At 40.9% G+C, this 72,089-nt stretch overlaps 1 long non-coding RNA gene and 1 pseudogene across 1 annotated transcript; both read left to right on the forward strand.

Moving 5' to 3' along the window:
• Positions 1–26,547: 26,547 nt before the first annotated feature.
• Gm14661 lies at positions 26,548–35,435 on the forward strand. The gene is made up of 4 exons (XR_878120.2): positions 26,548–26,642; positions 30,749–30,851; positions 33,595–33,680; positions 34,234–35,435. It is a non-coding gene; the product is annotated as a predicted gene 14661 (long non-coding RNA).
• Gm14660 (predicted gene 14660) lies at positions 45,396–46,323 on the forward strand (annotated as a pseudogene).

The raw sequence follows: 72,089 nt of genomic DNA on the forward strand, positions 1-72,089 counted from the left end.
GGAGAAAGAAGTGTCTTCAATTTAGCAGCAGGGGCATAATGCTGCTTAAAGTTTGTATGCCAATTTGGTTGGTTCTAGGCTTGAAAGAATTAGAGCAGCGTCTACATCCTGATGGGAAAAACAGAACGGTTCATTCTGGCGTCTGTTGAGCCCCAAGCAGTTTGTTTCTGAGGAAGACTTCAAATAAAGACAATAACTTGAACGTGGAATTTGAGTTTCCAAGATAACCCAGTAGCCCTACCTAGGTAGAGCCAGGATAGCATAAGTCTTTCTGTTACAAGTTGTTCTAATGAAAATATGTCATATATATTCCTACTCCTGCCGGTAAAGCCCTCCCACTGTTCTCATTTGTAATCAGTTTCCTCCTCTCCATACTCCCAGAGCTGTTCGCTTGACTTCTCTTCTAGTGTTTCCTAGTGTCGCCCTTATTAATTGTATTTATGTGCATGTCTCTCTTCGTCCAGGTTGTGATCTCCTGGAGGTCTGAAACTATGGTTTATTCATCCCTATCCCCCATGGACCATGCACACCGGTCCCCACACACCATAAGCACTCACTAACTGCTTGCTGAATTGAATTATTGCTCCACATCACTGTTATGATTGACATTCGTTCATTTAGTCCACTTGCCTCTAAGTAAGCTCCTGCCAGCGCTCAAAAGTAAAGATGTATGAATTTAAAGAGATAGAATTTTAATGATTGATGGTTGGGTTTTTTTTTTTTTAATTGAAAATAGGCCAATGGACAGAGAGGTTTTCTTACGTCTTGCCAGCTGGCCAGAAAAGGTTATCAGCAGATTAAGAGGACTGTTCTCAAGCATCATCAAGTGTTGTTCAATGTGGCCAATGGGTGGAGAGCTTGTGTAGCCATAAAAGCTTGCTCAAAGGCTACTTGGGTTCCTTCTGACATATGTCATATTTTCAAGAGAGGTGGTGAAAGCAGAGTCAAACAAACAGCCAGTCAAAGTGCCGCTCAGCACGCTGGACTTGGCATTGCATGAAAGCATTAATGAGCAGCTCAGTGAACAAGGTTGCCCCCGGGTCTTCCCCAGGAGCTACTTGAAAAGCTGAGAAGTGCACTGATGTTCTCATCACAGAGTCACATTCCCTCCATTCCACGCCTTCACCTCAGAAGAGGTAGCTGGCCTCACAGACACTTTGTAATGTCTACCTTCTAACTGTCAGGTTGCATGGATCGTCAACAACTTAATGCTGATAGTTGAAAACAATACATCTTCATGGGCAGGCATGGTTAGGAAATGCCATGGCATATAAAGTATAAGGTATTGTTCCTCTGCACCCACCCCTGACATACACATAAACATACTGCTAAGATAATTGAGCATGCATGGAGAAGCCTAGGTACCTGCAGTGCCAAAAGCAGGGGGTCAGGCAGATGGGCAGCATGCCAGTTATAAGTGTGTGCCTCCTGGGTCTGGGCTGGGCTAGTGGTAACCAAAATAGGCACATTGTGTCACTTAGAAGTCTAAGGTTTAATTGTGGAACATGGGACTCTGAGGGGATGAGGTAGATGTGGAAGAGGACAGGACAGACTGGCAGTGAAAACGAGTGAATAAATGATGTACTCCATCCAGATGCAATAAGATCTCTGATGCTGCTGCTAAGAGAAAAGTCAGATGCACCCTTAAGGGTCCAGGACACTTTTCTGGAGGAATACATTCTGTTTGTTTTTTTGGTGCTGAGAACCAATATCAGTGCCTTGTGTATGAAAATCAAGCACTCTGTCACAATACTGCCCGCCGACTGGGGAAGTGCCTTTTAAAGGTACCCAAAGGGTGATTAGGAACTGCCCAGCAGGCGCATGAACCTGAGAATAGCTATGAACGCGGTCCAACACAAAATCATAAACTTAAAATTTAAGGGTTTTGTTTGTTTTTGTTGGTGGGAGCAGTATATGTGTGTGTGTGTGTGTGTGTGTGTGTGTGTGTGTGTGTGTGTATGTAACACAGTAGCACAGTTCTTATGCATGAACTTTGTGAGTCACAATGTTAGCTGTCATGTCAAATGGTTGGACACTCCTGGTGGAGAAATCCATTTGTACCTACTGCAAGGATGAATATTTCAAGGAAAAAAAACAGCATTGTCAACAGCAATACAGAAGATCTGAAAGAAGATTTTAAAAAATGAGGGGTATGATAAGGTTGTGTGAGGCAAATCTGGCTAAGTGAACAGTAGCCAGGGCATGCTTCAATAAGTATGTTTCTACCTTGAAGCATGGAGGAAGGAGAAACTAAGGAATTACTCACAAGTGCTACTGTGCAAGAATAGAAAGGGGAAAGGAATGGAGTACTGATAGATGCTTCAGTGTATAGCAACATCTAAAATACTGTTCTAGGTCTAGGGGTACAGTTCAGCGAACTAGCGCTTGCCTAGCATGTATGAGGCCCTGGGTTTAATCACTAATACTGTAAAATTTGTGATATATAATATATATGTATGCATTACATATATATTATATACCACATATATAAAATATTACACTTTTATTATATACTATTATATAATATATTATATAGGTATATCATATAAATATATGCTACAGATGTGTAATATGAGTATATTATATAATATATATATATATATAATTTTATAGAAATGTATGTTTCAGTCATAGAAATATATTCTCATTATATACCAAAAATAAAACCCCCAAATGGCAAAGCACATTAGTGGCTGCTTGGTAGTATGAATGGAGAATGTCAGGAAATAGGCACAAAAATGTTTCAGACTAGATCAATTAAATTCAAAAGTCAAATTGTAGCAATGATCATAAAATTCTGCTGTAGTACTCCCTTGTCTCCTTGATATGACAAAATACTTGATAAAAACAACTCCAGGGAGGAAGGGTTCATTTTCTTATTCCTAATATGAGGGTACAGCTGCCTGTCATGGTGGGGAAGTTAACAGTGCTCAGAGCCTTAGCTGCTCACATTGCAGTCCCAGGCCAGAAGCAGAAATGGATGAACACCAGTGCTCAGCTTGCCTCTTTCTCATATACTCCAGGATGCTAGCCCACAGAATGGTACTGCTCACAGTTAAAGTGGGTTTACCTGCCTCAATGAACCTAACCCAGGTGATTGTTGATAGGCGTGCCCAGAGGCTAGTCTCCTAGATCCTATTATGCCAACTACCAATGACAACCAGCATATGTCCACATTTACGCAAAACCATTAAAATATATTTTAGATCAATTAACACTTAAGAAATCTAGGGGGAAATGGGATTTTTGCTCTTCCACAGAAGACATGAAACATGGAAAAACTGAAGATTATACAGCCCAAACTACTTAAAGATCTGTATATATCTCATACCCATGCATCATTTCTGTGAGTGAAGGAGGATGGGGGATGTCTTAGTTAGGATGTCATTGTTGTGAAGGAACACCATGTCCAAGGCAACTCTTATAAGGGACAACATTTAACTGGGGCTGGCTTACAGTTTCCGAGGTTCACTCCATTATCATCATGGTGAGAAGCATGGCAGCATCCAGGCAGAAATGGTGCTGGAGAAGGAGCTCCTTTGAGTTCTACATCTTGATCTGCAGGCAGCAAAAGTGGGCTGTTCCACACTGAATGAAACTTGAGCACTGGGAGACCTCAAAGCCCTCCTCTACAATGACTTAGTCCCTTCAGTAAGGCCACACTTACTCCAACAAGGCCACACCTCCTAATAGCACCACTCCCCATGGGCTAAGCAGTCAAACAAATGAGTTGGTGGGGGCCAAACCTATTCAAATCACTACAGGGAGAATCTGTTGATTCCTGTGGTATTTTTAATTTTATGCAGAAAGCGAGCACAAACAGGACAGACCTGTAGAATTGTGAACTGGGCATTGTGTTACTCAACATAGAGTTGTCACCTTTGTAGATGGTCCAACAAGTGTCCATGGCCAGACATTGGAACAGAACTATTAGAGCCTGATAAATGCTGGTATCCAGAAGACACACTTTCACATTGGTCTCTGACCAGAGAACTAAAGGAAACCAGGACTATGATAAGAATTAGGAGATAAGTGCCCATCCAGATGTTAGGAGAGCGGTGCCATCATTTATCAGCCTCTGTGGTCCCTTGGCCTCTTCTGAAAGCAGCTTCCATCTGTTATGTCTCAACAGTTTGCACAGTAATAGTCATCTAATTAGGGAATTAAGAATGAAATCAGGGGGAAATCTGCGGCTTATTCACAGAAACAGTGATTTTCCTGTACCTTGGATGAGAGACAAAAGATCATGACTGGTTTCCTGCTCATCTCAAGGGAACAGTTTATAATCCTCTAAAGCAATCAAGCAAAAAAAAAAAAAAATGAATGGGCTTTCTCACCCAACAGTCCCTGGGGGTAATACCATGAAAGGCCAGCAAATTATTATATTTGTATAATTAAATCTAATATTTCCATCAATTTGATAAGGATAATGTTCTCCCCTGCCTCTAAGATCCTTAAGAAAGTCCCACTTCTCTGGCCGGGCTAATCCCAGGCAATAGCCTCAAGTACAATTGGAGACTTGCCTAAAGCTTGCTTTCATACTTACTTGATTGTCCACAGAAATCAGAAACAACAAAATAGAATTGCCTATTAAAACAATAGGACCACAGAGGGAAGGCCTGCCAATGAGCGAATTTCTGAATTGGCAGCATCCTTGGGTCATTTGATGTAATCCATATTGACTGGAAGAATTTCAGTCTCTGATCCTTGAGTTTTCTTTTCAGTTAACAGTGAAGAAACAGGAATCTGTTGAACATACCCACTATCTGTCGCAGGGGGAGGATTCCACAGCCCTGATCTATCTCTAGGGTGCTTTCTGTCGACCATGGGTTGACTGACATACCAGCTAGGTGAAGCATTTTCTGTACCTATATTTTCTGAACTCCCTTCAATTAAGAGCAGAACAGAAACAGTTTTTTTTTAAAGTGGCCTTTCTTTCTTGACTTCCTTTTGACTAGTAGAAGGATGACAAACAAAAAGAGTTTTCATTTCTACTTATGAAAAATAGAAAAGTTAAGATTCTGAACATGGTAGGATAAACTTGGGCAAGTTCTACCTCTGTATATATACCCTTATTTATAAAATTTAGGTAATTGAACTAATCTGATTAAGGTTCTTAGGGACTAAAAAGGGCTTTTTTTTATACATTCTTTGTATAGCCACTAGATTGAATACCTAACATGTATTGATAGTACTATGTAGGCATATATAATGTAATATGGTGTTTATTACTATATTATGCATGCAGAAAGGGAGCGTGGTATGTTGGAAAAAAATCTACATTCAAATCACTACGTTGCATCTTGTTTACTGTGTGACCTCAGGTAGGTTTCCTGAACATCCTGATGCTATTTCATTATTTGCAGCATGGGAATGAAGGCTATTTACATGGCTCTGCTGGTGATTATAAGAGCTAATGCCCAGGAGAATTCTATGATCTATTTTGAACACACATCTAGCTTACTATGTAAGTCACTCATCTTCTTTCAATATGTGAACCTCAGCTCAACTTCAATCTAATATGCAGAACATCCTTGATTCTTGGAATATTAATCTATATTCTAAGTTAAAATCATTTTTAAGCTATTAAACTGGAGAGGTAGCTCAGTGGGTAAAAGTGCTTGCCACCAAGTCTGATGATCTGACTTTGATCACCAGGCCCTATATGGTGGAAGGAAAGAACCAATTTCACAAAGTTGTTCTCTGACTGCCATATGCGCACTGTGATGGATGCACATACAAAGTAAAAACATAATAATACAAATCCCATTTTGAATTCCAAAATAGGAAATTTGAAGATGTTCCACTCTAGAATCTTCTGACCTTGTATATGACATGTCATCTTTCCTCCCCTCTCTTCCCTTTCTAATTTTGTGTGTGTGTGTGTCACTTGTATGCTAGTGCTTAAGGAGGCCAGAAATGGGTTTCGGATCCTCTGCTGTTTGTGAGACATCCAACAAGTTTGCTGGGAATCAAACTCTGGTCCTCTGCAAGAGCAGAAAATATTCTTATACTCTGAGCCATATTTTTAGCCAAAAGATTACTTACTTATTATTTTTTTATTAATTTATATTTTATTTATTATCTATTATACAGGTTCCATGTATCCCAGATTGGCCTTGAATTCGCTATGCATCTGAGGAAGGCCTTGAACTCCTGATCCTCCTGCCTCCACATTCCAAGTATGTGTGCCACCAAACCTAGCCTAAGATGGAAATAATTCTTAAGCACACTCTGCTTACCTGGGAGAAGTGGTTTAAAGGAGAAGAGATTTATTTGGGCTCCCAGTTTCTTAGGTTTCAGTCCATGGTTAGCTGCATTGTTTCTTAGCTGGTGGTGAGGCCAAACAAACTCGGAGGAGGATGTGGTGGGGCACTGCTGCTTATTTCATAGCAGCTAGGAAGCTGAACTGTGTGTGTGTGTATGGAAGGGTCCAAACCTGAGATAGTGCCTGTCCTACTTCCTCTGGCCAAACCCATTTCACAGCTCTGAATACTCGGTGGATCAAACTTCTCAATACTTCAGAGCCTAATTATAACATCCAGCAATTCCTGGAAACAGCCTTAGAAGCACACACTCAGGTGTGATTATATTACTCTTTTAGGCACTTCACAAACCAGTCAATTTGACAGGCAAAATTAACCACCCCAGGTTGGTTGTGGGTATTCTATGGAATTAACTAGAGAATATGCTTCATCCAGTATTTCCCACTTGGTATGGGTCCAGTAAATAACAGCCAGCATTTCTAGAAGGAAATCAGACTAAAATCACATCATTCCTAGTATTATCTAATACTAGATCCCTTTTATGTTAGGTAGAAATGCTAGGCTGTTTTAAGACATAATCTTTAGGACGAAATCTAGAAGAACAGCCAAGTCTGCCCACCAAATCCACTGCATATCCCGGGAAAAGATAGACTCCAGGATGCAAGGAAGACATCCTCAGTCTGATTTTAAAAGCCTCCTGCTTTCCAGTTTACAAACGGAGGACTGAGACAGAGGATGCTGCTGAAAGTAGTGATAGGCAAAGATTTGAAACTATCAATTTCTGTCCCCTATAATTCTTTTCCTTTCCAAACGAATTCTGTGACAAATATTTTTTTCTGCACCTGCAGCAGTAGATTTTTATCTCATTGTCTTTCATTTTTATGTGTATCGTCTCTCTCCTCACAGTCTGTTGGAAGCTTTGACGGGGAACCCCAGTTTTCCCTGTTTGATGAGAGGTTTCAATAATGAGACTCTAGCTTGATGGTGCATGCCAGCTCTGACATGATACATTTAAAAGGATGTCTCAGGAATTTTCAGGATTTTGAAAAGGAAAGGTCCTTATAAGAGAGAGTAATGTCCACCTTGACTTGTATAATTGCAGCATATACTTTGGGAAATCACTAGGAATAATTAACCCATTCTTGATAGCACGTGCTTAGCTAATTGGGCTGAAACCCAGGGCTGGTTAGCAACTTGGCCGAGTGCCAGGTAGCAGGTGTCTGTATAGAGTCAGCCCTGATTCTTTTTTCAAAAGGAGGAAGGTCTATGCATGTTTTGTTTTTGAGAAAGTTTGCTTAGATTTTACCCCTCTCCCACCCTCATTTGAAAATGAGGAGAAAAAAAGTTTATTAGTACTAAATAAAGATTATCTCTCTTTTATGTAGTTTGATTTTCCTCCAACCAACTTCAGTCTAGATTTCTACATGTACTTCTTTGCCTTCATAGCTTTTATTTATTTATTTTATCATAGGCACACAAACAAGATTATTTTATGGCACTTTACTACAAGGCCCACGGACTAACATTTCAAAATATAGCCCTCATAATTTACACATCTGAATTACAATATCGTTTTTAACTCGTGAGCTAACTTGCAGTATAGCTGTGCAAGCAGCAAATTTACATTCCATTCACTTTCCTTCATCCAACTATAAAATTTCCACTTATCAGAAGCCCTACAACAGGAGTTAGAGGTCAGTGATGGGTCCAAGGATATTCGGCAGGATTGCTGGGGCTCTGTAAGTGAGGAACAACATTCCCAACATACCACTGATAAACAGGCATCTCTGAATACGCATCTGAATCCCTGCCCCCCGGGGAGCATTTGAGTGGAAGAAGGGAGGCTTTCCCTGCACCCCAGCAAAAGGGAGCTTGAGAAAGTTTCCCATGAGTTTCCGGAATGTTGCTGCAAAGAATAGAATCCCACTTGAACTGGCAGTATAAAGATTGGGGGAGCCCCACTAAACTCAAGGGCAGGAAGTGAGAAGCCGCTGCAAAGGAAGGCACCATTCTCTGTCTTTTTCTCTTTGCATTCTTACCTTTGCTTCCTCAGCAACCCTCTGCTTGGTCTATTGAAAATGTTGCTCGGTATGTGGAAAAGAAATGTCATTTTATAAAAGCTACTAGTGGCGTACACTGTCTTCTGGTAAGAAAGCAAAGAGAGAGGTCAGCTGTCCGTTCCTTATTCCTCTAGCTCTGACTTCTTAGCAAAACTTTAAAATTTCAAATTACTCTTAGAAGACACCCTAGTAATTAGGTGCTAGTTGTCCTCAAGTGAATAATTTTGTCAACATGTCTGATATGTGGAGTATTACTACTCAGTATTTCTGAATGATCCTTCCATGAGCAAGTTTGAAAATGTGTGACCCATAGGAAGAACTGGATATTGAGTCTTTCCTGAGCACCCTGACAGACATCCATGGCCATAACTCTTCCTTACTGCACTCAGGTTGGCCTCAGAAGTCTTCTTTAACACTCCAAGCAGTGGGGGTTATGGATCCTGAAGTGGCCACCTCATGTAGCAAGTCAGGACTCCCAGTGGAAGGATAAGGACAGCAATCTATCCACAAAACCTTCAACCCAAAATGTGCCCTACCTCTAAGAAATGAAGGGAAAAAGAGCAGAGACTCAGGGAATGGCCAACCAATGACTGCCCAACTTGAGACCCATCCCAAGGTAAGAACCAATCCCTTGACATTATTACTGATACTCTGTTATGCTTGCAGACAGGAGCCTACCATGGCTGTCCTCTGTGAGCCCAGCAGACCATGGAAAGGGATGCAGAAACACCCACACAAAGTAAGTTTTTAGTGAAGAGTAGCCATAGAAAGGAAGAGAAGAAAGCCCCTACTGGAGGGTACTAGAGATCTACATCTCTGGGAAGATCCAACACACAGGTCTCCATCTACTGCATAGTTTCACTGGAAAACTCAGCAAGTGTTGTGTGTGGTGAGTTCATAAGTGATTGTTTGTTTGTTTAGTTTTATTTTTTGGCATTTTGGTTTATTTGCTTGCTTGGTTTTGTTGTGTTTTTCCAGACAGGGTTTCTCTGTGTAACCCAGGCTGTACTGGAACTCACTCTGTAGACCAGGCTACCCTTGAATTCATAGATATCTGCCTGTTTCTGCTTCTTGAGTGCTAGGATTATAAATGGTGCCACCACCCCTGGCCCAAAAAGTAATCTTAGAAGAATGGTATAATCCATGGTTTGGTTGATTGGTTTGGTTTGTGTATTAATAATGTCCTGGTAACTATAAAAGAGAAAAAGAGAAACTCTGGTGGAGGGTTAATCCATGAACCAAACCCAGTAAGCTTATTTCTATTGCATAAATAAATGTTAACAAAATCAAATATACCCTTAAGAATCTTAAGTAATTTGGTTTTTGTTCGTTTGACTGAAGCCACAACCAGAGTGAAATGGATGGGGGGCTTGCTTGAGGGAGTATTGGGAGGAAAGGAAGGGTTGATATGAGGATTGCAAAGTGAATAAATAAATTTAATTTATAATGGTCTCATCATCCAGAGACCTGCCTACTGTGCAGTCCATCCCATCTGCAAACATCAAACCTTGACACTTTTGCTGATGCCAAGAAGTGCTTGCTCACTGGAGCCTGGTATGGCTGTCCTCTGAGAGACTCTGCCAGTACCTGACTAAGACAGATGCAGATACTCACAGCCAACCATTGGACTGAGCCTGGGGACCCCAAGGGAAGAGTTAGGGGAAAGACCAAAGGAGCTGAAGGGTATTGCAACCCCATAGGAAGAATGATAGTATCAACCAGAGCCCCCAGAGCTCCCAGGGACTAAGACACCCACCAAAGAGCATACATGGGTGGGACCATGGCCCCAGCTACATAAGTAGCAGGGGACTGCCTTATCTGGCCTCAGTGGGAGGGGATGTGCTTGGTCCTGTGGAGGCTTGATGCCTCAGAGAAGAGGGATGCTAGAGGGGTGAGGTGGGAGTGGTTGGGTGGGTGTGGGAGCACCCTCTTAGAGCCAAAGAGGAGGAGGTGGGAGGTTCATGGAGGGAAAACTGGGAAGGGGGATAACATGTAAAATGTAAACAAATAAAATGATTAAGTTTTTAAATATTTTTATTAGGTATTTTCCTCATTTACATTTCCAATGCTATCCCCAAAGTCCCCCATACCCTCCCCCCCCCCACTCCCTTACCCACCCACTCCCACTTTTTGGCCATGGCATTCCCTTGTACTGGAGCATATAAAGTTTGTGTGTCCAATGGGCCTCTCTTTCCAGTGATGGCCGACTAGGCCATCTTTTGATACATATGCAGCTAGAGTCAAGAGCTCCGGGGTACTGGTTAGTTCATAATGTTGTTCCACCTATAGGGTTGCAGATCCCTTTAGCTCCTTGGGTACATTCTCTAGCTCCTCCATTGGGGGCCCTGTGATCCATCCAATAGCTGACTGTGAGCATCCACTTCTGTGTTTGCTAGGCCCTGGCATAGTCTTGTGAGAAAATGATTAATTTTTAAAAAGTCTTCTCTATGATTGGATAAACAAATCTTGCCTACCCACACAGTAGAAGACTATTCAGAACTAAAAAGTACGAGGTCCAGAGATATATTTTAATGTGAATGAACTCTGAAAACATGAATGAAAGAAGATAGTTACGTCAAAGTGAGAAAGTGTATTCTTTTCATCTATGTAAAATGGCCAGAATAGATGAAAACATTTTTATTCTTTTTATGCTAGGGATAGAAACCAGGGTTTGAGCTTGCCAGGCAAGCTCTCTACAGCTAGGTTATTTTCCTAGTCCCCAAATCAATTAATCTATAAAGACAGAAAGGTGATGAATCAAAGGCTAAGAAAGAGATTTGGTGGGAAGGAACCTTGATAGATTACTGGTTTATTTGGAGGATGATAAGATGTCATGGAATTAAATTGTGGTGATACATACATTTTTCTAGGAGTATAATAAAGCCATTAAGTTGTATACTTTTTTTTTTTTTTTTGGTTTTTTGAGACAGGGTTTCTCTGTGTAGCCCTGGCTGTCCTGGAACTCACTTTGTAGATCAGGCTGGCCTCGAACTCAGAAATCCGCCTGCCTCTGCCTCCTGCGTGCTGGGATTAAAGGTGTGCGCCACCATGCCCAGCTCAAGTTGTCTACTTTTTAAAGGGCTGAATTGTATGGTATGTGTATTCTATCTCAATTTTATTTTTTAAGATTGTAATTTTAGTTATTTTTTAAATTTTAAACAATTTTTAAATTTAAATAAATTCTCATATTCTCCTATCCCCCCAAGTCCTTCCAGATTCTCTCTGCTTCCGTACCCATTCAACTTTAAGTTCTTTCTCAAAAAACAAACAGAAGCCCAATATGTCACATCACCCCAAATCAAGAAAACAAAATAAATCCATACCCCTCTAAAAACAGACAAAACCAAAACAAAGCCAATACAAAACAAAAACCAGAAAAACAAAAACCAAGACAAAACAAACAAAAAAACAGAAAACCAAAGCACCAAACTATAAGCAGATGGCTTGCTACTCTGAGATTTTGTGTTGGCTGTGTGTTGCTCATCTCTCCACATACAGAATAACCTTCCCAAGAAAATATGGTCCCAGCTCTCAGGACTACTACAGATTATTAGGGAGAAAAAGATACCTAATTTACTATAAACCCATGTCTCAAATTAGATACTTAGGATAGGGTGGCTTAGAGAAGAAAATGACAAAAGATGTATCACAGAAAAGGTAACATTTGGGAATAGCCAGAATATTTGAATAAGATTTCTTGAGATAACATGGGAGTTATGGGCCTCTATGACCACAGCGTGTTGGATGTGGAGGCAGGAGAATCAGGAGTTCAAGGTCTCCTTCATAGCCAGTTCAAGACCAGCCCGAGCCACCAGATACTTTGTCTCAAAAAACAGAAACAAAACAAAACAAAAAACCTAACACACTCTGCACAAAACATGAGAAAATGTTTAGATCTTTTTCTGTGGGCAGTGAAGGTCATCAGACAAATATTTGTCTTAAAGAAGTGATGTAAACAAGACTGGGGGTATAGTTCAAATTGTTAGAGTGCTAGTTTAGGATATATGAAGATCTGGGTTCAATCCCTAGCACTGTGTGAACACTGGGTGTGGTATACACCTTAGAACCTCACCACTTAAAAGGTGGCAGCAGGAAGATCAGAAGGAAGTTGCATCCTTGGCTATGTAGTGGCTATGTAGTGGCTTTGTAGTGAAGTTGAATCCAGCCTAGTCTATGTGAGGCCCTGCCAAGAGAGAGAGAGAGAGAGAGAGAGAGAGAGAGAGAGAGAGAGAGAGAGAGAGAAGAAAGAAAGAGAGAGAGAAGAAAGAAAGAGAGAGAGAGAAAGAAAGAGAGAAAGAGAGAAAGAGAGAAAGAAAGAAAGAAAGAAAGAGAAAGAAAGAAAGAAAGAAAGAAAGAAAGAAAGAAAGAAAAGAAAGGAAGGGAGGAAGGAAGGAAGGAAGGAAGGAAGGAAGGAAGGAAGGTAAGTAGCACAATCAATGGCTTTTTTTTCTTTTTTTTTTTAGTTTGTTAGTTTTTTGAGGCAGGGTTTCTCTATCCCTGGCTGTCCTGGAATATCCCTGTGCTGTGTAAACCAGGCAGGTCTCAGAGATCAGCCTGCCTTTGCCTGCAAGTGCTGGGATTAAAGGCTTCAGAAGCAAATTTTAACTAGAGTAAAGTGCAAGAGGTCAGATCAAGAAGATGACTCAGTGGGTAAAAGTACCCAAACTCAGACTGACTATCTACATTTGATCAAAAGGCCAGATGTAAGAGTGTGCATCTGTAACCCGCCACCCCCCCACCCCACCCCCCCAGTACTCCTATTGTGAGGTGAGAGACAGAGACAAGATAATAAGTGGCTTTGGCAGAATCAACAAGATAGACTGCTTTAACAAGGTTTCTCTTACACACACACACTCATACAAACAGACACAAATATTCACTGTAATTTTTTCTGCACTATGAACTTTTCAATCACATTCAGAAAGCCTCCTTCTGTTTCTTATTTGTTGAGTACTCCAAGGGAAAGATGTTCAAACCGAGAAAGTATGTGTTAGTATGATGTGAATTGCCTAATGTGGCAAGTTCCCAAGTTCCTAAAGAGCTAAGTTCCGCCACTGTCCCCAAAGTATTGATAAGGACCCTGGATTTCAGGTGATAATGCAATTGGCAATGTTCTGTTCTTATGAAACCTCAACCCAGCTATTATATGCTAAGCTTCAAAGCCACAGTACTGTGAGCTGATGAATGTGTGATATTTTAAGCCACTAAGTCATAATTCATTATCCAGTAACAGACAACTAATAATATAGGCTCAGTCACCCTTCATGATTGCATACATTTCCCATGTATGATAAAATACTCATTGAATGAGAAAAAGAAGAAAGCTTCCTGAATTGGAATAAAAATTCACAGTGCACATACAAATTGAGAGTGAATATTTGTGTGTGTGCATGTATGCATGCATATGTGGTATACAAATGTGTGAGAATGTGTTTATGAAGGTGCCCTGGACCATGCATATGTATGTATGTGTAGGTCAATTTATTTTCCAGCTTAGGCTTTGAGGCAGGGTCTCTCACTAAACCTGTAGCTTGGCATTTTACTACACAAGCTAGCCAGAAAGCTTCCTCCTTCCCTACACCAACTGTCTTGTTTCTACACCCCAAAGCTGGGATTTCAGGTGTGCAATACTACACCAAGTTTTTCCTCTGGATAAAACAGATTTGAACTCAGCTCCTCAGATTTGCACAAGAAGCATTTTTCTCCCTGATCCAGCTCTGTGAAAATGCCTAAGTTTAGAGATGCCATTGCTTTCTGCCTCAGTGGAAACTGGTGTACTGCCTAGGACCAGAGTTGCTACTTCACCACATTTGACACCTGTCCTTCCTCCCTCTCTCTCTCTCTCTCTCTCTCTCTCTCTCTCTCTCTCTCTCTCTCTCTCTCTCTCTGTGTGTGTGTGTGTGTGTGTGTGTGTGTCTGTATGTCTGTGTGTCTGTGTGTTGGTGATGGTCAGAGGACAACTAGTGAAATTTAGTTATCTACTTTCACTATATTGGTTTCAGAGACAGACCTCAGGTCACTAGACGTGGCAACAAGTGCCTTTACATATTGAGCCAAGTTGTTGGCCCAGGTACTATTTTCTAGCATAAATGGATTAATTGCATATTTTAATTACAATTTACATGGAAGTGACTGCCACCAATGTGATAATATTGTTGTTGCAATGCATTCATGAACATAGTGGTGACTGCCTATACACCCCAAGTCTTGAGGTTCAGATTAGAATAGATCAGATATTAAGCAGAACAATATGATATGAATACATCATTGCTGAAAATTGAAATCCTGGGAAATTGGGTTGGAGTGGTGGCTTTTAGAGGTACAGCTTGGGAACAGCTAATTCAACCAAACTGTAGTCTGAAGCTCAGGGGAGAGGTCCAGGTGTGAGATGCAAAGGTAGGAGCCATCTGCTTAGATGTAGTATATGCAGTCATGGATCTGAGTTAGCTCCCCTGAGGAGGAAGTGGAGATAAAGAAAGGAAGTGCGAGGCTTGCCAGATTAGTGGAAGAATGTACTCCCATGGGTTTTGTGACCTTCATTTACTGTAACAGAAGCAAGAAACAACTGTTATGGTCTAAGTGTGAGTGTCTCAAAATTGTGCACTGTTTTATAAAAGATACAGCAGTTGGAAGTGATTAGGTGATAGGGATGGAGCCTTTGTAAAAGATTAGTACTGCTAGAAAAGACCCAAGGGAGCTTGTTTGTCACTTCAGCCATGTGAGCACACAGGGAAAGCTGTCTTTTATGATGTAGAAACCAGCCCTTAGCAGATATTGAATATACAGGTGGCCTTGATCTTAGTCTTTCCTGACTCCAGAACTGTTAGGGGTAAATTTTTGTTGCTGAAATTACAGTCAAGTAGTTTATGTTTTTGTTTTAAATATTACCCTAACCAAATTAAGACAAAATATACTAAAATAACAATTAAAAATAATTTTGGTAGGTTACAAAAAAAAAGAAAGAAAAAAGAAAAGAAAAGAAAAGAAAAGAAAAAAGGAAAGAGAGAGAGAGAGAGAGAAAGAAAGAAAGAAAGAAAGAAAGAAAGAAAGAAAGAAAGAAAGAAAGAAAGGAAAGAAGGGAGGAAGGAAGGAAGGAAGGAAGGAAGGAAGAAAGAAAGAAAGAAAGAAAGAAAGAAAGAAAGAAAGAAAGAAAGAAAGAGAGAGAGAAAAGAAAAGAAAATTAGCTAAGTGTGGTGGCTTACACCTGGAATCAGTCTGGGCAATATTGTGAGACTTGTCTCAATCATACAAACATACAACAATAAATGAAACAAGTAAAGTTTGTGGTTAAATATTTTTCTTTTCCTTTTTGCCCCTTTAGAGAATGCATGAGTTATTTTTTGAGTTAGTATACTGTTGTCCCTTCTGTTTAGTCCCAGACCACCCGTTGGCATCCATTTCCCTTGCAAATGCCTCTGAAGCTGGTGTGGTAGAGGAGCCTGCTGCTATTTAGTCCAGGATGAGTTTTTTAAAGGCTCTGTTCATCCGAAGACACCCAGACTAGATTTTAGGATTCTCTTCTCAACCTGCTTTTTGTATCTTTGTTCTGAGAGGGCCTCCAAGACCCTGGGGAAAAAACCCATTTCATATTTCCTACAGTAATAGCACAATCTATGAATACAATCCCTGTCAACAGACATACAAGCATGTATACACATAAACACACACATATACACATGCAGCCTCTTTTTCCATCATATTAGGGAGAAGTCTAATTACTAACATTTTACTAAATATTTGTATGACAAGCAGATCATGTTGGATTTGCTATTGAGCAGACTAGCCAGTTTGAAACAGTGTCTAGGACCCTAATTTCCTCCCTGTGTCCCTTGAGAGCACTCATACTTGATATAAAAAACAATGTCAAAGTAGTTGTCATCTGAGATGTAAACTTTTCCTTTAGTTTTAAGGGCACAGTCAAAGATTCTTGTGCTCTAAATCCTCTTGAAACAAAAAGAAATCAAATCAAATTATGGTAGACTTTCAACAGCCAAACCTTATAGTTATGCCATTTGGTTATGAGTCTATGTTCACCTGTAGGATGTCTTCAGGATTTGGAGATACAAGTTGAGTTTCTTGGGATTAGGAGATAGTGCTGCAGTGGTGCAGTAGAAGAGTCCTTACCTGGTATGTGTAAGGTCCTCAGCAGCAGTTCCATATGTGTGTGCCATATGTGTGTGTGTGTGAGAGAGAGAGAGACAGAGACAGAGACAGAGACAGAGAGACAGAGAGAGAAGCAAAATAAATAAAAACAGGTTGGGTTGCTTCATTTTCTTTAGAGCCCCATACCTTTCAAATCTTTCTCTTGAGAGTTCACTGAAAATTCAAGGAAAAGGCACATCAGGCTCTGAAAGGCAATATGCCCTACTCTCTGGGAGAAAAGTGCAGCAGAACAAAGGAGAGGCAACATGTGGACCTGAGAGAGAAGCAAAGCACAATCTAGGCAGAGACCCAAAGTGATTCCTGAGTACTTAGGGAAACAGAAACATGAATGGCTTCTAAGAGAATCCATGACTCCAGAGAACCTGGAAGCACATTAGTATTGAAATGTGAAGGATGGCTGCAGAAAAGCAGTGGAAACAAGATAACTCAGCCAGGAAAGACAGCCACTGAAAACCTAATGGCAAAATGTGAAAAATAAGAGAGGCGGGGAGGGAGAGAGAGGTGGGAAGGGAGGGAGGGAGCAAATCAGAAGAGTTTTACATTCAACCAAGCAATCAAATTTACAAAATATTATCGTGATTTACAGCATTTCTAAAAGTATGACACCAAAATAGCTGGATCTGCTCACACTCATATACTATTGTTATCCTTATTGTTTTTGTTATTGTTAAGGCAGGACCTTATGCAGCCCAAGCTGCCCCCACCTCCCGAGTGCTGGGTATTACCGATGCATGCCACCATACCCAGTTACCTCTTTAGCTCTAGATTAAAAAATTATGTCAGTTGTTTACTGTGTTTTGAAGCTTTTTGGACTTATACAGAACTATTTACCAAGGTATACTGTGATAGTCTAAAATGAAAACGTTTTTACCGTTTACTAAGTTTTCAGGCCTTTGTTTTATTTGGTTTGCTTTTGTAGACTGGGTCTCATATAGGTCAGCTTGACCTGAAAGTTCAGACCTTCCTGCTTTCCCCTCTACGGTGCTGGGATTACATGTGTGCACTACAATGCCTGGCCCCACTGAACTATTTTTTTCCTTCCAAACCTGACATATTTCTTTAAATCTACAGATAATATACTTTCCCTAAGTTTGTTTTACAGTTGTATCCCCAAATCAGGCACGGTGGTTATCACCTTTAATCCTGACACTTGGGAAGCAGAGACAGGCAGATCTTTGTGAGTTTGAAGCCAGCCTGGTCTACATAGTGAGTTCCCAGACAACCAGAGCTACATCATGAGACTGTGTCTTAAAAAACAAAAAACAAAAAACAAAAACCCTAAACCAAACAGACTATTGTAAGCCCAGAGAAGAGAAGGAAGTGGCCAAAGCTATAATGAAAACTTTTCCTGCTCCCTGACTGACACTTTTGATGTCCACTGTGAGGATATCTTCTTAGCTCAGTTCATTCCCAAGGAATTGGAATTCAATCCACCCAAACAGGGAAAAGTCTTGATTGGACACTAGGAAAAATGTGACAGGAAACTTTTCTTGATGTCCTCTTTCATAAGCAAGGCTGTGGTCACTGGTTCATTATTGAAGCTCCATGGTGATCATCAGCCATGAGCATAACGCCTATCAATCAGTACAGCCAAGCCAAATCACTTTAGGGTAAAGTGCTCCACACCGTAATTTAAAATGAGCCAGGATCTCTTTGGCTGACCCTCCTTTTTCTTCTTTCCCACCTTTGTACCCTTTCATCCCCATGTCATGTCTTCTGTTACGCTTTTCTCCCTCTTCAGACCCTCTTTCTTCCTATCTTGTAGTTTTCTCTTATGATCTGGTTTTATAACCTGGACCTAGATATTCATACCCAGAGATGTATGGCCATGTTTATAAGTTTTTAAAACAGGGTCTTACTATGGAGTTCTGGCTAACCTGGAATTCACCATGTGTACCAGGCTTGTCTGGAATTCACAAAGAGCCACCTACCTCTGCCTCCTGAGTACTGGGAGTAAAAAGGCATGCATCACCATATGTGGACAAATATATATAAAGTTAAATGGGTGGGTGTGCACATGAGAAAGAACACAAAGTGTTTGTCTTTCTGAGTCTGAATTCCCTCTAGCATTTTCCTGGCTATAGCAAATATGGCAGCAATAGACATGGTCGTACAAGTATCTCTGTCTTTTGGGTATATGCCCAGGAGTAACATAGCTGGGTCATATGGTAATTTTTTTCATAATTTTTGTTGGTTATTTTATTTATTTACATTTCAAATGTTATCCCTCTTCCCAGTTTCCCCTCCACAAACCTCCCATCACCTCTCCCCATCCCCTGCCTCTATGAGGGTGCTCCCCCACCTGCCCACCCACTCCTGCCTCCCCGCCCTGGCATTCCCCTACACTGGGGCATCAAGCCTTCACAGGACCAAGGGCCTCTCCTCCCATTGATGCGAGATAAGGTCATCCTCTGCTACATATGCAGCTGGAGCCATGAGTCTCTCCATGTGTTTTCTTTGGTTGGTCATTTAGTCCCTGGGAGCTCTGGGGTGGGGGGGGGGGAGTTGGGAATCTGATTGGTTGATATTGTCGTTTCTCCTATGGGGTTGCAAACCCTATCAGCTCCTTCAATCTTTGCCCTAACTCCTCCATTGGGGACCCCGTGCTCAGTCCAATGTTTGTGGGGACACCGTGCTCAGTCCAATGTTTGGCCGAGAGCATCTGCACCTGTATCAGTCAGGCTCTGGCAGAGCCTCTCAGAGGGCAACTATACCAGGACGTACATGTGTGTTTTGTTTTAGAAACCTCCACAGCAATGTCCATAGTAGTGGTTTCAGCAGTTTATATTCCTACCAGCAGCAAATAAGGGTTTTTTTTCCACATCCTTACCAGTATGTGTTATATAGTGGTTTTAGTTTGTGTTGTCTTGTTTGCCAAGCCTTTGGGATTCTGAGTGCATACTTGAATTTTAAAAATATATTAGAGAATGTGGCTCTCTGACAAGTGACAAAGACTTGATGTGGCTGGTCTAAAACCAAGAGAGAGAAAGATGCACCTCATAACAGCATAGAGCTGTTATTTACTTCACATTGTAGCCTTAGGAAAAGAAGAAAAGGAAAATATTAGGTAATAGGCAAGAAAAATACATACACAATTAAAAAATAAAATCCTTTTAACAAAGAAAGCAAAGCAAAAATCAGAACATACACCTTTGTAAGTATTAAAACATCTTCTTTTTTAAAAAATATTTATTTATTTATTTATTTATTTATTTATTTATTTATTATATCTAAGTACACTGTAGCTGTCTTCACACACCCCAGAATAGAGCATCAGATCTCATTACGGATGGGTGTGAGCCACCATGTGGTTGCTGGGATTTGAACTCAGGACCTTCAGAAGAGCAGGCAGTGCTCTTAACCACTGAGCCATCTCTCCAACCCCTAAAACATCTTCTAAATAGCCCATATTTTAAAAACTGTGTATGCATGTCTATGTGGTGGGGTGGATATTTGCATGTTTTAGTGCATGTGCCAGCTGAGTCCACAAGAAGGTATCAGATCTATTGGAGCTGGAGTTAGAGCTGTTTGTGAGCTGTGGATTCTGGAACCCAAACTTGGATCTTCAACAAGAGCAGTATGCACTCATAAGTACTGAGCCACACCTCAAGCCTCCACTTGGCTTTCAATTTTAATGACCCGCTGATACATGTGGTTCCTAGAACTTCTAAGGCACTGAGCATCTCAGGTGAACACACAAATTTCTGGTGGGAATATAGGAATTCCAGAGGCCAGTCAGAGTGCAGCTTGGCATTTGAATGAGCTTCGGAACCTCCATCTTTCTGGACCTGATTTCTGGTCTTAAAACATACATATGATTTTTTGAACTATCATCTTTGAAAGCTAATTCCAGAATTGAAAAGATTTGAAACATTGACCAAGGATGGAATCTGAGGCTAGAGAAGTGGCTTCTTTTGGATTTTCTCTAAGTTCGAGCAGTCAGTTAAGAACTTTGCTAGCATCAAAGCCAGAATGTCCAGCTCCAGGCCACAATTTTCCTTCTGTATCAGCATCCTCTTTGCTGTATGGAGACGGTGAGGGTATGAGATGACTCTGCAAAGTGTGTCTATGGGTGGCACAAGGTGAAGGAAATTAATATGCCCAAGCACTGTAGTAGTCAGCTTTCCTTTGCTGTGACAAAATATTTGAGACAGATAGCTTAAAAGAAGAAGTATTTATTTTGGCTCATCGATTCAGATTTTAGTTTGAGATAGCCTGACTCCATCACCTTTGGTTTTAAGTAGACCATTATGTAGATGGGAGCACATGGGTAAAGGAGACTGTTCACTCTGTATAGGTCAGCATACAGAGGGAGATGGAGACAGAACGAGAGAGAAAAAAGAACAGAGGGAGAAATAAAGGTTGAAAGGAAAGGAGGGAAGAATAGAGAGACAGGTAGAAGAAGAAAGGAGAGAGAAAAGTATCCAACCAGCCCCCAACTTATTTATCCTATTCCATGAGGGGTGCCTATTGCTTAGCTCTGTTTTCTTTGTGTGTCTGCATTTGCTCATATGTGCGATTCATGTAGACTTGTTGTCCTGTATGTGCACAAGTTGTCAGTACATGTGCATGTGGGTACGAGAGTCAACCATTTTCCACCTCAGTTTTTGAGAGAATCTGTCTGAACTTACTGGCTGACATACATGCCTGGAGTGCACCAGTGCATCCTGCTTTTTTCTGGGGTACTTGGAATCTCAACTTAGATCCTTCCTCATGCTTGTGCAGAAAGCACTAGGCAGACTGAGCCATCCCCCTGCAGTCTGCTTTTCTTTAGTTTCTTTAGTTTCCCTCCACTCTGCCATGCCTATTACATTCTACATGGCAGACTCTTATTTTTTTTCAGACATCACTTTGAGGGAGCAAAATTATTATCTTTCTTGTTTTCAGATGAGGAAATAGAGGCTCAGATAAGATTGAATGTCTTGCCAAAGATCACACAATGAATATGAAGCAGAGATATAATTGCAGCCTCACTGACTGGCTTCTAAATACCGTGCCTATGGATGCTTTGATAATAGTATTAGCTAGAATTTTAGCAGCATTGACTATGGGGCAGTTGTTAGCATTCCTTCTAGGCTCCGCCCCACAGTTACCTGGCAACAGCCTGACTCACTATAAAAGGGGCTGTTTGCCCTCCCCTCACTCTCTTACTCTCTTAACCTCTTACTCTCTTACTCCTTTTTTTCTCCCTCTCTCCCCCTCCCCCTCTCTCTGCGAGTTCTTGGCCTTCTCTCTCTCTCTCTCTCTCTCTCTCTCTCTCTCTCTCTCTCTGTGTGTGTGTGTGTGTGTGTGTGTGTGTGTGTGTCTGTGTCTGTGTCTGTGTCTGTGTCTGTGTCTGTGTCTGTGTGTCTCCTCCCTCCTCAACTCCCCTTCCGAAGCCCTAAATAAACTCTATATAGCTGGTACCTCAGAGGGAAGGTATGCCTCAGCATGTGCCCACAGAGGCACCCCCTTCCACCTCTCCATACCGCTCCTCTACCAAAATATATCCTGGCTCTTTCTTTCTTTTTAAAAAATACAACAGCTGTGGCATGTTGAATGTTGAACATGCATTAACCCACTCTAACAGCACTGGGATATATGTTACTATTATCCCATTGAATATGAAATTATTGACACTATAGAGCTTACTTAAGTAAGCACCCTGAGGATACCTAACTTGACTCATAGTAGAATCAAGTCATAGTTGGAACTCAGTTCTGCTTGACTTCATGGCTCATGCTTACAAACACAAGATATTGCTATCTAAATTCTCCATACAGACACTTTTATGGCTCGTGGCCACCACTGTCTTTTGTAGACTGATCAAATGGTACTTTAGGTCTCCTAACTGACTCAGGCAATAAGAATGGCACATAGGCAGCTAGCAAGTGCCACAAGAAAAGCAAAACAGGATTTAATATATATTTAATAAAATATACTTTTATTTAATAATAAATATTATTAATTAAATAACCCATATATATTATATCATATATTTAATATATATTAATATACTATTTGTGATATTATGTAATTATGCATTTCTAGAATATATAAATGTATATATTTTGATATTTTATTATTATTATTATAAAACAGGCTTAGGTTGAGTTATTAGGTTATTAGGTTATTTGCCTGGCATGCACTACCTTTGGGTTTCAATCCTCAGTACCAAATCAGCTAGCTGTAATTGTGCACACCTCCACTTCTACACTTGAGGAGGCAAGAGATCAGAGTTCCAGGAAAGCCTATGTTACATGAGTACTTGTCTCAAAACAACTTTGAAAGAAAAAACAATAAAATAAAAACAAAAGTTACAGTAGTAGTTCCCACATTAAGGCCATCTTGAACCAGGAATGTCTTTGAGGTTAAAAACTAATAGGAGACCTTTGAGGAATTAAATGAATCCATAAGAGAAAACAATTTCCTAGCACCAGAACTCCCATGGATTCCATTCAGAGTCCCAGTCTCTGATTCCCAGAGTTCTCTAGTCATATTTGACAAATGGTTGTTCATCCAAGCGAAGTGACCTGCTATTCAGTAAGCCATATCTTGGCCCATGGAGAAGGCAGCTCATTTTTTCTCCTTGGAGATCTATTCTCCCTGTGTCCATATAGTATCACAAGTAGGGTTTATATGGGCCTTTCACCCTAGCAGAGGAAGGACTAGCTCTTCCAACCTGCCTAAAGGATCTTTCTTCCTCGTAGAAAGATCTTAGAAGGGCTCCAAAAAGGTTTATTGCTCTGAGTTACGCTTGCTTAAACGACTCTGAAGTGCTGCTTCCTCTTAGGGATGTCAGCCAGAGAGCAGGAGACCCATTTACATCCAGAACTGCATTGAAGCTGCAACAAAGACCAATTAGTCTTGATTATGCTGGCTGCACTGGGAGGATGACCGTACTCAGACCACCAACTACTGCCACCAAAGTGCTTATCCCGCCCAGGAGTCAACTCCTGTCCCTGTTCCTGATCCAGCTTCACATGACCTCTGGGGTCAGCGCTCTCTCTCTCTCTCTCTCTCTCTCTCTCTCTCTCTCCCTCTTCTCTCCCTCTTCTCTCTCTCCTTTTCCCCTCCCCGAGTCTCCCCCTCCTCCTTCCTCTCCTGCTTACTTTCAGTCCTGCCAGATTATGAAGTACACAGCTTTAGCCCCATTGTATCCTTTCCCTACCCTGACCAAAAGCTGTTCTTGTTATGAAATGAGACCATGTGTAGCCCAGCCTGGAAGATTATACGTCTAAAAACAAGCCCTGAGCAGGCAGAGGCAGGAAGACTGCGATGAGTTGCAGGCCAGCCTGGACTGTATACAGAGACCTTATCTCAAAAGGCCAAAAAGAAAAGAAACCATTCAACTTTTGCTGTAGAAAATCTACATGATGTCATTGTAATGTGTTTTGCCTCTTGGTGACTCATTTAGAGAATTCGAGTCTAATCTTCAGATTACAGTTCTGTGACGAGAAATGGATTTAAGTTGTGTAGTAATGTCTTTCACTTCAAAACATTTTTTGAGTACTTACAAAATAGAGTGAAACTTGAGGGTCTGGTTGTTTAAGATGTAACATCTTCCTTTCTCAGAGCTCAATGCCCAAAGCTAACAATATAAAAGCTCATGATAACTGCTTACTTTCATTCAACATTTATTATGTGCCAACTAAGTGTTTGATCTGCTTTTGTTTTTTTTTTCTTTTCATTTCCAATATGCATTTCTTTTATTCAAAGATACAATGTTGATCTGTGGGGAATGAGCCTGTTTGTCTCCATCTGTCTCCCTATTTAAACCTAAAAATAATGCAGGTGAGGCACAAGAAGTGCCTGGTGAGAGACAGTCACTCTTACCCTTTAATGTAAGCTGTGGCTTCTCAAAGGCGCTGTTTCCCAGCATGCTTTCTTACAATCCATCAATACTCTTAGGTGGACAAAAACCAAGACATCACCATGAGTTCATTGCCTAGATAAAATATGATACTTCTATCTGCTTCTTAACCCATATGGACTCACAGCCCTTTATGAACCATTGTGAAATTAGAAACTTTAAAAAGCCAATATCATTTTTCCAAAATTACTTTGGCAATGGATAGAAATTGCCATGAGACTATGAGCCATTTTTCCACATTTTATAGTTATGTATTTGTCTCACTGTGCATGTACTAAGGTGCTCCTCTCAGGACAGTATTCTGAATATGCTGGGAGCTATTTTGTTCCATGTAAAGTGTATACTCTGCCTTCTTTTTTAAACTTATCACCATCATCATTATCATCTGTATGTGTGTTTGCATACGCGCACATGTGTCATCATCGAGTGTGTGTGTGTGTGTGTGTGTGAGAGAGAGAGAGAGAGAGAGAGAGAGAGAGAGAGAGAGAGAGTGAGTCAATACACATGTATCATTGCATGAGTGCACGGGTTAGAGGACAACTTTTCAGCAGTTATCTTATTCCACTGTGGACCCCAGAATTGGACTTGGGTCCATAGGCTTACAAAGGAAGCATTTTTACTCACTATGCCATCTGGTCAGGTACCAGGAAATCCATACAATCTTTGAAGTCCAAACTTTTCTGAATTTCAGAATTCTCATGGTCTCAATATTTAGAAGTGAGGAAATTCTGCAATTATTGCATCAATATTCTTTTATTTTTGCAGAGGAGGATTTGAAACGAGAATCTTAGTCTGTATCCCAGGATATTCATAAACTCATTTTGAGGTCAAAAGTGACCTCAAACTCATAGCAATCCTGCTGCCTCAGCCTCCTGAATGCTAAGGTTATAAGCTTGAGCCACTCATCTAGCTTGTTGTTTCCTGTCCCACTGCAACTCATACCATCCTGTCCTAGAAGCATCAGGATTGAAACCCAATTTTATTTGTCATCAGGCTCCAAGCTGGTCATCACTGCACTATGCCAGCCTTTTGTTAAAAACCAGGAACATAAAAAGAATTGCAGGCCAAGAGTTGTAGGGGTCCTGAGGAGGATAAGGGGCCTCTCAGTGGGGATTTAGTTGGAGCTCTTGGAAGGCCCAGTGAGGCAAACCGTGTTCCGGACAGGGAGAAGCTAGATGTCAAATGGAGAAAACAGGTGAGGGCGAGAGCACACAGGCCAGGATCTCCAGGGTGAGAAGTTTAGAAGCAAACTAGCAATGTTTCCCTGGTGCATCCCCAAGCACGCATTGGACATCGTGTTTCTGTTTCACCTCAGAGGAGGGAAAGTAAGACAAGGACATCCTCACTGAGGGCTGCATTTGTTTTCTTGTATTATGTTATTTTTATTAAGCATATCCACAGGATATGTGGAAAGGCAGTGAGGCAGTCAAGAAGGGCAACAGTCATAAAGATCTATAGCTCTAGCAGTTGTGCCGGCCTTTGTTGCTCCTTTGTGAGCAGGGTTAAAATTTAACCAAGGCCCTCATGCCTCGCTGCAGCTGGCAGAGATTCAGTGGGAACTGGCCGGCACCCACAGGGTAAGACACAGTCCCTCCCTCCCTCTACGCTTCAACAGCCATGTTCTCCTCTTCCTATTTGGAATCCTAGTATAGGTCTTAGGGGGATCCATCCATTACCAGGAATTTAAACCTAGAATCTAAATATGTTCTTTTTTTGTCATGAATAATCGAAGTTCTAAATTAATATTCTAGAAATCAGGTCCAGTTCATGAGTAGTGAATTGAGTGTGCCTAATTACATTTTATAGTCATTTAACAGCTGTTAATAATGTAATTTTGTGTTATGCCCAATTTGCACTGAATTACTTTAATGGCACACATTGTATTTATTTTCCTTTTGATGAAACAGTAATCAAACACTGGAGAATCAACTTGGACATAGAAAAAAAATATTTTTACAAGCTTGAAGAAAATTGACTTACAAAAAAGAAAAGAATAAATCATATCCTAAAACTTAAGTAGTTTAACACACATGAATGCATTTGGTTTCTTTGTCATTTCTTTTTATTAAAAAAAAAAAAAAGAACGTAATGAACACATGCTGCTTCTTTCCCATCCAGGTCTGTATTGTCTGGTGTAAATCAAGTGTTTGCAAATACACATCTGATTGGCATGTTAATAAGGTTCTTCCTCTCTAGATAACCTGGACGGAAGAAGTCAGATTGATACCTTTCTACTCTCTGAAGGAAAGAGACACAGCACCCGTATGAATACACCACTCAGTGGGAACATTCATTTCCAAGGTGAGACTGGAGCACAAATGCAGCCAAAGTCGGGAGAGAATGGGATCTTGAAGGAAAACAGAGAAGGTAGGGCAGGATTTGTCTCCCACTGGTTAGAAGAAACTTCTAGGTAGAATTACTGGGGAGAGAAGAGGGTCAGTGCTGGATTTAAAAAAAAAAAGGCGAACAATTGGAATGGTGCGTTTTGGAAGGCATATTTTGTATGTTTCCATTCAATTGAAGCTCTTAAGGCGCAGCATCTGATAGTGTACCCATAGGTAAGTGATTTCTGTAGCGCCACAGATCAATGGCCTTTGTATTTGAAGTGAGATACAAGAATGGAACAAAAAAAGGAGTTCTGTCTATCAATACTGGCTGTCATCTCTCCAGCCAGGGCTGGGCCTAGCATTCTGTTTTGCTTACTTGCCTCCTAGGATCTACGTGGGTGGAACTACAAATGGATGGGCTCTGTCTCCAGAAGAGTGGTGGCTGGTCTGTGCTTTGTCAAGAGTAGGAGGCTAATTTCATCCTCATTATTTCTCAGGCCCCATGTGTCAAGGAGGGAGGGTGGTGGGAGAAGTCCACCCTGGCTACAGGCAATAAAGAGAGGAAGGAGGCAGTGCCTGTGGAGCATTCAAAAACAAGAGGAAAACTGAATGGCACTCAGCTTTTCACACTCACCCTATGCTAGCCCTTCCACACAATGCAATGAAATTCTTCCCGCAGGGCCTACTGTTCCCACTGCTGAGAGCTACTGAGAGCTCTGTCGGGAGTGGGGAAGGACTCTGAGCCTCATAAAGTGAGAGACAGTGGTCACAAGCTGTCCAGTCTGCACTTTCTTGTACCAGGAGGCATCCTTACAGTATTCTGCTTCCTGCTCGACTTCTTGTTTTCCCTGACAAGCAGCTAGCCCTTCTGTGTTCCTTCCTCTTGCAGGATTCTTCCCACCTCAGCAGCTTGCTCTTGCCAGTGCAAAGCGGGCTTCTGTCCCTGCCAGGATCTGTAGATACTTATTAGCTCTTGAAGGGTGTTGTGGCTCTTTTAGTTGATAGAGCTTTCTGTTGAGGAATTTTGGACAAAATGACAAGGAGTGGCTTCAGGATATTTAAGTGGACACAACCCAGTGTCTTATGTATGGTAGCACACATAACCTTTAGATCTTTTCAAAGGAAAGTCTTTAGGAATTGGTAGATAAAAGAGGAGCCTGGAGGCTTAACCCTGGGGACCTCGAGGTCTAATTCAAGTGCTAAATTCTTTTCTCCTGACCAATTCTTCCGGGCTATTCAGACTAGGACACAGTTAATACTTCGTTGTAACTGTGTAGTGAATGGTTATAAGAAAAAAAGAAGGAAGGAAGAAGACAGGAAAGGAGGAAGGGGAAAACACTCTAGATCAATGTCTAGACTTCCGAATATTATGGCACCAGAAGTAAGCACCTAGGTTTAACCAAGGATGCCCTGGGAGCAAACAGCCCACACCAATCAGGAGCAGGGACTGCAGTTTGCAGAGACAAGATAAACTTCAGAAGGGTCATAAAATCCCGTGCTCCAGGCAGGAGCAGACACTGGTCTCCTATATAGCTCAATATGAGTCACAGACTCCAGCAACAAAGGACTCTTCCAGTGACTGTATCTGCTATCACGTTCTCCTGCCTCTGGTCCGATTCTGAACGGAGTGGCAATTGAGTGCCTGTCATCCTGGTTGACCAAGCCAAGCGCAACTGAGGCCACTGCCAGTTAACTTCGATTTGCTCTCAAGGGGCATCACTCTCACAGAGCATCTGCTGAAGAAACAAAACACTCACCAGCCTTCCCCACCAGCAGATGACATGCACTGAACAAGGGGACTTGCAAGCCACTTTGAGTTTCAGCTTCCCACACTGTCTGTAACTGAATCTTGCCTCCAGACATTGGTAGTGTTATTTAGAGCGATATTGTGAGGTTGTTGATTTGTTTGCTGTGAGCTGTTTCCATTTTCTGATGTGTGAAAACTAAACTTGAATTTGAAAAAGACTCCTGACTGACTGCCTCTCCGTGACATAAACTGTAGGTTGTATTCGAGATAGCTAATTTGTGTGAAGGAGCTAGGATGAAGGTCAGTACCTACATTTGAGTCAATAATCCATTCTAAACCTATGCAATTGCCTATGTCGTCCATAAAAACACAGTAGTGTTACTTAAAAAGCCCTTCCCCAGGATTCTTTTTTTTTTTTCTTCCTTTAGTGCACTTTAGTTAAATTGAATAATCTTTGTATGAATCTATCTGGTTTGGGGTCACAAATCTCTCTTTTAATATAGAAAAAGCAGAGAACTCTTTGCGTGTGTGTGTATGTGTGCATGCCTACATGGACATCACACTTGCGAAGGTTAGAATATCTTCACAATGAGGTGAGAAGGCAATATGTCTCTTGCTTTCCTGCCTCTGGCTAACGCTCCTGTCTCTACTTCCCATGCTGCCATAGGAGTGAGTGCTGAGATTAGAGGTAGGTCCCACCACATTCAGCTTTTTATATGTGTTCTGAGGTTGAACTCGGGTTCTTAGGCTTGTACAACAAATATGTGTATGTGATGAATCATTCTCCCAGTTCAGTCACAAATTTCTTAAGAGCATGGGAAATCAATATTAAAGAAAGAAAAAAGGGAAGAAATGTAAAGTGGAGAGAGGAAGAAAGGGAACAGGAGGTGGTCGGGGTGAAGAGGAAGGCACATCCAAGATATAGATACAAGCAAATATCATACTACATCTTATTCATTTGCGCAATTAACTGCTAATAATTATCATTATAAAACTCTAAAGTAAACTATGCTTACTTTCTTAAAACCCACACATGCACAAATCCTTTATAACAAATTACTCTCTACATGCAATCTACAGATAGCTTTTAATTTACTTTAAATTGTTAGATGACTTATACATAGTACAATGTAAGAACTATGCAATTGTTCTTATATGTTATTGTTTAAAGGGTATTAAGGAAAGGGCCAGCCGGGTGTGGTCGAGCACGCCTTTAATCCCAGCACTCGGGAGGCAGAGGCAGGCGGATTTCTGAGTTCGGGGCCAGCCTGGTCTACAGAGTGAGTTCCAGGACAGCCAGGGCTATACAGAGAAACCCTGTCTCAAAAAAAAAAAAAAAAAAAAAAGAAAGAAAGAAAGAAAAGAAAAGAAAAGAAAAGAAAAGAAAAGAAAAGAAAAGAAAAAAACCATTCATATTAAGCAGAGATACCATATTTTTCTAAGTATTTTTAATCCTTGGTTGGTTGTGTGCATACATGCTGAAACTGTAAAAGAAGGGGCTGAATACATGAACAAAATCATCCTTGATGAGCAGTATTAGTCATGAAAGTCACCATGAAGTACTGGACATGCCTATTGTTGCTGTTGACACAGTTCACAGATCCCGAGGATAATGGAGAAAAGGACAATTCTAGAAAGACTGCCTAGAAATACAACCCCCCACAAAAAGGTGGCAGAGGTAATGTTCTTGCAGTCTGTTGTAAATAGGCATTGTGCTTCCTAAGGAATCATCTATATGATAATACACTTTTCTGACTACATTGGCTATCTGTTTTGATAATTCTTCTGAAAAAATGCCTTCACATATAGTTAAACTATTGCAAAAATCATCTTTCATGAATGGAGGCATATGCCTTTCCCAGTCTTTGGAAGGTAAAGGTAGAAAGACAAGCCACTCAAGTTTGTCCTCAACTACATAGTGAGTTTGAAGCAACCGTGGGTTATATGAGACACTATCTAACAAACAAACAAATGAGCAAACAACTAGAAGACTTTGCTTCATGCTCATCTCTTCTGCTCAGTAGCTATCAGACTTTGGACAAGTCATTTTCCCTCTGAGCCTTACATTGCTTATCTGTAAAGTAACAGTGACCTTGGATTATCTTTCATCATGAATTATTCCAACCTATATGGTTATGCTAATTCATGCAGCCCTCTACAACTGCGGGTTCCACATCTGTGGAATCAACCCACCTCACATTGATGAGGCTATTTATTTCCAGTTTGTGTAGGCTTTAGCCTATCTCTTCAATGGCTATACAGTCTCAGTGACCTACTACTCTACTGTGAAGCCTGGCAATGTATCAGAATAGTTTTTTTTTTTCTACATGTAGCACAGGAGGACTTAATTTTGGGACTCTCCTGCAATCAATTGCAAGTGTACTTTCTTCTCTTCTGTTCTCAGTCACTCAGCACCAGGTACACAGGATCTAGCAGGTGAGTCCAGCTACCTTGGAGATTGTTGACAATATAATGATTAATCTTCACCATTAACTTGATTGGATTAAGAAACTTCTAGATTCAGATTTGCTTGTTTTTGTGAGGGTGTGTCCAGAGAGAACTAATTTAGGGAAGAAGACTTGATCTGAATCATGGGCTATGGTCCCAGACAGAATAAAATTGGTATTAAAATGTCAGTGCTCACTTTTCTCTGCTTTCTGGTTTGTAGAGATGTGAGCAAGTCTTCCAACATACCTTTCTCACTATAATAAATTGTATCCCTTCAGACTGTGAGCTCAGATAAATCCCTTCACTCCCTTAAGTTGCTTCTTGCCATGTATTTTGTTATAGTAGTGGCAAAAGTAACAGACTAATTTTACAGTTAACTGTGCCCCATCAAACGGAGTGACAGTATTTTGCTTTTGGTCTTGCTCAGTCTTTGGCTGACTCAGTCTTTGGCTGTCATGGCATTCTTGTGCATCAGTGGGGCATATTTCAGACTGGGAATACAATTAGCAATGTTGTGTCATTGACAAGCAATGCAACAACCAACAGCATTTTGGTATTGCTTCATATCCGAATTGCACAGATAAGTTCTCTGTATTTGAATGAAGTTAGAAATCAATTACAAAAGATATAATTTATATTATGCTATTATAAATGACTGAAACTTTTAATATGGCATTTACACTAGCAGCTAAAATTATGAGATACTTAAGAATAAATTTAATGAAAACTGGATAAAACTTCTACAGAAAAATCTATAAAACATTATTGAGAGAAATTTGAGAAAACATAGATAAGAGGAGATAAACAGTCTTTGTTTAGGAATTGAAAACCCTATTATTGTTAAGATAATTGTTTCCCAAATTAATCTATCCATTCAAACCATAATCATGAATGTGTTTGTAGACATGTTGATATAAAATCTCTATGGAAGCCAGCAGTAGCTCTGCATAACTGTAATCCCAGCACTTCAAAAACTAAATCAAGAAGATTTCGACACAAAATGAGCTCACTGCTATTTTTGAGATTTTTTTCTCATATTGCTTTGTTTGGGAGTTTTTCTTTACCTTATTGGTCTTTTGCTTGTATGTTATGGTTTCTAATTTTGTGTTTTTCTATTTATTAATGTGTATGTATATGTATATCTTTTATATTGTGTTTCTTATGCTTTTTCTTTTTTTAAGTTCTGGGTTTTTTATTTACCTTTTTGTTTTCTAAAAAGAGAAAGAAAGAAGGTATGGAGTTGGATGTGTATGGAGCAAGGGAAGGATAATAAGGGAGGGGAACTAAATCAGAATCTATTTTATGAAAAAAATGTTTTTTTAACCAGGCAGAGATGACTCACACCTTTAATCCCACCACTTTGGAGGCTAGATCTCTGAATTCGAGGCCAGGCTGGTCTACAGAGTGAGTTCCAGGACAAACAGGGCTACCCTGTCTCAACATCTCCCCAAATAGATTTAAATAAAAATGCATAAAACTAAAAGGGAAACTATCTGAGAAGAAAAGGGGACCAGTGGGTAAGCTAAGGAGTGAAAAATGGGTAGGGGTCAACATGATCAGTGTACATCAAGTGCAAATATAAAAATGCCACAATGAAACCTATTATGATGTACAACTACTATATGATAATAAAAAATGAAAACATAATAAGAGATTTTGAGTGAGTTTGAGGTTAAACTGTATAATGTACCTAGGCTGTATCTCAAAGAAAAATATCTATGGATATCTTTACATAAAGAATCTGCAATTCCCAACACAAGCTTGAAAAAGAATAGTGTTTACATTTCCATGTAAGCTTGACAACAGATAAAACAAACTTAAACTTAAAGAAATAAAACTACAGATTTACAGTATCTGGTTTTAATAAATCACAGTAGAAAACCTGGATGTTGTATAGAAAGTATACCTTAATCTCTAACTCACACTGTACTTAAAATAATCTGAAATTTATTGAAGATTTTAATGTTGAAACTAACACCAGAAACTTCATTACTTTGGGGTAGAAAATTTCTTAGAGGACATGAAAACAATTAGCCTAGCAAATTTAGCAAAATAGAACATACCCAATTTAAAAGATTTGCTTATCAAAAATAGTTATGTCAGAAAATAGGCAATCAAAAGACAAAGAAATATATATGCATTATTTATATAATATTTACAAAATCATGTACATGTATGTGTCGAAATACTTTGAACTCATCAATAACCCCTTAAGGTATAACTGTCAATAAATAATTAGATTTTAAAAATTACCCAGTGGCAAAAGGATTTGAACAGAAAATTAATTTTAAAAAGACAGGGGAACTTCAGCCTAGTACATGAAAAGGCACACAGCATACTGACCATTAAGAAAATGCAAATTAAACCACAGTAAGATAATACTTCATATACAATACCAATGTTAAAGAGACTATGGAACAAGTGGAACTTGCATCCTTTGCTGTCTGAGTAGTAAGATGTTGTACATGAGCCTGCCCTTTTCTTAGAACGTTACACATATCCTCTCACCATGACTCAGACTTTATCCTCCTAGACATTTACTCAAAAGAACATACATGCCCACAGGATGAGTTGAACACAGATTTTATGGCAAATATATACATACAAGGTAAAAACTAAAAGCAACTTAAATGCTATTATAATTATTACTCTCGACTGTCAACTTGGTGAGCTCTAGAATTGCCTGGAAAATGGACTTCTGAACATACCTAAGAAGGGTTGTCTTGGTTAGGTTTATTGCAGTTGGAGGACCCACCCTCTGTGGATACCAGCACTCCATGGCTGAAATCCTGGACTGTGCAATAAGATAAAATCAAAGTGAGTACAAGAATTTCTTACTCTCTAAATACTGACTGTGGATGTAGTGTGACTAGATGATTCAAGCGCCTGTTCTCATGGCTCTCCTGCCCTGCTGGTCTGTACTGTCAGACTGTGAGCCAAAATAGAGCCCATCTCACTTGAGATGGTTTTGTCCTGTATTTTATCATGGCAATAGGAAGAGTAACCAAGGCAGAGACTTGGTATTACAAAGGAGAGCTGCTTCAGGATACATCTGGCCATCTAGCTTGTAGATCTTTGGAACAAGTTTATAGTGGGAGTATGAAAGTAGAACTTCAGACTAGAAAAGACATTCTAATCAAAACTTAATAGGCCATTTAGGCGAGACCCTAGGAGGCCAAGAAGGCAGAGAGAAGCACAGATAATGGAGACCTAAGGAGGTTTTAGAGGGGAACCAGGACTCTTATCAGGAATTGGGATTGGGGCCATTTGAGTGACACTTAGCCAAGAATCTGGTTTCATTCTGCCAATTTTCTGAGAACTTGAATAAACTGAACTTAGAAAAAAACTAATGGATTAATTTGTTTGACAGAGAAAATTTCTAGACCGAAGAGTCTTTAAGCTGATGGCAAGCAACCAGCTGGAATTACTGAAGAGATGAGCACTACTGAAAAGAGACTGCCTACACTGAACTAGGACAGCAGGAATGGTGTCCTCAGGATAAAACAGAACCCAGTGGGGGCTCCATCCTGCGAAGATCCAAAGTCATTTATAAGAAGACAGCTTAAACTGAAGGGGGTTCCCTGTTCCTCAAAATCAACTACCCAGGAAAATGTTTTGCCAAAGTCAGCACACAGAAGCTGATAGAACTGTGCTCTGGTGGGTGAGACGCAAGTACATCTTGACCTGGCAGTGGATCTTGGAAGTATGGCTTACATGGTACTGGTATTAGAGGCATGAAAGATGGAAGGTTGAAGGGGTCCAGGAATCTTGCTCTATGGTTCGAGAGAGATGATATGTCAGGCAGTATGGGACAATATTGGAATTCCTGCTAAGAGGTTCTGAGAAGTCATTTCATGAGGCTATGGACATGAAGCCTGTTAAATGGAGACCATGGGGGTGCCAGAACTGTGGCTTACCCATCAAGGAAAGCTTCAGAAATGGAATAGAGCCATCCCAAAGCCAAGAGAGAATGTGTGTTGCAGACAGCCAAGCTGGAGAGATGGAGATACCTAAGGCTTTTGGTGTCCATTTGATTATATCAAAAATCCTAGTTGACCAACACGAAGGTGAAAGGATTTTGTGTTCACCACAATGGATATTGGTTTTGGGCTGGTCCAATTATTCTTTGCTATACCCCAATTGTTATATATTGGAATGGGACTGTTTATTCTGTATCATCGTATGCTGGACTATGCAACTTTGTTTGTTTGTTTGTTTTAATTTATAAACACTCACAGTTAAGAGATTGTCTGGAGTCTCAGGTACGTTGCAGACTTTGGATTTTGAAACTGGATTGTGTTTTTCATTGTGAGATGGCAGGAGCCTTTGGGGAGGAGAGGTAGAAAGTTGTGCTTTAACAGGCTGCATTTTGGTATTAGGTTGATGACGGGTGAAGTGATTGTGTGAGAATCTGGAATCATCCGAGAGATGAGCATACAGTCATGCCTGTAAGAGAGGGTTTTGATGAAGTCAATATGGTTTGGGAGATGGCACCATTGTGAATGGCATCTCTTGGGATGGAATCCTGAACCATATTAAAAGGAGAACACATTCATCCCTCTCTTCCTCTTGTCTGCAGAGGCAATGCTGGACATAAGCATGTATCCCTCTCTTCCTCTTGACTGCAGAGGCGATGCTGTCAGCCACCTTCTTAAGGCTCTTGCAGACATGACTTTCCTGTCCTATATCCTTGAACTGTGAGTTACAATAAACTCTTTTCAGTTAAATTGATTTGGTCAGGGTATTTCATCATGGCAACAGGAAATTTAGGACTCACCAGCAGGGAAATGAAGAAGCAAGTTATATAGTTATATGCTATGATACTATAACATAATAGAAAGAATTGTTATGCTAGTATATTAAATTAAGAATACAGTGAAGGAAAGAAACCTAGTTAAAAATATACAGTGTGGTTCCATTTTATGACTTTTGTTTTGTTTTTGTTTTTTTGTTTTGTTTTGTTTTGTTTTGTTTTGTTTTGTTTGAAAAAAGGTCTTACAAAGCTCTGGCTGTCCTAGAACTCTTTAGAGCAAGCAGACTTTGAACTCACAGTGATCCACCTGCCTCTGGTTCCTGAGTCCTGGTATTAAAAGCATGCCACACTGGGCCTCGTTTTATGACTCTTTTAAATTAGTTTTTTGGTTTTTATTTTAGGTGTGTTGGTGTTTTGCTACATATATGGCTGTGTGAGGGCATCAAAGCCCCTGGAACTGGAGTTACAGTTATGAGCTGCCATGTGGATGCTGGGAACTGAACTCAGGTCCTCTGGGAAAGTAACCAGTGCTCTTCACTGCTTAGCCATCTCTCCAGCCTCTCATTTTATGACTCTTAAAAATAGTAAATGTATTCTGTAGTGAGAGAGAAAAATCATTACCTTTGAGGAAGTATATTTATTCGGATGAGAACTTTCGGGAATGTTAAAAAATAGCCTGTACCTTGACTGGGATGGTACTGAGATGGCTGCATACATTTTCCAATTCTCAGTAGACTTGAAATTTAGCATTTTAAATACAGTAATTAAATTATTCATCAATAAAATTATTAACAATTTTAGTACAATGGCTAGGCTCAAACTTGTATTGATCCTCCTGACTCTGCATCCCTAGTACTGGACTTATAGGTACGCACTACCACCTTGCCCAGTTGAAGAATTATTTTAAATGATGTTGACATAGCTTGACCTTATTTACTACGGGTGGTTCCAGATGACTTTTAATTGCTGTCCAAAAAAAAAAAAAAAAAGAGGAGGAGGAAGAGGAGGAATCACCAATCTGGTGAGCACAGAACTTCTTGTTCCCTGACCCTTAGAAGATTTGTCTAGGTCAGGCCAGGTGCCTCCATGTGAAGCCTAGCTGCTGTTACCATTGCCATCAGTTGCTCAGCTGTCTCAAGTCTGCCAGCCTCTCAAAGATTCGTCCCTTGTTTCTAGGTAGTGTCCCTTAGAAGTAGTTCTATTTCCCGGTGCATGGAAGCAGAGAAGAGCAGACGTAGGGCATGCTTTCTCTCTTCTGGCTCAGAAATAAGATGGCGCTGTGACTGTCCTTTTTATGTTTAGGAGGTCTGGGAAAGCTGCTGTATTGTTTCCTGCTTCCCAGAACATACCACTACTTTCTTTTAAACTTCAGGTCTTTGTACTTGCAGTCTCCCTTATCAGGGATATTCTGGCGCTCAAACCTCAATAGCATGATTAGCTGCCTTCCTGTCCTCTTAGTTTGAGAAGAAACTCACATTTTCACAAGAAGACTAACTTTTTACAGCTTTTCCCAAGAATTTGTTTCATGAAACCAATTCTTTTATGACGCCGATTACCACTGCAATTAAAAATCTTATGTCACTGAATTGTAAAGTTCTATGAGGGGGACAGTTTCTATTTCATTGTATAAATTAGTTTTCTCACTTATATCTTCCCTACTTAACACAGAACCTAAGAAACATCTGTTGAGTAAAGAAATTGCTACTTTTTGAATGTTATTTGCTTTAGTGCTCTGAGCCACATCCTTCTCCTTTCTTGGCCCCCTATTGCTCCAGATTTCATTTTACTTCTATGAGATTTATCTTCTTTCATTGGTAGCAGGTTAATTGTTTTCAAAGTCAAAACTAGTCTTGAGGGATTATGGAGATGCCTCAGTGAGTAAACCGCTTGCTGTGAAAGTATGAGGACTGGAATTAGGGTTCTCGGAACTTGCATAAAACTGAATGGGTCAACATTCCACTGTAATCTCAGCGTGTTTACAGTGCATGGGAGGTGGAACTAAGAGTTCTCAGGCTAGCTGGCCTGGCATATGCAGGGGTGAACAGCAAGACATTCTATCTCAAATGAGTTCATAAGTAAAAACAGACCAACACTGGTCCTCTGATATTCCCATATGTCCTGTGGAATGAGTGTGCCAACACAGAGTGGGGGGAGGGAGGGAGGGAGAGAGGGAGAGGGAAAGGGAGGGAGGGAGAAAGAGAGGGAGAGGGAGAGAGAGAGGGGGAGAGAGAGAGGGAGAGGGAGAGAGAGGGGGGGAGAGAGAGAGAGGGAGAGGGAGAGAGGGAGAGGCAAAGGGAGGGAGGGAGGGGGAGAGAGAGCTCAAGCTCCAGCGAGCGAGCAGGACAGGCACACACTCACATATACACATGAAGTCTTGAACCCATTTCCTCTCTGTGTGTCTTATGACTCTCCTCTCCTTTCTCTCTCTCTCTCTCTCTCTCTCTCTCTCTCTCTCTCTCTCTCTCTCTCTCTCTCCCTCCCTCTCCCTCTCCCTCCCTCTCTCTCTCTCTCTCTCTCTCTCTCTCTCTCTCTCTCTCTCTCTCTGTGTGTGTGTGTGTGTATGTGCGTATACATGTATCACAGAGTATGTGTAGACATTAGGGAACATCCTGCAGAATCCAACCATGTCAACAAACTTCAGGCATTAAGTTTGGCCGCAAGCACTTTTACCTCGAAGCCAGCCAGTCTTCTAATCCTTGAAACTCTTAACAAGCAGACTTTTTGGTGTGGTGGGTGGAACTCAAGGCTTTGGGCATGGGAAGTAAGTGCCCTACTGCTGAGCTAGATCTCTAGGAGCCAAAAGCAGATACATTTGACTGTGTTCGTTTTCCTTTCATTTCTTTCTTTGTCCTCCATGGTCCCTATGCAGTGTTGGCATATGGCTACCCAGTTGCCTAGCCATGGTAATGTTGCACCATTCAGAAGCATCAAAACTTACCCAGGCTGTGGTCTGCTGTGCTTCTACAGCTCTCCACATCCCGGAATCATTTGAAGAATCACTGCCTACTCCTTTAAACTCTGTCCTGTGATTTTGGTTTCTGCATTTACCTCTTTACTTACTGGTTATTTCTTTACTTTGAGATAGGATCTCATTACATAGCTTCACAAAGCCCCAAATTCACAATTCTCCTGCTTCCGTTTCCCCAGCTATTACGGCCATGCAGTGCCATGCCAGCTCCTCCTTTTCCCTCTATAGTCATTCCCTTTTAGTCTCTTTCATGGATTTAAAAAGAACCCTGGGGTTCTTTTTAGGCCTCTTCCTATTTTCTTTCATATAATTATTACTTCTTTTCTGTCTTCTGAAAATAATATTCATGCTTCAAGATCCATCTCAATGTTTTCTTCCACAAAGTAGCATCTAAGTAGACATCCACTCCTGTCTCTGATTTATCAATTCACTGAACACTTCTGGTATTTGGGAGAATCAGTATTTCCAATTAGTATGGGTTGTGGCAGGCATGTGTACTAGACCAGATATTGAGTCTCCATCTGACAAAGACTATTGTTTAATTTGTGGGATAATTGATTAGAAAATTTGATAATGATGTAAAATTATATCTTATCCGATTATAGTTAGTGAGTTTCTGTTTTGTTTGTTTTCGTTTTTCAAGACAGGGTTTCTCTGTGTAGCCCTGACTGTCCTGGAACTTGCTCTGTAGACCAGGCTAGTCTCAAATTCACAGAGATCTGCCTGTCTCTGTCTCCTAAGTGATGGGATTAAAGGTATATGCCACCACCACATGGCTTAGTTATTGAGCTCAGTTGTCAAAATTTGAGAAATTTTGGGCCCATGAGATACCTCCATGAGTATACGTGCTTGCTTCTCAAGTCTAACAACCTGATTTGGAGTCTTGGAACCCATGAAAAAGAGTGAACTGACTTAGGCAAGTCATCCTCTGACCTTCATATACACATCATGGCATGCATGCACCTCAACACACACACACACACACACACACACACACACACACACACACACGTATAGTAATAATAAGTAAAATATTTTAATTATGAAATTATATCTAAAAAGGGATATGATTAGATAGTCTAGTTGTTAGTTCAATCAGAGTATTTTGTCTTGCTATACATGTTAGATAGATCCTATGTCCCTGGGTGTAACTGTGATCTCTTGACTTTGGAACATAAAAGACTATGGGAAAGCTCTTCACAAATATTCAATGAATGGAGATGCTCTTGATAGCTTATTCCATGAGACAGCAATACAAACTGGTGCCATCTAAACTTTTTAAATGACTTCCAAACCAAATGAAAGTTCAAAGTGTAAGATGGCTTTAGTCTAGATCAATATCCAACTTCCAGTTCTATAAAAAGTGCATAATAGTTAAAATCCCAGGCATTCTTAAAAACTTAGGTTTAAAGCTCAGTTGTGCCATTCATTAAATATGTGACCTTGCATCCACTATTCAGCTTCTCTGTGAGTTTATGTTCTGACCCATAATGTCTTTAAACAATTAATGAAAAGTACTTATCATTATGAATCCCGGTAGTACACTTGAAATTTTGCCTGAGCAATTATTTGCTTACTGGTTTGCCATCTTCAGGTTCTGGAATGAAAATGGTGGATTACCAAAACTATGACGCTCATGTTACTTCATGTAATACTTTTTCATATTAACTTATTTAGTGTGTGAGGTGGTGCATGTGCCAGGGTGCACATATGGAAGTCAGAGGACAACTTGTGGAAACCTCTTCTTCCACCCTGTGGATCCCAGGATTTGAACTTAGCTTGTTAAGTTTGGTGTCATGTGCCTTTATCCACTGAACTATCTTACTGACCCAGACTTCTCTTGTTTGAGACAAAGTCTCTTGTAGCCCAGACTGGCCTCAAGCTCATTTTGTAGCCAAGAATGAAGTTGGCCTCTGGGTCTTTCTTCCTTTACTTCCTGAGTGTCCTAACTACAGGCACTCACTACCACCTCCCTTGTTTTATCAAGCCTAGGAAGTTGTGCCTGCAGGCAAGAACTCTACCAGCTGAGCCACATCCTCAGACTTCACTTAACAAATTTAAAGTGTGAGTTCCTGTAAAGAATACTTTAAAAGCTTTGCAAACCATAAAAGCCACTTGAGAACTTTTCGACTGATGGTTTCTATGTTGTTTTTGTTTATTTGCTAGAGACAGGGTTTCTCTCTATAACCCTTGGCTATACCGGAACTCACTTTGTGGACCAGGCTGGCCTCAAACTCAAGAGATCTGCCTGCCTCTCCCTCCCAAGTACTGAGATTAAAGGTGCATACCAGCATGCCTGGCTGGCTTCTATGTATTTTAATTCCAAGAAGCAGCTCATGTCTTAGTTACCTTTCCATTGCTGTGAAGAGACACGATGACCAAGGCAACTTAGAGAAGAAAGACTTTATTAGGGGATTGTTTACAGTTTTACGAGGCAAGTCCATGATCATCATGGTGCCAAGCTTGGCCACAGTCAAAAGGCAGGCAGGCATGGTACTGGGGCAGTAACTTATTCACAAGCACGAAGAAGAATAAGCTAACTGGAAATGACATGGACTTTGAAACCTCAAAATCCACCCCACCCCCCCAGTGATAAACCCTTTAATGAAGCCACACCAGCTAATCCTTCCTCAAATAGCCACCAACCTGGGGGAGGGGAACCAAGCATTCAAATATATGAGTTTATGGGGGCCGTTGTCATTCAAACTACTATATCATAACTGCTCAGATCAGTCTGTAGAAAGTGACTTAACACACCAATTATCCATTACAAAATGGTAAGCCCTGAAAACATACATACAAGTAACATGATACAAACTAAATGGGTTATATTAGGAATATATATGTATATACACATAGATGTATGTGTACAATAACAGTTGAGGAAAACAGAGACTGTGAATTTGTAGGAGAGTGAGGAGGGATGTATAGAGAACACATGTAGGGTCTTGTGTCTGATCTCCAGTACTCTCCTCTACCAAAATAAGACTTTTAAAGTGACCTAGAGATAGTATACCCCATTAACTACAGCAGTTCAAATCAAATAATTGTAGATGAAAGGGGAAACTGTAGTTGCTAAACCTTCATATTGGAAACTGGCCATTGTATCTGTTAATGATTTGATATTCCGTGGTAAAGACGTAACCCTGAAAAAGATACTGATCTGGCCAACTGTACTTAAACAGGTGAAGCTAAGATCTCACTCCTGCTTCTCTCTCTCCCCACTCTGCCATTGGACTACAAGACCTAGTCTTCATGTTGCCATGCCATCATTTTCAGCTGAGACCTTTTATTTCTTTCTAAGAGTAATATACCATTTCAAAACTTCTGTGGCAATTAAGCTAAAGAATTATACTAACTTATACTATTTTTGGTTTTGTTGTTATTTTCAAGACAGGGTTTCTCTGGACAGCCCTGTCTGATCTAGAACTCATTCTATCGACTAGATTGCCCTCTGTCTCCCATGTGCTGGGATTAAAGGTATGCATCACCACTGCCTAGCAACTTCTACTATTTTATAATAAAGGCTTGATCTAATAGAAGTTAGCTTCTGAAGTACTATAGTGAGCAACTAAAACTATGATATATTAATTTTCTGTTCTATATTCTCACTAGCTCCTGGCTCTACTCTTGCTACACCAGACTTGCCAGTTGCACTATACTTTCAAAGCATTGATAGTCATCTCTTGTTCCTGACTTTCAGGACCAGGGTGTACGTTGGTGGATGAAAAGGGGTAGTAATGTGATCTGAACTGCAACTGTGATATTTATGAATCATATTGCTTCATTGGAAACTTTATGGTGCTATAGAAAGTTTCTACTGGTGGTTTCTGCTATAGGCAAAGAAAAAAAGATGGTTAAATACTGACTTCAGTTCCCAGCTTCCATGTTAGGTAGCTTCCAACCATTTGTAACTGCAGATCCAGAGGGATCCAAAGTCTCTGGTCTCAACAAGCACTGGTATTCACATGCACATACCCATACCCAGCCACACACATATACAATCTAGTGATTTAAAAATTGGAAGAATGTTGAGAAGAAATAGAAGAACAAAAGTCCCTGGAAGCTGATATTCTCCTAGCATGATTGACAGCTGTGATTTCTCATTTTTCTCCAAGCATCAGCTTTCATAGCAACATGTCAATAATAATGGATGCTAAATTCAGGAGGCATCATGACGACATATCTATGGTTGAATAATGGACCTTAGTTGAAGAAGTCTGGATGATCCAGGATACTGATTACTATGATAGGAAGCTATATTCTCCTCATTTTAAATTTCATTAAATCTTTATCCCAATTTTGAACTTAAAACATCTGTCACATACCACTGCTTTTGAATAGCCTTAATTATGATATTCAGGCAAATTTTAACTCCCTATACAGCAGATGCCCAGATCAAAGGATGTCTCACACCAAACACAAATCTGACCAAATGATCACAGTAGAATTTGTCCCTGCATACTTTGACAATTCAAAACCTTCTAACCTTTTAGGAAGAAAGGAAGGAACTCCTACACCTTGAAATATCACACCCTTAGACGATGCTAATTGTCTCTAAAGTGTGATCACATGTGAATAGCCGGACCCACAGACAGCATTGCTGTGATGAGTGAAACCAGACTTCCTGTTGAAGGGCAAACCCAGAGAAAGATTCCAGCTACAGTTTTCCTTGCAAAGGTCTCCACCCTGTAGCAGAAAGGCTATCAGGTGTTGGCTTTACAATTGGACAATGACTTGTCTCAAAACTCCCTAGCCTGCTGAGAGGTATTACTGACCTTCTGGTGACCTCACACCTACTCTTCAAACTTGAGCTCAGTGCTTCTGACATGGCATAATAACTAGGAGAGATGAGGAAGGAAAACCGGTCTAGATAAAGGTATTGTAGACAGAGAACCTGCTAGTTTTCACAAAGGAGCTTGGCTAAGAAGGAAAATCACCTGGTCTTATACAGTTAAAAACTAGAGTGTACCTAGGTTTTGCTTCTTAATAAATATTGCAAGCAGTAGTGCATAATTCTAACTCTGTCTTCAGTCTACCAAGAATAAATGTCAGTTAGAGTGCATCTTACTTAAGTAATGCATAAATCTCTTGTGACATCACTAATTTGTCATATTCCTCAATAGAACTGATACAACAACAGGTATCACGCAAACCATTGAGGTACTAAGTGGTGTTCAGATGAGCATCTCATGTTCTCTGACCACAAATTGTAGAAAATAAGCATTAATTTGAACAAAGCAGAAGTAGAAGAGAACTAGTGTTGTTCCACCCAACTATATAAAAGGACTCTGTTGTATGATCTTTAAATGACATTGAAAAAGATGAAGAGATATCACTTAAGTGACTAAGCACCAGCTCAGGAAACTGAGTTCCTAGGTGTGATGGTTTGAATGAAAATGACTCCCGTAGGCCAATAGGGATTGGTACAATTAGGTATAGCCTGGCAGGAGGAAGTGTGTCATTGGGGATAGGTTTTGAAGTTTCAGATGCTCAAGTAGGTCCAGTGTTACTCTGTCTTCCTGCTGCCTCAGGATGTAGAACTCTCAGTTCCTTCTCCAGCAACATATCTGACTGCAGGCTGACCTGTTTTCTGGCTATGATGTGAATGGATTAAACCTCTGAATTGTAAGCCAGTCCCAATTTCTTTATAAGATTTGCTGTAGTCGTGGTATCTCTTCACAGCAATCGAAACATAACTAAGACACTAGGTTATATTCCTGGTGGTATGACCTTGAACTAGTAACTTGCAATCTAATTATTCAAATTTGGGTCTATAACTGCTTTAAGTTTGCTCTGATGTGAAGCTGTATATTAGGTTTTTCAGAAAATTAGAGCAGATATGAGGTAGGCAGACAGACTGTTATCAAATATTGTCTCATATACAGAATAAAAAGCCCAGGAATGGCACAGTCCTGTCCAAGACCAAATGTAGTAGGAGACCGATATCTGTTCAAAAACAGCTTCAAGCCTACTGGATGAAGAAGGCAGACTCTCTTTCTCAGCCTTTTAATTCTACGTGGGCCTTCAGTAGCTTCGTTGTAGCCACTAACACAGGAAAGAACGATTTTCTTCTCTTAGTCTGGTAACGAGAATGCTCATCCCATCCAGAAGCACGCCCCCAGACACACCCAGAATCACGTTTAACTACATTTTGAATGGGCATCCTGTAGCCCAAGCCAAGTTAATGAATAAATTTGATCATCACAACATAAAACACCTCTAAACTATAGAAATTGTTTAAATAGCTTCCATAACTCTAGTACCAATCAGAAAGAATTGTTATGTAAACTACTCTGCCAATGTTTGATTGTTTTCCATCTGAAACGCATCCTATACTTCTGTTTTAGAATGGGGACTGCACAGACTACACTTATTCGCTCCCAGTTGGCTCCTTGTTGGGCTCCAAGGCTCTGGTGACAAGGACACAAGAGAGAAAGAGAGGGAGAAGGAGAGGGAGAGGAAAATTGCAAGGCTTCCACTTCATGTTTATTGTTTCTACAAAGATCACTCAATAATCCATCTTTAAAATTCCAGCAACTGCTGGTTCATTGGGAGCCAGCACCGAATTCTGATTCTCACATTTTTTGGAATTGACAAAACAAGGCTTATTCCATCCCTCTCAGAGAAACAGTATGAGCCATCCAACAATATAATCTCCTTGGAGTGTGGTTGCACCAAACTCCTTCCTTTCAAAATCAGCAGCAATGTACTGAGCCCTCTTCTGAGTGTGGGTCTATATGCCAACTTGATCCAGACAATTTCTCACTGAGATTCTCTTCTCAGGGGATTCTAGGTTGTATCAAGTTGACAGTGTATGAAAACAAGTATGTAAAGTTTTTCAAGAATAAACCAAAACTGATCAACTGATAAACCATGGCTGATCCCTGAGTCTACCACACTGGTCACCCCATCCAGACCTGAAGGTGGTGAAGCAGGCCTCTCCAAGACAGTCAAACACAACCTGAAGTGGAAGGAGAAAAGGAGGCAGCAGCAGGAGAAAGACACGGAGGCCTTGAGCAGGACTCTTGATAAGGTGTCTCTGGGAGACACAGCCCAGACGCCTAGTGCTTTCCACAGCCCCTAGGCCATCCCTCTAGCTGCCTCTGATCCATCTATCTGACTCTGCTGCCACCACAGAGAAAGCCAAGAAGATCAAGAATTGAGGAAGAAGCTTCAGCAGGCGGAGGTGCTGCAGCAACGCATCCAGGCCGGGGTAGGTCAGCCAGCCCAGCAGAGAACAGCTGGAGAAGCTGGCTCGATGGAGGGTTCTGGAGGAGGAATTGGAGAACTTGGAGTTGGACCTGTGAGGCTCCAGGAGTAGGGGAGTGGACTACAGAACAAACCATGGGAATCTCTGGGGTCCAGGGAGTCAGCAGGGGCACCCCCATACTGGCTCACCTCCACCTCCTGTGGCCCAACTCTGTCCTTCAGAGCCTAGGTTCTCCTTCATCCCTTCCCCTTCTTCTCAGCTCCTGTTTTTTGGACTTTCCCCTTCCATCCCACTGTTCACAATCTGAGCGCGACCTGAGGTACCTCTGCTGCTGATCTGGGTGTCTTGTTGAAAAGGAAACCGGTGGGTGGAAGTCTGTTAGAGATCCCAGGCTAAGGGTACAAGGAGTACCCAAGTTTTGGAGTCTTGGTTCCTGTTCAAAGTGTTTATGAGTTACTTCCCTGGCCATTCCAAACCTCTTCCCTGCCCCCCTTTTTTTCTTAAAGAAAGTCTAAATTCAAGTAGACAAAAAAAAAAAAAAAGCCAAACCAAACAACCAAACAACAACAACAACAACAACAAAAAAAAAAAAACAAAACAAAAACGCTCATTGCATCTAACATTCAACAACGTTTCCATGTTCTTCATACATAAATAGTCCAAGGCATAAAAGGTGTATGATCAGATCTATCAGAGCAACAACTCCACTGTTTTTATTAATTTCTCAATTTGGTTTCATTTCTGGTGCTGTGGCAAAATACCTTGAACAGAAGTTCCCTAAGTTGTTTAGGGAAGAGATGGTATACTGAGTTTACAACCTCAGGTTACAATCCATAATTTTGGAGAAGTCTGGGCAGGACTGTGTCAAGTTGAAAATGATAACTAACCATGATACATATGTGCACTTTCCAAAGTAGCCAAACTAGTCAGTGATAAATACATAAACTCTAAAACACGTGAAATTTACTACAAAGCCATTGTTAAGGATTGAGGTCTTGGTGGTGCACATCTGCAGTCTGGTCACTTGGGAGGTGGAAGTGGTAATATCAGGAGCGCAAGATTATCCTTGACTGTCTAGTGAATTTGAAGCCAGCCTGGGCTGCTTGAAGCCCTATTTCAAAAACTGAAGGAGAAAAGTTTTATTAGAGAAGGAGATAAAGGGGAGAAAGAGAGAGGCTGATATTCTAGACAGGAATATAAAATGGTTTTTGATACAGGAACTGTTCAAAATATTTATGTTATTTACAGATATAAGGCTTGAAGATTCAAGAAAGGAGATGAATACAGTCATGGATCAGAGAAGGAATGCTGGGTATGAAATAAGAAAGGAATTTTCATGGTTCTCTAGAGAAAAAAAAAGACATGATACGGCTGGACTTCAATACTGTGTTTAGTAGGAAAAGGGAGGATGAAGGGTTGAGGAAGTTGCATCTTAGAATTGCAGGATTACTCATAATGTGAATTGCTGCTTGAATTACCTTTTGTTAAAGGTAGTAATGGGCTTAGAGGTACACAGAAGGTAGGGCAAAGGTGAGGATTAGAGACTGAATCTGTAGCAGCGCAAAGCTGTGTGTGGTTGTTCTCTCTTAAAATACTCTTACAGAAGACAAAAGGTTAGATTAATACAAATTTATGTTGTGCCAAGGAGGTTCATTGAGAGGTTTAAGAGATTGGTCAAAGGAGATGCTATAGGAGAAGAGATAGAACTAACTGTGAGAAAGAAGAGGGTGAGATAATTTAAAGGAAAAGAAATTGTGATCATTGAACACATCCTATAGGTTTGGATTCCTGGAGTAGATTATTTCTACAATGTGATAAGATATAATACATGGCTATGAGCGTGAGGTTTAAGAAGGACAGGAGAGACCACTGTAAATGAAGTCAGGAGAATAAGTAAGGGTATTGTGTGGATTTTAACCTTCAACATTACATTCACTGTCTTACTTTTGAAATATTTATCTACCTGTCTGGATCTCCTTCCTTGCTTGCTTTCTTGCTTGCTTTCCTTCCTTCCTCCCTCCCTCCCTCCCTCCCTCCCTCCCTCCCTCCCTCCCTTCCTTCCTTCCTAAAATTAGAAAACCAGATCTGGTCTCTAACTCATTACATAACACAGGCTGGCTTAGAACTCATAATCACCTTCCTGAGTCTTGGAATTACAGATGTCACCTACTATTTCCAAACTGAATATTGCTTATCAGTCAAAATGTGAGTTGGGGAGAAAACAAGGGTCTGGGATGTAGGTCAACAGGGAATGTTGGGGAGTAGCCAAGAGGTTGCCAGAAGAAATTAAAATGACAGAGGAGAAGAGTAATGGTCTGAAAACAGTAATTAGCATCTAGAGAAAAGATCCTATCACCAGACCCTACCTACAAAAGGCTAGGAGAGTGAGCCTGCTGCCTGGCTGCAAAGGAAACTGAACCCTTGGGGCTTCCATTGTTAAGTTCTGGGGCCTTTGAAGTCCCTTCTCCTTAGACTGAACTAAACACAGTTCCTTTCACAATCTCATCCTAAACTAAAAACACTTTTTCTACCCATTTCTTCCACCAACTCCGTGGATATAGCAGGATAATTTTTAATTAACAAAAATCAGAATTTAACATTAAACTATCCAATCAAGCCCCCATCCTGAGCTAGGAATATATTTACTTTATCATATATACATGGTATTATGCCTAGATGACATTATAGAATGCTCCTTGGGAATTGCTGTTTTTTAAAGGTAACTCAAAACCAAATATATAGATTGCTAAAAACACTTTCTCATATGCTATGGTAATTTAGAAGTTGGTCATGTTCATAGATGAAGGCATGCTGATGCTGCGATTACTCAGCTCCATCCCATTAGCCAGTCACTCAAATAGTCATCCATCCCTGGGCACCTATTAAGAAAGAGTACAGCTCTGTACTTTGGTTCTGTGACAGACTTATACCTGAAACAACCCTGAAGACAATATGTAATGACTTGTCAAACTTTAGAATGCAGGAGCTCTGAAAAAAGAATGATCACTGAATTGGCTGGGCAAAGTTGTATACACCTTTAATCCCAGAACTAGAAAGGCATAGGTAAATGGATTTCTGTGAGTTTAAGACTAACCAAGGTCTGCACAGTAAGTTCTAAGCCAGGACTGCATAGAGAGATCCTGTCTCAACAAACAAACAAATACAACAACAAAACAAAACAAAAAAAAAACTGTAGAAGGAGGAGAAGAAGGAGGAGGAGGAGGAAGAAGAAAAGGAGGAGAAGGAGGAGGAGGAAGAGGATCACTAGATTAAGGTAGGCCTGAAGAGAAGCTTCAGGGAGACAGACATTAACTACAGCCATAGGGTTGTGCTACATAGAGCAATTAATACATCTACAGTAGCACGCAGAATGCTTTTCATGAAATTAATCTTATTTTAAAGACTTATTTGTTCACGTGTATAGGTTTTAGCATTTGTTTTGGGTTTGGGTGTGGCTTTGGGAGGTGTTATTTGTTTGTTTGTTTGTTTGTTTGTTTGTTTTGTTAGGTTTTTTTGTTTGGTTTGGGTTGCTTTGGTTTTTCAAAATAGAGTTTCTTGAAGGTAGACTTGACTGTCCTGAGAACTCACTGTGTAGACCAGGCTGGCCTCAAACTCAAAGATTCACCTGCCTCTGCCTCCCAAGTGCTGGGATTAAAGGTGAGCAAGCACCACCACTGCCTGGTATATGTGTGTGTTTATGTGAATGTATGCCACATCTGTGTGGGTGCCTGCGGAGGCCAGAAAAAGTCATTGTATTCTCTGGAGGTGAAGTTATAGGCAGTTGTGAGCCACAGGACACAAATGCTCAGAACTGCAATTGGGTCCCCTAGAAGAACAGGAAGTGCTCTTAACCACTGAACCATCTCTCCAGGCCCCAATTAATTTTACTTTTGATTGACACATAATGTATTGTCAAAATCCCATAAACACCTTGTGACATATATGAACTCCAGATACCCTATGGTGTTATGGGATACCAGAATTGTTATTTTCATCTAACTATGACATTGTGCCCAGTGGCTATCCTCTATCACATCCCCTTCTCTTACTGGTTGGGAAGATTTTATGCCAGGCACTGTGCTAAGTAACCATACTTCACTCTCTGAAGTGGGAACTACTCTATCTTTACATCACAGCTGAAGACCTGAAGTTCAACTAGTTTGAGTGCTCTTCTCAAGACAACAAAACTAGTAGGTGGTATGTATAGCCAGGTTTCTCTTGGGTGCTAAAGACTATTTCTCACACCCAATTCCATTGCTTCTTGTGAACCAGACTAAGAAGCCATAACAAAGAGCAACAATTATATTATCAGTCATTCATTGACTGCTTAGATGATCTCTAATCTTCCATTAAGATAGATGTACTAGTTTTCTAGAGCCACTAGAACAAAGTACCACAAACTCTGCAGCTTAAATGATAGAATTGCATTGTATTGTACTTCTTGACTTTGAAGGTCCAGGGCTAAGGCTTCCACACGATCAGATTCTCCTGGTTTGCTGTGATCTTTGCCATTCCTCAGTTTATAGACACGTCATGGTGTATTCAACTTTATATAGTGTCCTTTCTGTGTGTGTATATCTGTTTCCCAATTTTCTCTTTTTAAATTATACCATTTGTTTTATTTGAGATTATCCAGAAATAAAGAACCAGAACCAATATGAGATATAGATGTATGAGAAAGGATTTATTAGTTGAAAGGGCTTTATATAATTATAGATGCCCATGATATGCCATTTACATGCTGGAGACCCACGAAACTGATACCATGGCTCAGTACAAGTCCAAAGGCGAGAGAAGTAGGGGAGAAAACAATGTAATTCTAACTTTGAAGGCTTGAGAACCTGGAGGTCTATTGATGCAAACCTCAAGCTCAGAGGACCAGAGAACAGAGTTCTGCTGTCCAAGGGCAGAAGAAGCATGCTCTAGCTGAAGCTGATAGTGTGAAAATTCCATTTCTTCTGTTTTTCATTTTATTTGGGGCCCAGCCAGCTGGATGGTGCCAGTCACAGTGGATGAATGTCCATATTTGTCCCATTGCTTTAATACCTATCTCTTCTGTGTACACTTACGGATGTACCCAGAAATTTGGATGTACTAAGAAATTTCTTTACCAGTCATCTAATTTCCCTTAATCCAGGCAAGTGAATTCCTAAAATTGAGTACTACTTTGGTCAGATTAAGATCTATTCTAATGACATCATTTTAATCTAGCAGAGATCCTTTTTCTAGGTAAGGTCACATATATAGGTATTAAGGTTTCAACATATAAATTTGGGAGAATTATATAATTCAGTCCATAAAATTATTCTCTCTCTCTTTCTCCCTCCCTCCCCCCTCTCTCTCCCTCTCCCCCTTTTTCTCCAGCTGTCAGATGTCCTAGGTCATACAATTCCTGTGTGTTATAGTTCAAGGATTTAAACTTAAGTTCACCTTCCTCTAAACCCTTTCATGAGTCTGATCTCTGTTAAAAGCCATTGTTTTCATACCAAGGCTAGACAGGAATTGCCTTGCAAATTTCCTTCTAGAAAATAAATTCATGCCCTGCATAGTTAATGGCTGAGCTTCTGGCTTTTCACAAGGACATTTCATTCTTGCATTAGACTCGATGTTTAGTAATATTACCCCATCAGTGTCCAAAGTACATTCACAGATACTGTCCATTTAGTTTTCATAAATCAATACATTGACATAATATAAAAATTTCTTCATTTGTCAGATGAGAAAACTGAGACGCAAAGTGGTTCAATCATTTGTCTAATTTTGCACAAGTCTAAATGCATTTCTGTGGTTGGAACACAAGCCTGTTGTACTCTAAGAAAAGTCAATAATACAGCCTTCACCACAAAACCTTGGGCCCTGAAGTTCCTGTGATAGAAGCCTAGGAATCCCAGCATTGGGAACTGGGTATGTGTCTCCCGTCACTTGTCCTTGGGTTCCAGCTCAGAAGCTAGGGCCATACTACTCATTATTGGTGCATTCTGATGCCCATTTCCTAGCATTGAACCTATGCTCTTAGCACTTCCACTACCCTGAAAACAGGAGCAGTTCCATATTCTCGTCTCCCTGGACAGTTATGAGCCCGTCTCTGCTAGCCATATCCCAGCAGATTACATAGCAGAGCCCATGTCTTCAACATGAACCAGTCAAATGGATGGAGCTAGAGCTGCTGCCTTTGCACTTTTCTCGGGGCAGTTTTGACAGGCAGAGGAAGCCCAGGAAACTGGGGCTTTGTAACTATTACATGCTTTCCCCAAAGGTCTACCTGTGCCATACTAGAGAACTACCTTAGATCCTAGCAAGATGGCGTTGGCTAGATGGTTGGTTGTTGGGTTGTTTGGTTGGTTTGTGGGACAGCATTATGAAACAAGTAAAATGCCAGCAGGAAAGGCCTAAGTGTGAGGAACTGGTGTTGGTGGGAAGAAAGAGAGGAGAGTCTACAGAGCTGTAGAACATTAGTTATAAGTCAGGAGAATATGGAAAAGGAAGTTCAAATGAGGGGACTAACATACTAAAGGGAAATGGAGAAAAGGCTCGCAAGTTCTGCTTGAAGTACAACTTTCCTTCAGTCCTGATGGGGAAATCTATCAGAGCAGCAGGACCACCAGGATCATCACATCTCCCTAATGTTCCGAGTATTTTCCTCACCCCCAGATGGTCTGGGGATTCCCTAAGCAGACACATGTCAAGCTGCAGCTTCCAACACCTGGCCTTAGTGTGAGCAATGGGGGCCCTTTCACAACACGCTGAGAAGGTTTGTTTTGTTTTGTTTTTAATTTCTCATGAAGACATCGTGCCCCAAATTGCTTGGGATGCTGGGATCTGCCACTGGACATTCCCTTGGCATGGATTTTGGCAGGAAAGGCCCAGACTGGGCAATAATCCAGGGCAGACAGTGCTGGCTGGAGTCCCAGTTCCCTGACCTGGCCCACTGCCCTCCTTGGCTATCAGACAACATTCGCAGAGCCTGCAGACATCTGTGTGCCCATAGGAACGGCTAGGGGGCTGCAGGATCTAGAGACACAAAAGGGTCCCCTTTGTCTCCCTCTGTCCTCACTAATGGCCTGAGTCCCTTCCCAGGGCAGCAGCTGGGTGTTTGGGAGGGAGTGGGGGCAAGATTTGGCCTCTGACCAGAAGAACACAAGGCTGCCCTTAAAGAGGTGGCCCAGCTGTTGGGAATGAACACACAGGTGCACATGAGTGGCACCAACCCTCACCCATATTCCTCCTCCCCTGATGGAGGTGAGGGCTATCGGCCAGACTAAGGTATCCCTGCCCACGTTATAGAGTGTGTGCTATTTGTCCTGAATCCATGTCATGTGTAGGATCTAACAGGCACAGCCTTCCCACCACTTGCAAGGAATCTTCATTTCAATGTATCGTAGCTTACAAGGGACATTCACCTGTTGGCATCGTACTTTCACATGCTCACCCATGTGGACTCTTCTCCTAAAGTAGCTCCAGATGTGTCTCCTTACATTGATTTCATGTGATCTCTGCTTGCCCTTTCCCTTTCAGTCACATCATTCTACTCACCTCGGCTCATCTCTCCATTGTCTGCACCCTACCTACCACCTGTTCCCTGGTACACATGCACATTCTGATATCAGGCCAAGACCTGGGATTCTGTATCAACCATTCTGGGAATAAAGTCTCTTTCCAGTGTCTTACAGTGACAGAAACAGCCTTCAGTAGTATATGAGCAAGTGCCTGACTCTGTAATTGACAGGACAGCTTGTGTTAATGTTGACAGAACAGTAAACTAACAGAATAATTCTCCCCTCACAGTGACAGAAAAGGCTGGTCAAGCAGTGATCCAGTGTTTTGCCATCTCTACTTTAAATTACACTGTTTTTTTTTCAAGGTGAAGCCAATAGAAATGTGACCTAAAGTTTGATGCTGGGCCCTACAGCTATTTGTTGTTGGTATATGGTAGGAGCTTCCTCCAGCATATACATGTACTGTTAGATTCACCAAAACAGGCTTGCAGCAATATAACACTAATCAGAAAACTCAGTGATCTGGATGATTTTCCTTAAGGCAGATCCAAACACAATGCCATCCATCCTCAGGCTCAGAACCCCAGGTACAGATCACTGTTGAAGAAAGCGTAGCAGGACATATTTCCAAACCATGAAAGAGCACTAAGTTGTGAAAGAAGCTGCAGTCACAGGTCCCATATTAAGCAAGGACCACAGCCCCTTGATTGGGGAAAAAAAAAAAGGTCCCAGACAGCCAAAATGAGATCCTGGCTGCCTGAATTCAACCATATAGATACAGACTACTCAGAGTCAAGCTGCATATAGTTTGTTGCCTTTGTATCTCAAAATTTCTTTGCCTGAAATTCAGTGTCCAACCACCAAAGGCCTATAGGCATTCATGCTCATACCTACCATTATACCTGCTTTGCTCTATCAGGTAGGGAGTCTGACCCTTGAAGGATATTTCTCAAGGTGAGTTCCCATGAGGTTTTGCTATTAGGAGGTACTCGCTACAGACAGGAGAGAAGAAAGAGGGGAGACATTAAGGAATTTCTTACTTGTGTCTCTCTGTCACCTAGGTGGTCCCATTTTGTCCAGGACTTTTCTGGCCCATGGCTCAGGGAATCTGTCTCCTCTTCAGATATCTCCTTTTGTGTAGGCTTTCTTTTGTGGCTTTAGTTCATGCCCTGTTCCAGAGGTTGGTGCCTTGGTACCAACTGCTACTGAGTGATCCCAGCCCCTGGGCTCTGTGATTTTGTCCTTTTCCTTTGTTCTTCAAGTCTTCTGGTGGGAGCAGCTTTCTGTTGCCTCAGAGTCCAAGCTGACTCTTTATCCTCTGTGGTCACTCAGGTCTTTCTTCACCTATGCCACCACTTCAAGGTGTTCAGTCCTCAGATGTTTACTCCTGAAGGTAGTTTCTGGTTTATTGCTTCGATTCTGACCAGCGCAGTAAGGATGATAATGCTTACTTTATAGTGTTATCATGAGGATTAAATGAGTTAAATAAACCGCTCACAGTCAATGGTTGGCACATGGTAATTGCTTGTTAAATGTGAGTTGTTGTTATTATTAGTGTAGTGCGAAATAACATTTACTGCACACTTGCCATGTGCCAGGCTAATCACTTTATAGCCACAGTTGTATTTAGGCTTTTATTATCCTTTTACCTGGGTGAACAGGTCTTGAGCTAATTGCTTTGGAAACCTGTTTGCATCTCACACCTAGAAACTCTTAGCATCTTCTGAAACACTTCCCACAGAACCTAAATTTATTTGTTTTAGCTTTCCAGGTTTCAGGACATAAAAAAAAAAAAACAAGCAAACAAACAAAATGAAACAAACCAAACCAAACTAAGACAGTAATTTGCATATGATGGAGAATATGATTTAGTGGGGAAGACAGGCCTATCAGCCAGCTGATCAATTCCAGTAGTTGGCAGTGGCTCCTGTAGAGTCCTGCAGAGATGCAGAGTAGAAGGACAGAGGGAAGGGATGGGGGCTATGGCAGAGGAGAATATCTGAGTGTTGCACAGCTATTTCCTTGGAATTGAAATGTTCCATCCTAGAATGAGGCTCATTACTACTCAGGAAGTAAACAAAAATCTACAAGGCTCAAGAAGTACTCGAAATTACAAGTCTCAGGAAACTCTTGAACTGTACATGAAATGTAGGCCCCTCCTCAGTTCTATGCTAATGGTAAGGATGGCTGAGGTAGGAGGTTTTCCAGCCCACTGAGCTGCCCCCTAGGACGCAGTTTTATGAGTCAGCACCTATACTGGGTGGGCTTTTTGGTTGTGCAGTGATCTCTGACTCACCCATGCTCCTGTAAGTGACCCCAATAAACACTTTGGTTCATTAAACTAGATTTGAGGCAAATAGTTTCTTTGGCCTGTGGTTAGCACATATCTTCATTTATGTCTCTCTAGGAAACATCACACAACATTGGATTTAGATCTAAGCTCTGCATCAATTTGTATTTTGTATCTCCCACTTTCTATCAAAAGGTAGGGAAGACATTTTTGACTTTTCTCTACTTCAGTTTTCTCACATGGTAATGAGGCATTTTAAGAATGGGTACCAATCTCCTGGGTATTAGTTGGAGGATAAGTGACAACATTTCTTAGGTGCTTTTAAGAATGACTGGCAGATATTAAGCACGTATTTATTAAATTAGCACCAAGTAAAATACATTTAATTATAAGGAAGAATCAATTGTCACTTAGTTGTACCTATAAGTGTTAGGAAACTCTTTGCTAGGACATTGCAACATGTTCTGGTTTGAATGTAAACTGTTCTCCATGGGGTCATGTGTTGAATGTTTTCTCCCCAGTTGATGGTGATGGCTTGGGAGCTAGTAGAAACTTTAGCAGGTAAAAAACAGCTAGAAGAAGTAGGACATTGGAAGGTTATATCTGGCCCCTGACCCCTTCCCCCTGTCTTTGCTCCATAAATAGGAAGAACCCTTGCCACATGTTACCCCTTCCACGATGTTCTGCCTCACCATGACCCAGAATCAGCAGAGCCAAAGCTTATGGAGTTGAACTTCTGAATAATAAACCAAATGCTTAATTACTCTCCTAAGTGACTTATGTCAGGCATTTTGTCACAAACATGAAAAGTCTAAAGCAGAAAGGAAAGATCCTTAAGAAACAGGGCTTTTGTTTATTTTTTCATTTAAATAAGGAAGTATCCAAAGAGGACAGGGACTCCACAAGAAGACCAACAAGAGTCAACTAACCTGGATCCTTAAGGGCTTTCAGAGACTCAACGACTAACTAAAGAGTGAACACAGGCTGGACCTAGGCCCCCTCACACATATGTAACAGATGTGCAATTTGGTCTTCATGTGAGTCTGCTAACAACTGGAATGGAGGCTGTCCCTAAAGCATTTTCCTATCTGTAGATTCTGAGCCCCTAAGTGGGCTACCTTGTCTGGTCTCAGTGGGAAAGGATGTGCTTAGTACATAAGTGACTTAATGTGCCCAGGGTGGGGAGTGGGTTGGGTCGGGTTGGGTTGGGAGGGGTAGTGTTTGCAGGGGGAGTGAGGAGGGAGGAATGGAGGGAAGATCTGCATGAGGGAGTACTGGGAGGAGAGAGGGGGGCTAATATGGGCATGTAAAGTGATTAAATAAATACTTTTTTTAATCAAAAAAGGAGGTTTTGTGAATCATAGGAAAGGCACTTGCAAAGTCACCAAGCCGTGAAACAGCTTGGGATGTCTAGACAGTAGCAAAGAGGGAGAAGCTTCAGTTTACACAGCAAGTGACAAGGCTCAGAGGTCCAGGAAAGACCTGGACAAATGCAAGCCAACAGCAGTGATCCAGGGATAGGGCTTTTCCAGCTTGGCTATATTTGACAATGCTTTCAATCTCATTGGAAGGCATTTAGATTTCATTCTGAAAAGAGATAGCCAAGAAAAGACTTTAAGTTGGAGGGGATGTAGGTGTAACAGACATGTAGAAGAGAATCTCTTGTCCAAAAGATCAACTTGGGAACATTTGATGCTTCAGACATCAAACTGATGAGGTACAGTGAGCTCTGAGCACAAGTATCCAGTAAAAAGTGAGTGCCCCAAGAGAGACAACTAATTGGTCTTTTATGTATTCCCACACCCTTCGTTTTCCCGTAGTGTTACTGCAGTTTAAAGCTACTTAGGCTTGTAAAGGAAAACCTAACCTCAAGGGAACACAAAATAGCAACAACAATACAAGTGACTAGCAATTAAGTTAACTGGAAAGGCAATTTTTGGATAACATAAATTCATCATTTGAAGAACTGGGAGAATTAAAGCATAAAATTAATAATAATAGAAAGGAATATCATATAGTGATTTAGAGAAGAGTCACTGAGCTCAGACAAGCCCTGGATCTACCAAGTTCTGGCTTGGTAATGCCTTTGAACAAGATAAACTTGCTTAGTTTTCCCCACTATAAAATAGTGATAGCAGAACCCACCCCAGAGAGTGGCTGTGAGAATCCAACTGGATTCAGTCCCTTAACTAAATGTTAACACTTCATAAAAGATCGACAAAGTGTACCTACCCTACTCAGAATTATGGTAGAAGACATCTAAAAAGTTTTCTCAATGTGATGACAATGGCTGAAGCATGATCGAGAATAGTATGTTAGGAACTACTCCCTCCATCCCTCCCCGGGTGAGAAAAGATATCAAGGGGTTTGAGTATAGTAAACGAAATGGAGGAATGGGAGTGGTTACAAGCAAGCTTCTTAGCCCCTTGGCTCCTTAGCTTTCTTGTCAGTACAAGAAGTCCCTATCCTCAAATCACAAACGTTGTAGTAAATTATTGAAATGGCATCCTGCTTCTAAAGTGCTTAGCCTCTGGAACTTGGTGAGCGTTGTTACCATTGATCTTGCTGCTATTATTATCATCATCACTACCACCACCACCATCATCATTATTATTCCAGAGCTTTTGCAACCCTTCGTGGCCCCTGCGGGTTGCAGTGGTCAGAACCCCTGGGTGCATCATCCAAACAGGTTCTTAGGCTTCTAAATTTGATGTCAAGTGAACTTCTGGGCCATTTAAAACACAAAGGCGAGGCAAGGGGGCCCCTGAAGTGCCCCGGATTTTCAAAGGGAATGGCCGATGCCTGCAAGAAGTCCTGATGCCCAGAGCATCTGAAGTGACACCGTGGGGAAGCTAGCACCACCCCATCCCACCTCTGGCCAGCAGGTCACCAAGACGTCACCTGGCCCACTGGTGCGCCCTGCAGGGGCACGGGTCCGCCCGAAGTCTACCCAGCCTGGCCCTGGAGGTGATCCCAGGTATCTGAGCCTGTTTTCAAGTGCTGGCTGTGAAGCTTGAAAAGGGCTGGCCGCTGGGCCGGGCGTTTTGTGTTTGCCAAACAAAGCATGAAGGGAGAGTGAGCAAAGGGGGCGGGCCAGTGTTGCACAAAGGCGGGGGCGGGGGGGGGGGCGACTTGGGCTGGGGAAATACAGTTCAGTGGGCCTGAATTGATATGCTCAGCCCCTAAAGCCCCGGGCTGGGCGATCACAGGGCATGAAGGCCCGGCAAAGAGCACTCAACTGCATTGATCCAATCCCGAGTGAACATGCAAGAGAACGGAGGGGAGGAGGGCAAGGACCCGAGGGGGCCACTGGGAGGAGGGGTGTCTGCAGGGGCCGCCCGCCCTAGATTAAGCACTTTCTTAGAAATGAAGGAATCTCTACCCTGAGTGAGAGCCCTCCAGATGGACAGTGCCCTCGAAGTCCAAAAGGGTCAATGTAGGAATTTGTCCCCCATTTCTGTGGAGAGCGAGCCAACTGCAGGTCAAGAGGTGACAAAGATGTTCTCTCTTCCTCTAGTCACTAGGTCTAGTGGGAAAGATATCAGGGCTGAGTCTTCTCTAATGCTGGCCCTGTCTTCTGCCCCCACCCTCATCTTCACAGCCAGTGGCTCTGGGGATGCAAAGATGAGTGAGTACATTGCTCCTCATATATCCAGCACCTCCATGGTGCCTACTGTTGTTTAGTAGATGAATAGAGGGTCAAGTTGGATGGATGCTATGAAGAACCAACCCATGTATGGTTTAAACAGATAGGTTTTTGTCTCCTTAGTTCTCATCTAACAAATATTCTTGCTGAAGGTACATGGCCTCATTTCAGCTTGATTATGGATCTTTATTTTCATTTTTTGTACTCTTGTGTTCCTACATTCATTGAACATAGTCACAGATTACTTATGTTATCAGGAAAAAATGTTGACATTGTGCAAAATAGAAATAAAGCAGATGGAAAGGCACATCAGAGAGCATGGCAGCGTAATAAACACGGCGTTTCACATATTACCAGAAGCCAACTATTTTCATTTGTCCCACTCACAGCCATTACAGCCACCCATATTTGCCACAGGACCTGGCACAGAGTACTGAATCAATAAATGGCTGGATTTTCTCTGGTATGGTGGCAGGCTGCTGAAAGCCTGCACCATTTAACAAACGAAGTAGCTGTGTTCAGAAAAGCTAGCTGTGTTGTGGAGTTGGCCAAATGCAAATCCAGGGTTCCTTCCCCCAAAGAATTCTATTTCATTTGTTCATTTCTGGATGAGGAGGCCCCAGATTTCCTTGCTGAAGACAAGGCTTTGTTTGTTTTTTTTTTTTTGTTTTGTTTTTGTTTTTTGTTTTTGTTTTGTTTTGTTTTTTTCGTAATGAAACACTCAGCATCATTAAGTGTCATTGAAAAGGAATCTTTTAGTTGCATTAGAAACATGGTTTGTGACCACTGAGAGGCCCTGGGAAATGAAGCTCTCCTAGCAGGAGGAGGCAAACTGCTAGTGTAACAGCTTTCTGGGGACCAAGTTTCTGCATTCTCTTAGGGCAGACTTTAGCATTATTGCCAAAGAAAAGCCTAGGCCATATCTCGAGGCTGCTGAGACTGGTGTGTATAAACTGTTCAGACGGCAACAAAGCTCTCTTTACCCCAAGACTGTCCCATCCATAATGGGCTGCTGTCCTTGACTTGTAAGTCAGAACAGATAAAAAATACTTTAAACTCTGCCTTGCTTTGACTTTTGACTGGGGGAATCAGACCAAGTAATTGAACAAGGGCATACATTTTGATGTTGTCACTATTGTTTAAACAATTTCTCTGAAACACTTGAGACAGTTTTGCACCATAATTTATTGCAAATCTTTTAAGAAAAAAAATTTTTTATTGCTGTCAGTTTTCTTGCTTGAAAGTATTCTATGCCAGTATTATATTTTCAACCAAAACAGTCATCATAGTAATGAATATCAACCTTTTATTTTTAAATTTTGTTCTTACATGTGGGTTTGTGAAATACTTAAACCCCACATGCAACATTTTCTCCCAAAAGGCACCGTGCAAATCCATACTGATTTGGTCCATCTGTTTCGATGAAAAATTTCTTGGCTGGGTAGGAGAGAGGACGTGGATATTCCCTTGCAATATTTTCCTTCATTTCAAAACCCATGAATGAGAGCTCAGGATGGCATGGGATAATTTACATACTAATTGGGTAGCACAGTAGACTTGAGAGACAGTGAGGCTTCGGAAGCTTACAGGGCTTCCCAGCAGTGGGATCCTGACTCCGCTATTGTCCTCCCTAGGCCTCCGTTCACTCATCAGTCAAACTCTGAGGGCTATTAAAAGGATAAAATGAGATATGTCTACAAAGAGCTTGCCACAGTAAATGCTCAAGAAATTGCCCATTCCTTTTCCTGCTCACAATGGCCTTCAACTTTGTCTTTTACATAGAGGTCAGTTTCCTTGCCTATAAAATGGGGATAATGACACACACAATAGCAGTAGTATACTGTAGAACATTGGTAAGGAGCACGATCTTTGGACAAAGACTGCTTGGGTTCAAATCTCAGCCATACTACCAACTCCTTATTGCCCTCTTGTGTAAAGAGGGCGGTTGTCAGGGCTGGTAAGGTAGTTGGCAATACTCACTGAATGAGTGTGCTCAGGAGAGATTTTTAAGTAAGATAACTATTACAATATACAGTATAATATAATATACAATATAACTATCTGTTTCATATCTAATGATGAAGTCCTTGATATTTAAAATATGTCTTTGGTTTGTTACTTATGTTCATAATGGAAGGAAAGGTTTGCTTTCTCTTAGAGAGATTACTGAAAATTAAGTTGTAGTTCTTCCCATCCAAATTTATGAATATCACATAAGAACTTAAACTGGGGCTGGAGAGATGGCTCAGTGGTTAAGAGCACTGAGTGCTCTTCCAGACATCCTGAGTTCAATTCCCTGGAAGCTCACAACCATCTGTAATGGGATTTGATATATAGACATAGATATAGATATAGATGATATATATATATATATATATATATATATATATATATATATATGAATGATAGATAGATAAATATGTCTTTCAAAAATGAGGCAGATAAACTCTCATGCAATAGCCAAATTTATTTTTTTTAAAATAATTTAAATCCTGACTGTCGCTGAGTGGTAGTGTTACACACCTTTAATCCCAGTACTCAGGAGGTAGAGGCAAGAATAACTCCGTGAGTTTGAGGACAATCTTGTCTACAGAGCAAATTTCAGGATAGCTAGGACTACACAGAGAAACCCTGTCTGGCAAAACCAAGTAAATAAATAAATGCTGACTGTCACAATAAATGCCCATAATTATCGTTATGTCAGAGAGGTCATGTGTGTTCTATAAAGTAACAAATGTGATAACCATGGCTCACATCAGGCACTTAACATATAGGAGCTTTTACAGTTACTTGTACCCATGAACAACTATTCATGAATGAAAGGAGCCATAGACAGTATGTTAAAGCAGCTAGGGCATGGCTTAGCTTTAATAAAACTTAAAAAAAAATTAGCAGCTCTGGACCAATCTTGGCCTATGGGCCATAGTTTGTCAGGCCTTGCATTAGAACATTGTTTCTTGAGGAATATCGTATTCGTCTTTTTGTTTGTTTGCTTGTTTTGAGACAAGATCTCCCTATGAAGCCCTGGCTGTTCTGGAGCTCACTATGTAGACCAGAGTGGCCTTGAGCCCATAGACATCCACCTGCCTCTACCTCCTAAATACTGAGATTAAATTCTTGCACCACTAATCCTAGCCAGAGGAATGTCATAGTCTTCTTAAAACAGTGCAGCCTATCATAACTTCTGAAGTATTTGGCACACTTCTCCAAATGACAGAAAATAAACTTAAACTGATTGTCCTAAAATTCTTGCTATGTTTCTGACTGTCCTCTGTATGAAGACACATAGAAATAGAAATCCAATGATGATGATGATACCCTAAGAACCAGCAGTCCTTTAATGTGTAATAAAAGCATGTGGTACGGAAACCATTAGTGACAGTATGCACTTGATTACTGTTTATGGATTGATTCTTCTCCATCGTCCTGATGCGTCTTCAAGGAAGAAGAGAGATAGGCTTGTATCAAATGGAAATCTTAGTATTTCTAAAGGACCAATAATTCTCTAGCCTTTCTAGAAGTGGTGGAAAAAGGAAAACAGTGACGAGATGGTTTGGGATTCATGAGGATGCAAATGGAAAGACATTAAGATGGTTGTTTTCTAGATAAAAACGCCTTAGAGTAATGATTACTGAGCAAGGAGCTATTAGTGAGTGTGGAAGAAAAGCTAACCAGCAACTTTTTTGCTTCTTCTGAAAAAAAAAAAAGTTGAAGTTATGTATCTATGGCAAAGTAAGAGAAATGGCAGTTTAGAATTGATAAGGCCAAGTACTCTAGCTAGCTGAGGAAGCTAGGGATCTGGAAATAATATTTTTTGATGTTCTCCCCTGCCCCCATGTCTTCTTGTTTTCCTTTCTTGATTAGTACCTATCTTCAGCTGGACAAAGGAAAAATGTTTTGTTTTGTTTTTCTGTACCAAAGTCACAGGAATGTGTGGCCAGACCTAAAATCGAATTAGATCCTAACGAAGCAGATCATATATGTAGTAGTTAGCTTTGCTGTCAACTTGACAGAACCCAGAAGCACCTGGGAAGGGGGTCTTGTGAGGGATTGCCTAGATCAGGTTGACCTATCCCAGGCATGTCTGTGAGGAGATTGTTTTCATTATCTTAATTGATGTGGGAAGACCCAGCCCACTGTGGGTGGCAAAATTCCTTAGGCCAACTAGTGTTCTGAATTGCATTTAAGAGTGAAGAAAGCCAGCTAAGCATAAGCAAGCAAATATACAGATATTTGCTCCTCTATGCTCTTGACTGTTGATTTAATGTGACAAGTTGTTTGAAGTTCCTAATCTTGGTTTCCCTACAATGTTGGACCATGACCTGGAATTGTACAATGAAATAAAATAAACTTCTTTTTCCCATAAGGATTTTTGTCCAGATGTTTTGTCACAGTGACAGAAATGAAACTTGAATAGCCAGGATATAACTTTACTGAGATCACATTCATAGAGGAAAAGACTATCTCAAGATACCAATCCAGATCCTAGCATTGAAATGTGTCTTTACGTATAGAGGTTATCACCACTAGGCATGCCTCCTTTGCTTGCTGGAATGATTTTACCATATCTGTCAGGACAGCAGGGCACAGCCATAATCTTGGCAGGCCAATCTACAATTGTGGAGAAAAGAAACAACTTCTCTTTGTAAATAACATTATCTGAGGGCTGGAGACATATCTGAGTCAATAGAATGCTTCCCTAGTGTGCATGAATACATAGATCTTGTGTTCATCACCCAGCACCTCATAAACTGAGTGTGGTATTGCATGCCTATAGTCACTGTGCCAGAAGATCAGAAGCTGAATGCTCTCCTCTGCTATACAGAAAGTTAGAGGTTAGTCTAAGCTTCGTGAGACCGGGCCTCAAAAGAAAAAAATAAGCTTATATGCAGTCTTTAGTTTTATAGATGGTAGATCCCATCTGTTTTGTTGTTTGAAACTGTGGGTCTACCTCTCCACCATATGGCTGGAACCACACAAGGAAATGAACTAGTGAGTCCATCTCAGCCAAACATGCACCATTTAGGCTTTGGTCTTGAGCTGTTTAATGCTCTGTGCTCATTTGTAGTTCTCCTGGATTTCAGTCCCATTTTTTTCCATTGTCACTTTCATCTTTGTCCATATACCTTATTATCCCAGATTAAAAAATATGTATTCTCCCCTCTTTTACTACTATCTAAACTCCTTTATCTTTGAAAATATGGCTTAAAGACTCTTCCATAGTAGGGGTGGAGAGAGAGGAAGAGAGAGAGACAGAGACAGAGAAAGACAGAGAGACACACAGAGAGAAAGTGAGACAGAGGAAAGGCAAATAGAATCCAAAATCAATAAACCAGAGAAGAGATAAAAATATGGAAGAGCTACTAAAAGCTGGGTTGAGCAGTTAGGGAGTGGAAGCACAGTGAGATGGGAATAAGTATTATCCTGCTGAGAAAGTAAGTGGGAGTAAAAGGCTAGTTCGATGTCTGCAATAGGTACATTACTTGTGGAGCATAGTACATGATGTACTTAGGGGGTCCAATAGCAAACAACCATTTCAGTCAGCATAGACTTACCTTGTAACTCTCCAGAAGTTTTATGAATTTGTATAACATGCTCATTCTGCATGTCTTACATGGGTTACCAAGTACAAAGAGGCCATCTGCCATCCATGAAATGCTCTGGACTAGAATTCTCTCTCATACACATTTGCTCATGACCCATTGGTCCAAAGTAATCATATGCTTCTGCCATCAACACTTAACATGAGCACTAATGGAGCGACAGGCAGAATTCAGATAGTGCTCATGACTGTTTCAGGGCCTTGACTTTAACTTAACCCCTCCATGCATGGTTTTATTCCAGCTATAAACTTGCACCATAGACAGCTAAATTTCCAATGCATCAGCCCACCTACTGATAACATATAACATTACCTTATAGAACAAGAAACTCTGAGATTTTTAAAAAAAAACATTTATTCATTTATTATGTATACAATGTTTTGCCTGTATGTATGCCTGAATACCAGAAAAGGGCATTTATCTCATTATAGATGGCTATGAGCCACCATGTGGTTGCTGGGAATTGAACTCAGAACCTCTGGAAGAACAACAGCCAGTGCTCCCAACCACTGAACCGTCTCTCCAGCCCCTGAAACTCTGAGTTTTAAGCAGTCATCTTACAAATAAATTTTAGCAATCAGTAAGGTGGGAATGACATTAGTAACCTTAAGCCTAAGATAATTATGGAACAAAATTATGCCACAAGAACGGAGATGTGACAATATATACTAACCATCTCTTCCCACGATCCTCAGTGAGTGGCATGACTGATATACTCAGATATGTAGGTTAGAAGCTAGATATCTCTTATGTCATCTCTGCCGCTGATCTCTTCTATACTCACTATACTCTAACTCAAATGGACTTATGGGGTGGGTTGTCACTAATACAACCATACACCGGGCATGATGTTATCCCTAGGGCTTTTAATTTGCTGTTCTTTTATCCTAGCATGCATTTCCAGTGTACCCACCTTAATTTAGCTATTTCCTACCGAAAGAACATAGATAATCCACTTTGTCCACATGGTCAAGAGACCACAAGGCCACCATTATTGTTTCTTAATACAGAGCCAGTTACCAAAATATAAGTTCTGTAAGAGCAAGTGTACTGGCTGGTTTTGTGTGTCAAGTTGACACAGCTGGAGTTATCACAGAGAAAGGAGCTTCAGTTGGGGAAATGCCTCCATGAGATCCAGCTGTGGGGCACTTTCTCAATTAGTGATCAAGGAGGGCCCCTTGTGGGTGGGACCATCTCTGGACTGGTAGGCTTGGGTTCTATAAGAAAGCAAGCTGAACAAGCCAGGGGAAGCAAGCCAGTAAGTAACATCCCTTCATGGCCTCTGCATCAGCTCCTGCTTCCTGACCTGTTTGAGTTCCAGTCCTGATTTCCTTTGATGATGAACAGCAGTGTGGAAGTGTAAGCCGAATAAACCCTTTCCTCCCCAACTTGCTTCTTGGTCATGACGTTTGCGCAGGAATAGAAACCTTGACTAAGACAGGAAGGATCATTGTGTATTTCTTAGAACACAGTCCTAACTCAATAAACATGTGTTGTCTAAATGAATGGCTATAACAAGTCATAAATGAAGGTAGTATAGTATAACTTTTGTTTCTCCACTCCAAGAGTCTTAGATGGTATTGTCTTTTATGGTTTCCTTCTCTGCTGGGTGTGGTGATGTGAGTCTCGAAGTGTTTTCATAGCTTCTTTCCATGTTTTTGCCTCCTTATTTGGGTAATGTTGGGGTCAGGGCAGGTTCAGCGGTTCCTTTTTACTATGTCTATTAGACCCACATGACCCCAGGTGCCCATGTTCTGCATGTAACATATTAACAACTTTTTCTACTATATCTTTTATGAAATTTCCTTTTGATATAATCATTCTGGAAGCCATGCACAAGCTCCAGGAATAAAAACTTAACAGTAGATTGAGTTCAGGGACTGTCACTTCTTTTATCCCACCGGGCCCCACTGACCAGATTGTAAGCTATATAAAAAGGGGGTTGTATTTTTTACCTCCTAGATCTAGGATGGAACCCAGAGATTCATATATGGTAGGCAAGTACTCTACCATTAAGCCACAGCCTGAGTCTAGTTGTGTCTAATTTCATTTACCACTCTATTCCTACCATCCAATAATGAGTCTGACACAGTATCAATGGGTGTTCAGTGGCTGCTTGTTGAAGAATGAGTACAGAGATGGGGTGCCTAACTACTGGTTTCTAAGATGTAACAAGACAGAAGATAAATATTTAATTGAAACATGGGTTATTGGGCATCAACCTCATTGTTCTAACAGATCAAACTCTACTGGATTTTACCAAGCAAGACAAACTGAGTTCACTTTGGTGATTCATAATGGCCACACAAAATCTAACTGGGATCTTAGAAAACAAGAAGTCCAAGCCAGACATGATGGCTCATACCTGTAATCTGATCACTTAAAGCAGGAAACTTTAAGTTTAAGGTCAGCCTGGGAAGCCCCTTATAGAAAGTACATTCCAGGCCATCCTGTCTCAAACATCTATCCCTAATACACACACACACACACACACACACACACACACACACACACACACACTGGAATATATAATATAGTAAGCTCCAGGCAATCCTGTCTCAGGCATCTATCCCTAATACACACACACACACACACACACACACACACACACATCCATAGGCCTTTAACATACTAAAAGAGGCACAGTTCTTCCTACAATGATGATGGCAATAGTAATAGCATCAGCTGCCACTTACAGTGTGCTTTTTAAATACCAAGCACCTTGCTAAGAAGAGCTGTATATGCAATAACCTATTTAATCTCAGCATGATCCCCTTTCTCCCTAGGGCCTCAGTTTCTCCCGCAAGTAAATGGAACCTGATCTAGTAGAAGGTCAGGAAGCTGAGGAAGCAGCAGTCCAGAGCTGCAGCTGGAAGGCTCTCTGAACCCCAGGAAATGCTGACTAACTCCTTTGTCTGGCTTCTAGCACTGAAGGTACGGCATTAAAAATACATCTGCAATCTATTCAGCGCTGCCAAAAGCAAATATGTCCATTTTCCACTTACCACAGTGGAGTTGCTTGAAATATAATTCCTGTGAGAAATTATACTCTGACAGGAAAATATTAATGGGATAAAATCAGACACCACCAGTCAGGCTGCTTTTACCTCCCGGGGAAAGTGGATGATACCTTGAGGCTGATAGGCCTGAAGGGCAGGTGCTGGGTAGATGGTGACCCAGGCTTCCCCTCCTACCTCAGGCTCTTTCCAGAGAAGAAACTTCCCACTTGATTCTGCCTGTGTTTGCCCACTCGAGCTTCAGAGGCGTTTACTGTATTGCGAGTGCTGTTGTGTGATACACAAATGGAGCCCTCTTGTCTCCCACTTAGAGCATCTGATGATTTAGTTTTTGAGACACCATGCATGCTTCAGTACTTCTCATTTGATGAATGTTCCCTTTGATTTGCCTCCCTGCCAAAGCTCTTTTTCCTGATCCATATAGGAACCAAGACAAGGTATACAATTTGGCAGCTAGGAAATTGGGATTTAATAGGTTCCCTTCACAATCCAACATGTCTACAGATGAATGGCTTGTGGGATTAGGCTCCCCAGCTTCATTTGGAACTGGGTGCAGCTGACCTGAATAATGAAATAGGGGGGGCCCAAAGTTATAAATCCTCTCCGAACATTGCTTCATTAGAATCCCCTTACAAAAAAAGAAATGGGACTCATCTCATCAGCTCGATTTTATGGCATCTGATTAGACCACTATTTTCTCAGCAGGTCCCTTTTCTTTAAACTGTTGACTATGGATGGCCTGCTGAATAGAATGAACTTTGGACCACTAAATTGCAGCATTATGGTTATTTAGTGTAATTTATGAAAAACGAGAGAAGCCATGATCACTTACTTCTTGTTGCTAATGATATCTCCATTTATCTGAACAGGTATGGGTTTGGAATACCCTTCCCACTCCCAATACTCATCCTGGAAGACTGCCCAAGTATAGACTCCCTAAACAATGTTTTGAAGCACAAATTCCACAAACTAAGAATCGGTGACACCTGCACACGTCCTTATGGAGATTCACCACCAGCAGGCTTTCAGGAAAACTATGCATTTTAGCTACGCTTAGCTAATAAGTCCCTCCATTTGGCTTGGACTTATAATTCAATGGATTTGGTGACCACCTAAATGCACATCCAGTGTAACACACTCCATGAATGCACCACTGTCTCACTACTTACAGAGTGGGATGTGTTGAAATTATGTTGCATTTATCTTAAGCACTGTGGTGATTAAAGCAGTAAAACATACCCCCCATTCAGGATTAATGGGGAATCCAGTCAGAACTCCATTGCAAAAGTCAAAGACATCCTAAAACCAATTGGTATCTGGATCCAAAACCTTTCAGAATACTGAGGCTGCAGAATGGAGAGGCTGCAGACCTCTTGTGGCTAAAGAGGGTTCTCTCAAGCATCCAGTAACTAAGAGGTAACACAGTGAGTGGTAAGGACAAGTGGCTTGAAGTGAGCCTGAGGTAAGCATGCATACTCATTGTATCAGCTGATGGCCTTCTGAACTAGGTAAGTCTTTAGCTCTTTGGGGGCCTTGATCACCTTATTTGGAAAATAGGGTTTCATTGAGCCACATCAAAGATTAAAGTACAAAGCTCATGTAAACTGCCTCACTCACAGAGAACATTCAACAACTGTTAGTGTACAGTTTTTGTTTTCTGAGACAGGGGCTCATGGAACCCAGGCTGGTCTCCAACCTGCTCTATAGATGACTCCTGATCCTTGTGCCTCCACCTCCCAAGTTCTGGTATAACAGGTTATACCACTGTAGGTGGATGCTTAGTGAGTGCACTTTTGTTCTTGGGAAGCAAAGCCCACCTTTAGGATCAGCCTATGGATCATGACACCCTTGGGGGTCAGATATCCCATATTTATGTTACAGTTCATAGTAGTATCAAAAGTACACTTAGGAGAGCACGTGTGTTAGGCTTTGCATCTAAAAGGCAAAGAATGACATCATGCCTTCTCACTGCTTCTAATGGGATGTTTGTATGATACTGGAACCTGTACTCACATATCATGTAAATAGTATGAAACTTTCTATTTTTCAAAGTTGTTTTTTTTAACATTGGGGGATCTTCTATTGTTAACATGATAAAAAAAAATAAAAGAGCTGAAAAAAAAAACAAAACAAAAAACCCAAACAAACAAAAAAGAAAATAATGTTATAGTTAGGGGTCACCACAACCTAAGGAACTATATTAAAAGGTCCCAGCATTAGGAAGGTTGAGAACCACTGGTCTAGAGTCCCTGGTCATCATAGAAATTCTCATGAAAATTTCCAAGCAAAACTAGTTTCACTCAACTTTCATTCTAGAAACTGATAGAAGATTTAGAACTTCTACCCAGAATGTCCAGCTGTAGGTGACAATGTCTGTCATAAACTTAAAGCACTGTGAGATTATTTTCCCCAGTAAGTTGACAGTGTCTTCAGCAAGAACTTTGTAGACAATAGCATTGTATTATAATGTCAGAAGTCTGATGGATGATGGATGATGAATGATCGGTGGTGGAAGGCAGGACTGGTATCTAGCAACTTTTGATATCCCTGAGTTGAACTTCTTCTCTGAACACGGGTAGGAGCAAAGCTTTTTTAGTAATTGCACTTGGATATCAGCACATTTTGTTTTTGTTTTTGTCTTTGTTTTTTTTTCCACTGACAAACAATTGGTCTGCACAAATAATTAATATTCCTCTTCATTATTGGACTATTGGATGAAAAAGGAAAAAATTTGGTTGTTTTTGTATTTTTGGAGCTGAGCAATACAATTAACAAAACTCAATGCCTTGATATTTTCCCCTAGAAGTACCAATACCCAACCAAATCAAACAAACAAACAAACAAACAAGCAGGTAATTTATTTGTTTTTAGAATGACACTTGTAGTTCTACAGATGTTCATGTTCTAAAATTTGTGACCTTAACAGGAAAGGAAGGAGGGGTACATGGCCGAATAAGCACAAATCAGGAGATTTTTGTTTGCTGTCAGTATCAAAATATTGCTGCTATCGCTGTGGCTCTCTAACTACAGGGAGCCATAGATATGATATTCTAAATGTTGCATTTGAACTCACACTATTTGCTGACAACCACTAAGAAATGACTAGTCCCATTCTTACCTCAGCACAAGCTTCTGGGGCAATTGGTTTCTTTTTCTAGATTCTATCTATACTCCCATTCCTCCAGCAATCACTAACTTATAAGGTGTCTTTTTGAAGCTTCCATGAAAATGACTATAAATTGACTATCCTTGTTTTAGCCTGGGTGAAGCAGGAATCATTGGCAGTTTACTTTGGCTGTATTGTATTGCATAGGGGAAGACTTCTGCTAGGACAGCGCTGCTAGGGTCTTCGTCCTGCAAGGGTTGCTGCAGTGAGGCTGGGTACATGCTAGCACAGCCCCCCCCCCCCAAAAAATAACCCAATTATTATGCCTTCTGAGAGAGCTTTCTGCCACGCATATTGGGCAAGTTCTGCATCTATGACTCACCATGGACCAGAAGGAGTGCTGTATTCTTCTGGGAGTTGACAAGACTTAGTGAAGAGTCAGATGAGTAAATGAAGATGGTGATGACATTATATATATATATATATATATATATATATATAAAATGAGGCTTTATTATATATATATTGAGGCTTTCCTGGGTCTTTTTCCAACATGACAAAAAGAGAGTCGTCATGCAGAAAGGGCCATGGGCATTGAAGGCCCATTTGTGGTACGACTTGCACCTGATCCATGCTTGTCATCGTGAACACTGGGGAGGTAGCTTAGTGAGTGAAAACCTTGTTGTGCAACTGTGAGGACCCAGATTCAAATCCTCAGAACCTATATAAAGCTAGGTGTGGTTTGAATAAGAATGGTGCCCATAGGCGCATATATTTAAATGTTTAGTTCCCTCTTGGTGGACTGTTTAGGATTAGATGGTATGGCCTTGTTGGAGAAGGTATGTCGCTGGGAGTGGGCTTTGAAGTTAAAAAAGCCCATGCCAGGCCCAGTCTGACTTCCTATGACAGCAACTTATAGATCTGCTGTGAGCTCTCAGCTACTACTCTACCACCATGCCTTCCTGCTTGCCTGCCCACTGACATGCTCCCTACATGATGGTCATGGACTAACCCTGGGAAACTGTAAGCAAGTCCCCAAATAAATGCTTTTTTTGTTTTAGAAAAAAAAAAGGGTCCTTTTGAATTTTTTATGATTTATGTGTTTTGATTTTATGTGCATTCTCTGTGTGTGTG

Source organism: Mus musculus, chromosome X (genome assembly GCF_000001635.26).
Source record: "Mus musculus strain C57BL/6J chromosome X, GRCm38.p6 C57BL/6J".
Lineage (NCBI taxonomy): Eukaryota > Metazoa > Chordata > Mammalia > Rodentia > Muridae > Mus > Mus musculus.